Genomic DNA, 72,089 nt, shown 5'->3' with positions numbered 1-72,089 from the left:
ACCCAGAACTCATGCAGGCCATGGCAGATGCAAGGGGACAACGATGAAAGACTTGTTTCTTTTTGTAGAGGAGGAGTTGAGGAAGGATGTGCAATCATCTTAGAGTAGGTAGTATTTATAACCGAGTACTAATACGCTCCTAAGTGGGAAACCGTTCAGGTTTTGATCGGTGTGAATAGGTTTGCAATTAAATATAGTGTGGTAGTAATTTGGAATGTGACGGGACGCAATCTCAAAATTTATTGACGGTTCTAGTTTCGAAGTGCGGTACTATTCCCAGATGGCGTAGCATGGGCACGCATTCTCGGCCACGTACATAGCGTTTGCACCATGTGTGCACCGGAATAGGCGATGTCAGCACACGTCTTGTTCCATCAACCGTGCGCGCTTGTTATTATCATCGTGCATGCTTCTTTTAATTAGAATGTGTGCCAGTCTAGCGCACACACCTTGATCTGTCTAACTATTTCTGTTTGTTGTGGCTAATCGCAAATTCTTCATCCGTGTGAAGTGTATGCCATCAATCGCACACACCTAGATTCGACTGACCGTTTCTGTTATGTTGCCTAATCGCATACAGTTCATCCGAGTGAAGTGTATGCCATCAATCGCACACACCTTGATCCGACTGACCTTTTCTGTTATGTTGCCTAATCACATACAGTTCATCCGAGTGAACTGTATGCCATCAATTGCACAAACACACCTTGATCTACCCATCCGTTTCTGTTGTGTTGCCTAATCACAAATAGTTCATCCGGGTGAACGGTATGCTGTATATCGCACACACACCTTCACCTGGCCACCCATTTCTGTTGTTAATCTCATCACAAACAGTTCATTCGAGTGAACTGTATGCCCCGCATTGCACACACAACTAAAATCTGAACCATGTTTGATGTATCCGCCATTGCAAATGTTTTGCATCTTTTTTGGCGGGTTTTTACATCACCATTTGTGATTAATGCATCGCACACAGTTTCGTCGAAGGGTCTCTGATTGTAGTGTCGCATTAGCAGCATCCTGAAGTAGTGGTGGAACAAGTTCTCAAAGCTTCCGGTTGAGGTACTTTGGGAATATCCCCCAATGTAGGCTTGGCCAGACGGTGGTCCTCAACTCTGACGCACCCATGCCGCCTGTCTCCTTGCATGGTGCACAAACCAGTTGCCTAAACCAAAGCTCGGGCAGTAAGTGCACGATGCTATATCGAATTGCAAAGACTACTATTGGTAAACATTACCCGTCTGAGGGAGGAACAACACGCTCCACCTCTACAGCAGCTACTTGTGGAACGACACCTCGGATGCCCGCTGGCAGGTAGAAGATCTCTTTCATGGAGAGGCTGGAGGAGACCTTACCATGGTAGATGCCAGGGCCCCTGGCACATCAGGAACGATGGCCACTTTAGAGCCATCAAGGCTCTCTTGATAGAAGATCCCCACCGCAAAAATAATAGACAACTCCTCGTCCTCATGGAAGTTGGGTTTGTCATCATGAGAATATACCCACGGCTCAGGCACTGGGTAGCTTAGTGTCTCAACCCAGCGTTTCCACCGCAATTCAAATATATTGAACATCTGGTCAAAAGTATAAAGGCACTGCTCGGATGGACGAGGTAGTTTGAAGAAGACTTACTTCTTCAACGGGTCTGTAATAGGATAAGTTGTCCACAAACTTCTGCTTGGCAAAATCCGCTAGCTCCCCCTTATATACACCGGCTAGAGCGGCGCCAAAGGCCGCCTGGTCCTTGAAACCTTCCCAAATAGATCGGGTGGCATCGATGGTTCTATTGTACATCCATAGTGGGTGCATGTGTTGCCAAAGAGGTTGGACTTGTCGGTCGATTGTTGTTGCAATCACATCAGTGATGGTAAGACCATTGTGTGTTAAGCACCTCACTTCAGTGGCTAGGCCAGCTACGTTGGAGGCATCCTTTTGTAAGGAACTCCTCGGCCTCCAATTGAAATGCTTCTTTGAGGGATCGAGAGAGAAGATCGGGAGCTCGAGACAGGCTGGATCATGCAGCGGGACGTCGGCCATGTAGAACCACTCGGTGGCCCATGTATCGGTATCCTCTCTAGCGGTACCCATTGGGTAGCCGGTCCCAACAATCTAGCACACCTCGGCCTCACCCACTTCGTGAAGTTTTCCACCTCGAGAACAAGCATCAGGCATAAGTACTTCCCCCATAGCCCGAAGTGTGCCTCGCATCTAAGGTACATCTCGCAGAGGGCGACGAATCCCGTGATGTGTAATATGGAGTTGGGTGTGAGGTGGTGGAGTTGGATCCTGAAGAACTCAAGCAAACCCCGGAGGAAGGGGTGGATGGGAAATTCAAGACCCTGTAGCAAGAAGGGGACAAAACTAACTCTCTCCTCCCCATGCGGGACAGGATGGCTATCCGCATGCGCTTGGACATTTACACATATTAAGCCATGGTGGGTGTAGGTTAGATCTAAGTCCGACAAGTAACCTTGAGTGGCGAGCCAGTCTAGTTGGAGACGGGTGACGGAGCAGCTCCCCTAGTCTCCTTTGAGGGTGTCGTGGGGACGCATCGACGAACCCGCGTCGTTCGCCATGGCTGAAGCCCTCAGAGCTAAAGCTTTCAAGGGAACGTTTTGTGCATGGGGAGAACTAGGATGCGTGTTTTTGCCACGGCCTTGGGTAATATACCTGCTAAATAAAGAAAAGTAGACCCTTCGACGCCTGGCCTTAGAGCGGCCAGTTTCCCAGGTGGCTCCAAGATTGCTAAAGGATTATTTTAATTGAAGGGGAACACACATGGTGGAACCTGCTACTTCTTGAGCTTGCGTTGGTTTCTCCCTTGAAGAGGAAAGGGTGTTGCAGCAAAGTAGAGATAAGTATTTCCGTCAGTTAGAGAACCAAGGTATCAATCCAGTAGGAGACACAAGCAAGTCTCCAATCTATGCACCTACACAAACAATCAAGCACTTGCTCCCAACGCGATAAAGGGATTATCAATCCCTTCATAGTCAATTGCAATGGTGAGATCTGATAGAGATAGATATAAAAGATAACTAAAACATAAAAGGAAATAAAAGTAAATAAATTATAGCAAGATATTTTTGGGTTTTTTGGTTTATAGATCTGAAAATATAAAGGGAAAATAGACCCAAGGGCCATAGGTTTCACTAGGCTTATCTCTTGAAGGCAAATAATTCGGTGGGTGAACAAATTACTGTCAAGCAATTGATAGAAAAGCGCAAAATTATGAGGATATACAAGGCAATGATTATGCATATAGGCATCACGTCCGTGTCAAGTAGACGGAAACGATTCTGCATCTACTACTATTACTCCATAGATCGACCGACTCCTGTCTGCATCTAGAGTATTAAGTTCAAGAGAACAGAGTAACACATTAGGTAAGATGACATGATGTAGAGGGATAAACTCAAGCAATATGATGGAAACTCCATCTTTTTATCCTTAATGACAACAATACAAATACGTGCCTCACTACCCCTACTTTATCACTGGGTGAGGACACCACAAGATTGAACCCAAAACTAAGCACCTATCATATTGCAAGAAATACCAATCTAGTGGGCCAAACCAAACCGATAATTTGAAGAGAAATACAAAGATATCAAATCATGCATATAAGAATTTAGAGAAGATTCAAATAATATTCATAGATAATTAATCTGATCATAAATCCACAATTTGTTGGATCTCGACAAACACACTGCAAAAGAATATTACATCGAATAGAACTCCAAGAACATCGAGGAGAACATGGTATTGAAGATCAAAGAGAGAGAAGAAGTCATCTAGCTACTAGCTATGGACCCGTAGGTCTGAGGTAAACTACTCAAGCTTCATCGGAAGGGCAATAGGGTTGATGTAGATACCCTCCGTGATCGAATTCCCCTCCGGCAGATCGCTGGAAAAGGCCCCAAGATGGGGTCCCATGGGAATAGAGGCTTGCGGCAGCGGAAAAGTATTTCTATGGACGCTTCTGGTGGTTTGGGAATATTTGGGAATTTATAGGCCGAAGAATAGGGTTAGAGGAGCTCTGAGGGACCCACAAGGCAGGGGGACACGCCCCCCTAGGGTGCGCCTGCACCCTTGCCGTTGTTTCGGGACTCATTTTCCTTAGTCTCCAAGTCCTACGTGTGTCTTTTGGTCCAAGAAAAATCATCGTAAAGTTTTATTCCGTTTGGACTCCGTTTGATATTCCTTTTCTGTGAAACTCAGAAACAAGGAAAAAACAAAAACTGGCACTGGGCTCTGGGTTAATAGGTTAGTCCCAAAAATAATATAAAATAGCACATTAATGCATATAAAACATACAAAACAGATAATATACTAGCATGGAACAATAAAAAATTATAGATACGTTGGTGATGTATCAAGCATCCCCAAGCTTAATTCCTGCTCGTCCTCGAGTAGGTAAATGATAAAAACACAACTTTTGATGTGGAATGCTACCTAACATATGTATCCATGTAATTTTCTTTATTGTGGCATGGATGTTCTGATCCATAAGATTCAAAACAAAAGTTTAATATTGACATAAAGACAATAATACTTCAAGCATACTAATGAAGCAATCATGTCTTCTCAAAATAACATGGCCAAAGAAAGTTATCCCTACAAAATCATATAGTCTGGCTATGCTCCATCTTCATCACACAAAGTATTAAATCATGCACAACCCCGATGACAAGCCAATCAATTGTTTCATACTTTTGATGTTCTCAAACTTTTACAACTTTCACGCAATACATGATGTGAGCCATGTATATAGCACTATAGGTGAATAGAATGTGGTGGTTGCAGAGAAGACAAAAAGGAAGGAGATAGTCTCACATCAACTAGGCGTATCAATGGGCTATGGAGATGCTCATCAATAGATATTAATGTGAGTGAGTAGGGATTGCCATGCAACGGATGCACTAGAGCTATAAGTGTATGAAACAAAGTACTACATGCATGCTCCTAGGGGGATAGATTGGTAGGAAAATACCATCGCTCGTCCCCGACCGCCACTCATAAGGAAGACAGTACATAGATAAATCATGCTCCGACTTCATCACATAACGGTTCACCATACGTGCATGCTACGGGAATCACAAACTTTAACACAAGTATTTCTACCAATCCATAATTACTTACTAGCATGACTCTAATATCACCATCTTTATATCTCAAAACAATCATAAGGAATCAAACTTCTCATAGTATTCAATGCACTTAATATAAATTTTTTTATTATCTCCCTCTTGAATGCCCATCATATTAGGACTAAATTTATAACCTAAGCAAATTACCATGTTGTTTAGAGACTCTAAAAATAATATAAGTGAAGCAAGAGAGTTCAACAATTTCTATAAAATAAAACCACCACCGTGCTCTGAAAAGATATAAGTGAAGTACTAGATCATATTGCCTAGCTCAAAAGATATAAGTGAATCACATTGAGTATTCTAATAAATTCATGATTTAAGTGTGTCCCTCTCAAAAGGTGTGTACAGCAAGGATGATTGTGGCAAACTAAAAATCAAAGACTCATATCATACAAGACGCTCCAAGCAAAACACATATCATGTGGTGAATAAAAATATAGCCTCAAGTAAACTTACCGATGGATTGAAGACAAAAGAGGGGATGCCTTCTGGGGCATCCCAAAGCTTAGGCTCTTGGTTTTCCTTGAATATCACATTGGGGTGCATTTGGCATCCCCAAGCTTAGGCTCTTGCCACTCCTTATTCCATAGTCCATCAAATCTTTACCCAAAACTTGAAAACTTCACAACAAAAAACTTATGAGATCCATTAGTATAAGAAAATAAATCACAACTTTTGGTACTGTTGTGGACTCATCTATTTTTATATTGGTGTAATATCTATTGTATTCCAACTTCTCCATGGTTCATACCCCTCGATAATACACATAGATTCATCAAAACTAGATGATACCCCGCGCGTTGCTGCGGGTCCAAGTAGTTGTATCTTTATAGAATTGCAGAAATAATAGTAAGAGTAGACGTTGAGTGATGGAGAATAAGAGTTAAAAAAAATCTTGCTAAGTTTGTCATGATTTGACCCAATGAATCTATATATTTATTTGAGGAGGGTTTCAATATCAAATGCAACAATATCTTACCAAATACAATGGGTACATTAGAGATTATAGCAACATTGGACTAAATGTTACAAATAGAGAAATTTTCAGTAAATTGCAGACATTATTTTCTGTTTACGCAGGATATCTATATAGAATAAGTTGCTAAACACACTCCTGGAAACGGTATGTATACATCAATGTGGATATGTTTGTTATCTATAAGAGAACAGACGGCCTGTTCAAATCATCCAATGATTAAACTGGAATGGCACTAACAAAAATGTAACAATTTCTCAAAAGGAGCGGTAAATTTAATCTGCATGGAATAAAAAGGTGGGATCTTATTCTTTCCTTTGGTTCTTTGGGAAAGGGTCACCATCTACTTCTTGTTAGGAACAATGGATCTACGTCTCAAAAAAATCTTGAAACACCCCAAATAAAAGATAAATATTTAATGAAAAAATACATATTTGAAAGATAAACTGGTTTATTATAAATTAGGAAAGAGGAGAAATTTCTTCCAATTTAGCAAGCAAGTAGTGGAATAAAATAGGAGAGGAGAAAAATACAACAGGGTCACAAATTTATGCCTCGAATGTTGAGCTTCATTCTTGCCGACTGGAATCTCGTGTCCATAAACTGCAACCCATATTGATGCAAAACCAAAGACGATGAAAAACAAGATGCGTTAGATGGCAAATGGCTAAATGGACCAAGATTATAATGTGAATCCTGGAATTCAAGTAAGATGTAAAAATATGTAGGACTGAGATGAAAGATAAATCCTATGGTCGATACCTCAGTGGTCACAAATGATGCAATGTATAGCCAACGTTCCTGCTGGTGCTAGCCGATGCCGGTAGCATGGTGGTGGACCTCACCCTATGTCTCGCGTCCGTCACCGTTGTGGCCTCCGATGGATGCTATTTTCCAAGACAATGGTGATTGCGTCTTCCAAGAAGGGTGACATGGAGGTATTGTTGCGCAAGGTGAACCACATGATCGCCTCGATGGTGATAACATACCCTCTGAGCAGATCTCACGAGCAGCCATGAGAGAAGTCGGATGGTCGTCCAAGACACAGAGTCATGACATAGGAGAATAAATAGGTAGCCAGTCATTTACCTCGGCAGCCCGATGGTCGCATGCCTCGGCTTTTCGTTGTCCGCATGCAACTAGTGCCGAGAGGAGAGGAAGGATCAAACCTGCATGCTGCAGCGTGGCTCACTGCCTGCTAGAGTACCTCGCCTGCCTCGCGTACATGCACTTAGAGTTGTGAGAGAGGAAAGGTCAAATTTGCATGCAAGTGTGGGTTGTTGGATAGTAGTACGAAGCTACATCAACAGTTATTGCAGCGCTGGTGGGGCATACTCCAATACAAATCATATGGCGCTCTATAGAAAACAACAACGAATGACGTGGCTTCACCATATGCTAGAAAAATTTCAGTGGTGGGAGGTACATTGATGATGTGGCAAGGATGATGATGTGGATAGCTTGCATGTTAAGAGAAAAAGGTTAGTGGGGATGAACTATTTAGGTATTATAGATAAGCAAACAACACATAGAAAATAGAATCTGTCAAAAATAGAACAGTCTGTAGTAATATGTAAAATTCGAATATTTCTTTAACTCCAAAATTGTGAAAAATTATGACAACCTGGGCAATTTGCATATCAACCTTGTTTAAAAAATTCAGATCAAAAGCACACTTCTGTGATTTTTCAAAATTGTTTTACTTAGCACAAAAGTTTCCGTTTTTCAGCAAGATCAAATCAAATATCACCTTAAGCCATCCCAAAGGTCTTACTTGGCTCAAACACTAATTAAAACACCAAAACAAATTTACTACAGAGGTAATAATGTGTATACTCATAAAAACAGAAAGGAAAAATATTGGGTTGTCTCCCAACAAGTGCTTTTCTTTAAAGCCTTTTAGCTAGGCATTGAGATTTCAATGATGCTCACATGAAAAATAATAATTGAAACACAAAGAGAGCATCATAAAACATGTGACAAACATATTTAAGTCTAACATGCTTCCTATGCATAAGCATTTTATAAGAAATCAAATTATCAAGACAAGCAAAAACTAGCATATGCAAGGAAGAAGAAAGAAACAATAGCAATCTCAACATAATGAGAGGTAATTTAGTGACATGAAGATTTCTACATCCATATTTTCCTCTCTCATAATAATTACATGTAGGATCATAATCAAATTCAACAATATAGTTATCAAATAATATATGATCCACATGCATGCAAAGTTGGCACTCTTCCAAAATAGTGGGATTACCATCAAATAAAGTCATGACCTTTCCAAGCCCACTTTTATCCAAAATTTCATAAGATTGATCATACTCCAAAGTAGTGGGACTATTACCTAGATTTGACACTCTTCCAAGCCCACTTTCAATATTATTGCAAACACTACTATTCATATCATATTCATCATGAGGCTTAACTAAATTTTCAAGATCATAAGAAACATCATCACCAATCATGATCATTGCAATAAATAGTGGACATAGCAAAACTAGCATCCCCAAGCTTGGGGTTTTGCATATTATTAGCACAATTGACATTAATAGAATTTATAATAACACCATTGCAATCGTGCTTTTCATTCAAGGAGCTATCGTGAATCACTTCATAAATTTCTTCTTTTAACACTTCACCACAATTTTTAGATTCACGAATTTCAAGCAAAACTTCATAAAGATAATCTAGTGCACTCAACTCACTAACAATAGGTTCATCATAATTGGATCTCTTAAAAAGATTGGCAAGTGCATGAGGATCCATAAACTCTTTGCTTACTGATTTTCAATAAATAAACAATTATGCCAAGCAAACAAACCAAGTAAGACATAAGGGCAAACGGAAAGAAGAGCAAATAAAAAGGCAAATATTTTTGTATTTTTCTGAAATCGTATTAGAAGTGGGGGAGAGGAAAATGAGAGGAAAATGGCAAATAATGTAATGCAAGAGATGAGAGTTTATGATGGGTACTTGGTAGGCTTGATGTAGAACCTCCCCGGCAACGGTGCCAGAAATTCTTCATGCTACTTCTTGAGCTTGCGTTGGTTTTTCCCTTGAAGAGGAAAGGGTGATGTAGCAAAGTAGAGATAAGTATTTCCATCAGTTAGAGAACCAAGGTATCAATCCAGTAGGAGGCACAAGCAAATCTCCAATCTATGCACCTACACAAACAATCAAACACTTGCACCCAACACGATAAAGGGGTTGTCAATCCCTTCATGGTCAATTGCAATGGTTAGATCTGATAGAGATAGATATAAAACATAACTAAAACATAAAACAAAATAAAAGTAAATAAATCATAGCAAGATATTTTTGGGTTTTTTGGTTTATAGATCTGAAAATATATAAGGGAAAATAGACCAGGGGGCCATAGGTTTCACTAGAGGCTTCTCTCTTGAAGGCAAATGATATATGGTGGGTGAACAAATTATTGCCGAGCAATTGATAGAAAAGCACAAATTTATGAGGATATCCAAGGCAATGATTATGCATATAGGCATCACGTCTGTGTCAAGTAGACCAAAACGAATCTGCATCTACTACTATTACTCCACACATCGACCGACTCTTGCATGTATCTAGAGTATTAAGTTTAAGAGAACAGAGTAACGCATTAAGTAAGATGACATGATGTAGAGGGATAAACTCCAGCAATATGATGAAAACCCCATCTTTTTATCCTTGATGGCAACAATACAAATACGTGCCTCTCTACCCCTACTTTGTCACTGGGTGAGGACACCGCAAGATTGAACCCAAAACTAAGCACCTCTCCCATTGCAAGAAATACCAATCTAGTGGGCCAAACCAAACCGATAATTTGAAGAGAAATACAAAGATATCAAATCATGCATATAAGAATTTAGAGAACATTCCAATAATATTCATAGATAATTAATCTGATCATAAATCCACAATTCATCGGATCTCGACAAACACACCGCATAAGAATATTACATCAGATAGAACTCCAAGAACATCGAGGAGAACATGGTATTGAAGATCATAGAGAGAGAAGAAGCCATCTAGCTACTAGCTATGGACCCATAGGTCTGAGGTAAACTACTCACGCTTCATCGGAAGGGCAATAGGGTTGATGTAGATGCCCTCCGTGATCGAATCCCCCTCCGGCAGATCGCCGGAAAAGGCCCCAAGGTGGGATCTCACGGGAACAAAGGCTTGCGGCAGTGGAAAAGTATTTTTGTGGATGCTTCTGGTGGTTTGGGAATATTTAGGAATTTATAGGCAAAAGAATAGGATTAGAGGAGCTTCGAGGGACCCAAAAGGCAGGGGGCGCCCCCCTGGGGGCGCCCTGCACCCTTGTCGTTGCTTCGAGACTCCTTTTCCTTGGTCTCCAAGTCCTACGTGTGTCTTCTGGTCCAAGAAAAATCACCATAAAGTTTTATTCCATTTGGACTTTGTTTGATATTCCTTTTCTATGAAACTCAAAAACAAGGAAAAATAGAAACTGGCAATGGGCTCTAGGTTAATAGGTTAGTCCCAAAAATAATATAAAATAGCATATTAATGCATATAAAACATCCAAAACGGATAATATAATAGCATGGAACAATCAAAAATTATATATACGTTGGACATATCAGAACCCATGAACTAGGTTGCCTGTAAAGTGTTTGGGTTGCAAAGACCTCGACCTCCCGATGAATAAGGACCGTTGCAAGCCAGGAGACTGGGGGAACTCACTTGTCAAAGCTGAAGACTCTAAGCCAAAGATATTAGCCCGATGAAGATTACTGTCCCCGGCTCCGAAGGGAAGTTCAGGGGATACTAACGGTGTCCTAGACTAGGGGGTACCAACCTAGTTGACCCATAGTCCATGGGCCGAGCTTATGGCCCATCGATCTTACTAGGCAGGACTCCAGAAGCCTCGAACCTCGGCGTGATCGAAAAGAACTCTACCATAGACTTAGCATATACTTCAAGAACTACTCCAGCTGTCGGCATGCATACTCTTAGATGGCAACCGACCATATGTAACCCTAGACCCCTAAGGTACCTATATAAACCGTGGGGTTAGTCCATAGAGAGACAAGTACGATCACCTCCATTAGGGTTTAGTACACAACATACGATGTCAAGGTAGATCAACATGTATTTGATACTTCATCATCAATATAATCAAGCATGACGTAGGGTTTTACCTCTTTGAGAGGGCCCAAACCTGAGTAAAACACCATGCCCTTTATCTCATGTTCACCATCGATCCCATATCCACAGGTTGAGGCCCCCTACCCGAGATTCGCCGGTTTTAGTACCGACAACCGCCAAAGCCTTCTGCATGGCTACGAGCTCCACATTAGCCTCCCGACACCTCTAGAAATACAGAAAGAGTTATCTAGAGCTCATGGAAGCCGGCCCAAGGGCTCCACCCGCCGCTTCGGGAGAGCCGACCGCGGTCACGTGCTTGTTGCGAGCGCCATGGGTCAACAGCGGGCTGGTTGGAGCTGTTGGCCAACACGTCATGTCATGGGAGCTTGCGTGGAGGCGACCCATCATCCTGGCACACCGCCAGCACCACCAGCCATCGAGGAGAAGAAAAAATGAAGGAGATGCGCCAAAGATTTGTCATTGGAGTTGGGGAGGGCTAGCGGCATGGGCGGATTGCGACAGCGGGGATAGGGTTTGCTAACCCTAAAATCCGGCTGACTCCGTACATATAGCGCATATGCAGGCCGCCTATAAGAAAATTACAAGTCACTCTTTGTTTACACGATCTGTTTGGGTAAAAAGAAGTAGATCCTGCAAAACAACCAAAATTTTAAGGGTCAGCGAGCTTTTGCGGGATCTGCTAGAGATGCTCTTAGAACATATACCTCGGTCCCTCAGTTCCTCCTCAGACGTCTATGGACACGTATCGGACATGAAAGAGAAGAAAAAAAGTGACCCAGCCAAACCCCTCATATCATCCTTATACGTCATAGCTTTGCGCGAATCCTTATATTTGTTGGAAATATGCTCTAGATGCTATAATAAAGTTGTTATTATAATATTTCCTTATTCATGATAAAGGTTTATTATTCATTCTAGAATTGTATTGACCGGAAACTTAAATACATGTGTGGATACATAAACAAATATCGTGTCCCTAGTGAGCCTCTACTAGACTAGCTCGTTGATCAGAGATGGTTAAGGTTTCCTAACCATAGACATGAGTTGTAATTTGATAACAGGATCACATCATTAGGAGAATGATGTGATGGACAAGACCCAACCGTTAGCATAACATATGATCGTTCAGTTTATAGCTACTATTTTCTTAATGTCAAATACATGTTTCTTCGACCATGAGATCATGCAACTCCCGGACTTTGGAGGAATGCCTTGTGTGCCATCAAACATAACAACATAACTGGGTGATCATAAAGGTGCTCTAAATGTATCTCCGGAGGTGTCCGTTGAGTTGGCATGGATCAAGACTGGAATTTGTCACTTCGTATGATGGAGAGGTATCTCTGGGCCCTCACATAATACAACATCACAAGAAGCTTGCAAGCAAAGTGACTAAGGAGTTAGCTGCGGGACGATGTATTACGAACGAGTAGAGAGACTTGTCGGTAACGAGATTGAAATAGGTATGGAGATACCAACGACCGAATCTCGGGCAAGTAACATAGCGACGGACAAAAGGAACTATGTATGTTGTCATAAAGGTTCGACCGATAAAGATCTTCGTAGAATATGTAGGAATAATATTGGCATCCAGGTCCCGCTATTGGTTATTGACCGGAGAAGCATCTCGATCATGTCTACATCATTCTCGAACTCGTAGGGTCCACACGCTTAACATTCGTTGATGATGTAGTATTATATGAGTTATGTATGTTGGTGACCAAATGTTGTTGGAGTCCCGGATGAGATCACGGACATGACGAGGAGCTCCGGAATAGTTCGGAGGTGGAAGTTGATATATGGGATAATAGTGTTTAGTTTTCGGAAGGGTTCTGGAATCCACCGGAAGGGGTTTCGGATGTTTCTCAAAATGTTCGGGTACGAGAACACTATATTTGGGCCAAGGGGTAAAGCCCACGACGCTTAAGGAAGGTGCAAAAAGGAGTTTTGTGGAGGCCAGTAGGCCAGACGCCAGGGACCCTGGTGTCTGGGGCCAGACGCCAAGGACCCAGGCGTCTGGTCCTGGAGTCCGAGAAGGACTCTTGCCTTGCGGGCAAAACCAACTTTGAGGAGGCTCTTTCTCCAACAAATGATCCTAGGGCTCAACATATAAATAGAGGGGCAGGGCTAGCACCTGGGACACATCAAGATTCACCAAGACGTGTGCCGTCATGAAGGAAATATGCCCTAGAGGCAATAATAAAGTTATTATTTTATATTTCCTTATTCATGATAAAGGTTTATTATTCATGCTAGAATTGTATTGATCGGAAAGTTAAATGAATGTGTGAATGCATAAACAAATACCGTGTCCCTAGTGAGCCTCTACTAAACAAGATCGTTGATAAAAGATGGTTAAGGTTTCCTAACCATGGACATGTGTTGTCATTTGATAACAGGATCACATCATTAGGAGAATGATGTGATGGACTAGACGCATCTGTTAGCTTAGCATAATGATCGTTTAGTTTATTGCTACTGCTTCTTCATGTCAAATACATATTCCTTCTACTATGAGATTATGCAACTCCCGAATACCGAAGGAATACCTTGTGTGCTATCAAATGTCACAACATAACTAGGTGATCATAAAGATGCTCTATAGGTATCTCCGAAGGTGTTTGTTGAGTTGGCATAGATTAAGATTAGGATTTGTCACTCCGAGTATCGGAGAGGTACTCTGGGCCCTCTCGGTAATACACATCATAAGAAGCCTTGAAAGCAAATGACTAACGAATTAGTTATGAGAAGATGTATTACGAAACGAGTAAAGAGACTTGCCGGTAACGAGATTGAACTAGGTATGAAGATACCGACGATCGAATCTTGGGCAGGTAACATATCGATGGACAAAGGGAATTACGTATGTTGTCATAACGGTTCAACCGATAAAGATCTTTGTAGAATATGTAGGAGCCAATAAGGGCATCCAGGTTCCGCTATTAGTTATCGACCAGAGAGGTGTCTCGGTCATGTCTACAAGTTCTCAAACCCGTAGGGTCCACACGCTTAACGTTCGTTGACGATATAGTGTTATATGAGTTATATGATTTGGTGACTGAATGTTGTTTGGATTCTCGGATGAGATCACAGACATGACGAGGAGTCTCGAAATGGTCGAGGTAAAGATTGATATATAGAATGATAGTATTCAGACACTGGAAGTGTTTTAGGATGCACCATAGCCATCGGGTCACCGGAGGGGTTCCGGACACCCCCCCGGTAGGTATATGGGCTTAATGGGCTAAGGGAGGGACAGACCAGCCCACAGGGGGCTGGTGCGCCCCTCTCCCTGGCCGGCCAGACCTAGGGAAGGAAGGGGGAGGGCTAGCCCCTCCTGCCTTCCGCTTCTCAAGGGAGAAAGGAAAAGGGTGGGCTCCCTCCCCTGCCTTTCCCCCGCACCTATACATGGCAGGGGGGCCCACTTGGGAGGAGACCCCAAGTAGGATTCGGCCTACTTGGGGTGATGATGCGGAGCATCCTTCCATCATCCCCATAGACTCTACACCAACGCATCAACCATCACGTGGACCTATGACAAGAGCTAGAACATGCGCAATGGAAACCAAGGTGAACTCATTCCTACTGGACATGCATATGGACACGAATGGAACTTGGATGCTACCTCACCAAAATGCTCTATGTATTATTAGGTACGAAGAAGGACACTTCCAAGCAGCTGAGGGGCACCACCAAGTACAAGGAGAAGCCCCCCCCCAGTCACCAAGGAAGAAGGAGGAACCACCAAGGAGCGGGACAGGAGGTCCCAGGCGACCCAGTGCGCACGGGCCACCGAGACCCTATGCCCACAGGCTACACAGGGAGCTACGGATGTAGCACCCCATGCGCACGGGACCTCCAGGATGCACAATTGAGATCTGTCTTGGAGCACCCACTTCATGTCCAACCTCCCCAAGCCTATATATTCCGTACCTAGGGTCATGTTTAGGGTTAGCAAAGTATTATATGAGATATTTGTGAGCTTTGCTCCTTCTACCACTCCATTGGATATCAAGGCCTCTTAGGAGAGGACCCACTTGTGGATATCAAGACCTCCATCTATGAGAAGACTATCATCATCAAGACCTCATCTCTTAGGAGTGGGAAGAACCTTTATCTAGTTCTTGTTTCCTTGGATTGTTCATGTATTCTTGTGGATCTCATCTTTTCTATTCTGGTGGATGTGTGGTTTGGGTCTTGTTTGAGTGATTTTTCCCCTTGTGTTCTTGAGTGTTTATCTCTTTCCCCACCTCCAAGTGTGAAAAGATCCCCTCTAGGGTTTCACCCTACAACTTCTTACTATCATGAGCAAGGTTGATTCACATCTTGAAGTCCCTACCCCCCACTTTCTAGCTTGATTTTGTTGTTTTTTGTCCTAATCTGAAAATCCCCACCAAAAATAGCCGCAATTTTTTTTCTTACAATTTGTTGGTTCTTGTGAGATTTGGTTGATTTGATCCACGAATTTGGTGTTTGACAAGTGGATCTACCCCCTACCACCTTCCACCACCTTCCCATCCATCATTTATGGCTGGATTTTGCAGAATTTCCACGGATCCAGAGGTGTTCTTCCGCTCCCGGAACACCCCGTGCACATGGGCCACCAGGACCCCGTGCACACGGGCTACTCAGAGTAGTTCGACCATTCCCATTTTCCTTCTTTTTGACATTCCACCACCACTTTCATTCTTCTGCACTACTTCTCGTGGTTGTTTGAGTTTTGGGTTGCGGTTTCTCTTGTGTCCTAAGGTGTTTCGGCTACTTAGGCGTGACTTGAGGTCATCATCACCACCACTCGACATTCGACTCGGACTCCACATCGACATCGTCAACTCCATCTTCATACCAACCGTAAGCAAGGGTGGTAACCATGACGACACCATAGCATTACCCTTACATTACCTTGATAGCTTCGAGCCTCTTTTGCGTAGCTTACCCATCGAGACTAGCGAGTTGAGAATTGTCGGGCCACGCCTTAGTGCACCTTTTAGTGTTACATCTATCCCATGCATATCCTACTTGTTCGTTCGCATCGTGGCTCGCATATTACGCATTGTGGCATAGTAAAAAAACCTTTTAAGCAAGAGAAGAGAAGAAAAGAGCTTGTAAGCAATAACATCGAGCCTCATAGCATAGCTACATCATCTTGGTCACTACATACTTAAGCATACTTGGGATAGTAGACGACCTGTTTCTCTCTTAGGTTGGTGCACTAGCGTATCTAGCCCATTAGAGCAATCGAGCTACGTCTTTCTAGTATACGTGCAACACGAGCTTTATCTGTGGTTTCACATCTTGTGCTCACTCCTTGGTTGCACAAATCCCATTTTTCTTTTGTGTGTGTGTGTGTGTGTTCTTCGTGATATCCTTGGGTTTGATCTATTTATCTTACTTGTGATTCGTGCATCTCTTCAACTTTTTCGACATATTGACTAACATTTGCTTGAATTATTTGTGCCACTTACTAACCGAGATCCATCATAAGCCTTTTACTTGTAGGTGTGAGAAACAAAACCCGGTACCAATTCTACTATTATAACATCATGTGGGATCATACTTGATACATCCACAATCTTCGGAAAGGGTATCTTTGGTATTGTTCTCCCATTTCCTACTCACCACCACTCCTACAAGATGGATAGGCCTTCTTCTTCGGTGAACCCTCTCTTCGAGGAACAAGATGACGAACGCGACTATGTCACCAAGAATCACTTCTTCATCACGCAACGAGCTCTACATCAAGAGAGTGAAGCTTTGGGTGATCTTATCGAGCAACTCGCCATCGACCTACGAAAATCGGAAGCACGACAACGGGACTATTTGGACGCCAAGCTCTCCAAACAAATGGATGAATTCTGCAACATGATCATGAGTCGTGCATCGTCCTCAACCTCTTCACCAAGACGGTGCCACTCAAGTCGACACTCATCGTCTTACTCTTATTTTGATGCGAGTCCTTTTCGACGCAACGACACTCAAGATCGCCAAGCTCAAGAAAATCCTTTCCATGGCAATGGCCTACAAGACCGAGTTCACGCACGTGAACAAGTGAGACGCCAACAACAAGAAGCTATGGAGCACGATCTAGCTCCACAACGTCCTCATCAAGCATCTCAAGACGGCGATGCAATTTGGCAAGAGCAACAAAGTCGTGAAGCTCAAGCTCAAGCGGCTCAAGATGTGCTCCAAGAGTCTAGTAGAGCCGTTGCACAACGAAGCTGTCAAGTACGTGAGCAAGAGGAAGCACTTTGTCAAGAGCGGCAAGAAGAATCCGCACGACGTGAAGAACTTCAAGAAAGGCAAAACCGGGAGCATATGCCTCGCCACCCCACACGACAAGAGCGACACCAAGCGGATCAAGTGCTTGAAGACTCTCTCCCACGACAAGAGCGACATCACAACTGTCACTATGATGAAGAACTCCACTACGGCAAGCTCAAGTTTACCATGCCCAAGTTCTTCGGAAGCAATGATCCTGAGGAGTATCTCTCATGGGCCTTGAAAGTGGACAAGATATTCTGTCTCCACAACTACGACGAGGAGAAGAAGATCACCATGGCATCCCTCAAGTTTCAAGACTACGTCCTCATTTGGTGGGGAGCAAGTGATCGAGCGACGCCGCGAAAAGGACGAGCACCCATCATGACTTGGACACAAATGAAGGACGTCATGCGAGCCCGCTTCATGCCTACATACTACACACGAGATCTCTTCAAGAAGTTACAACTCCTCAAGCAAGGCATGAAGACGGTGGAAGAATACTATCAAGAAATGGAGATTGCCATGATACGAGCCAATGTCAAAGAAGATGACGAGCAAACAATGGCACGCTTCTTGAACAGCCTCAACCACCCAATAAGTAAGATCGCAGATTTCTAACCCTACTCCAACCTTCTCGAGCTAGTTCATCAATCAACCAAGGCGGAATGACAAGTACAAGAAGACTTCAAGTACGCCAAGTACTCATCCAAGACCTACGGCTCATACACTCAAGCTACCTCTACTACGACTTCGTCACGTCCTACCTTGACTAGAGCATCACCAAATGCTGGCGACAAGTCAAGTTCCATCAAGCAAGCGTCGCCTTCCTCAACATGACTTCTGGCAAGCAACTACAAGAACAAGACTTCTTCTTCATCGGCACCACCGGACGATATCGTCAAGACAAGTTCTATCAATTGCTTCACATGTGGTGGCCGTGGGCACAAGTCTTTCCAATGCATCAACAAGCGAACCATGATCGCCAATGATGTTGGCACGTATGACTCCATGAGTGAAGATGAGATGGAAGATCTCGAGCATGTCGCCATGCACCGTCAAGTGAACGAAGAAGAAGATGCTCAAGTCTATTGTGATAATGATTCAAGTCTCACTCTTGTGGTCTCCCAGGTCTTGACGCTTCAACACCAACAAGACGAAGACCAACAGTGCCACATCTTCCACACCAAGGCTGGCATCAACTGGCGCTCCGTGAAAGTCATCATTGACGGAGGAAGTTTCCCCAACTTGGCAATGAAGAGCTATGTTCCAAGCTACAATTGGTCAAGAAGAAGCATCCTCGCCCCTACAAGGTTCAATGGCTAAATGACTTCGGCACCATTCAAGTGGAGTACACGGTGCTAGTTTGTCAACATAGGCACTTATGAGGACACCTTAGAGTGTGGCGTGGTTCCTATGTCCGTGTGCTATCTTCTCTTGGGAAGACCCTGGCAATTCGACCGCGGTGTCATCCACAACGGAAGAACAAACCACTATAGCTTCAAGATGAAGGGACAGAGTACGTGCTACGACCTATGTCACCAAGCCAAGTGATCGCTGACAAGCAAGCATCCACCCATCATGGGGAGACTAGTGAGAGAGTGAACCACCACTAAGTGAGTGAGTGCCACAAGCCACAATTGAGTGATTGTTCGCCAAGAGAGAAAAACTTGGTCCTCCTAGCTACAAAAAGAGAGATGAGAGAAGTGTGTGAGAACCCATCGAGTGTGATGCACTACGTACTATTGTGCAAAGACGAGGTAGCAAAGACTAACACTCCTAATCCTCTTCCTCTAGTGTTTGTCTGATTTGTTGCATGAATTCGTGGATGTCTTTCCTGATGAGCTACCACCCTGTCTTCCTCCTCTACGTGGAATCGAACATCGGATCGACCTCATCCCCGATGCACCTCTTCCTAACAAGGCTCCATACCGCGTCAACCCCGAAGAAACCAAAGAAATACAAAGGCAAGTCCAACATCTCATAGACCATGGACATGTGCGTGAAAGTTTGAGTCCTTGTGCCATACCGGTCATTCTTGTGCCAAAAAGAGACGGTAGCTTTCGCATGTATTCCGACTCTAGACCTATCTATGCTATCACCGTTCGATATAGGCATCCCATTACACGCCTTGATGATATGCTAGATGAGCTTAGCGGTGCCTCCATTTTCTCTAAAATTGATCTTAGAGTGGCTATTATCAAATCTGCATACAAGAAGGTGATGAATAGAAAACCGCTTTCAAAAAAAATTGGCTTGTACGAGTGGTTAGTTATGCCTATGGGTTTATCCTAAGCACCCATTACTTTCATGTGTGTTATTCATTATGTGCTTCGCCCTTACATTGGCGTGTTTGTTGTGGTCTACTTTGACGACATTCTCGTGTTTAACAAATCCCTCAAGGAACATGTATATCATCTTAGGGCCGTTTTGCAAATACTTAGAAAAGAGCGACTTTATGCCAATACAGAAAAATGCACTTTTGGTGTTGACAAGGTTGTTTTCTTGGGTTGCATTGTGTCCTCAAAGGGTGTTCATGTTGATGATTCTAAAATTGAAGCAATTAAAACTTGGCCACAACCCGCTAATTTGCAACAAGTGCATAGTTTTCTTGGTCTAGCGGGTTTTTATCGTTGCTTTGTGAAAGACTTTCACACTATTGCCGCACCGTTGCATGCTTTGAGTAAGAAAAGTGCACCCTTTGTTTGGGGACCTTCGCAATCTACTGTATTTGATGAGCTAAAATCTTTGCTTACACATGCCCCAATTCTTGCATTGCCTAACTTCAACAAAACTTTTGAGATTCATTGTGATGCTAGTGGTAACAGAATTGGTGGAGTTTTGATGTAAGAAAAGTGACCCATAGCTTACTTTAGTGAAAAACTCTCTGGTTCTCAACTTAACTATCCCATGTATGACAAAGAATTGTATGCTTTAGTGCGAGAATTGCATATTTGGGAGCATTATCTACGTCCACATGAATTTTTCATACATACTGATCATGAGACACTTAAGTACCTAAAAGTTCAAACAAAGTTGAATAAATGGCATGCTAAATGGAGTGAATTTATTGAATCTTTTCCTTATGTGATCAAGTACATTAAGGGCAAATAAAATGTTGTGGCGGACGCTCTTTCCCGCAATGCATGTTAGTTACTCAACATGAATTGAATGTGATAGGCTTTGAGCATGTTAAAGATCTTTATGCAAACGATCCTTCTTTTGCGATTCCTTATGCCAAATGTATTGTTGACACTTGTTGGGAGAAATATTATCTCAAGAGTGGCTACCTTATGCACGCTAACAAACTTTGTATACCCGAGTCTTCTCTTTGTTTGTTACTTCTGCAAGAGGCTCACGGAGGTGGACTTTGGTACATTTTGGATGCGACAAGACATTTGCCACACTTTCCAACAAGTACTTTTGGCCAAAGATGTTCCGCGATGTTACGCACTTCACCAACCGATGCTCTACATGCTGCAAAGCTAAGTCAAAAGCTCAATCTCATGGTTTACATATGCCACTTCCAATTCCGTATCAACCATGGGAAGATATTAGTATGGATTTTGTGCTTGGTTTGCCTAGGACTCAAAATGGAAAGGATTCCATATTTGTTGTTATGGACCAATTCTCAAAAATGGCACATTTCATCCATTTCATCCCACACAATAATATAGATGATGCTTCACATGTTGCAAATCTCTTTTGTAGGGAAATCTTGAGGTTACACGGAGTGCCTAGGACAATTGTGTCAGACCGCAACATCAAGTTCCTAAGCTACTTTTGGAAGACTCTATGCACCAAGCTCAGAATCAAGCTCCTATTCTCCTCGACCTATCATCCACAAACCGATGGCCAAACCGAAGTCACCAACAGGATGTTATCCATTCTCCTAGGCGTGTTGATCAAGAAGAACATCAAGGAATGGGAGGAGTGCTTACCCATCGCCGAGTACGCCCACAATCGAGCTCGACACTCTACTACCGGCAAGCCCCCCTTCAAGGTTGTCTACAGCTTCAATCCATTATCCCCATTGGACATTCTACCTCTACCACTACAAGAACGCACAAGCATGGATGTGAGTGCAAGGGCAAGCTTTCTCAAGAAGTTGCATGAAGATACAAGGGCAATGATCGAGCGCCAAGTACATCGCATCACCAACAAACTCAACATCAAGAAGACACCAATGGTGTTCCAACCGAGAGATCTCGTATGGCTTCATCTTCTCAAGGACCGCTTCCCCAACGAACGCAAGTCCAAGCTACTACCACGAGCCGATGGACCCTTCAAGGTGCAAGCACGCTACAATGACAACGCTTACAAGATTGACATCCCACGCGACAAGTACAATGTAAGCGACATCTTTAACGTCAAAGACTTTACCAAGTACCATGGTGATGAAGATCATGATCCATGGATGGATCTCTCCCAAGGGGGCGGGGAGATGATGCGGAGCATCCTTCCATCATCCCCATGGACTCTATACCAACGCATCAACCACCACGTGGAGCTATGACAAGAGCTAGAACATGTGCAATGGAAACTGCGGTGAACTCCCTCCTACTCGACATGCATATGGACACGAACGGAACTTGGATGCTACCTCACTAAAATGCTCTACGTATTATTAGGTATGAAGCAGGACACTTCCAAGTAGCCGAGGAGTACCACCAAGTACAAGGAGAAGCCCCCCAAGTCACCAAGGAAGAAGGAGGAACCACCAAGGAGCAGGACAGGAGGTCCCAAGCGACCCCGTGTGCACGGGCCCCTAAGAACACGTGCCCACGGGCTACACAGGGAGCTATAGCTGTAGCACCCCGTGCACACGGGCCGAACTTACCCCGTGCGCACGGGCCCTCCAGGATGCACGGCTGAGATCTGTCTTGGAGCACCCACTTTGTCTCCAACCTCCCCAAGCCTATATATTCTGTACCTAGGGTCATGTTTAGGGTTAGCAAAGTATTATATGAGATATTTGTGAGCTTTGCTCCTTCTACCACTCCATTGGAGATCAAGGCCTCTTAGGAGAGGACCCACTTGCGGATATCAAGACCTCCATCTTGGAGAAGACTACCATCATCAAGACCTCATCTCTTAGGAGAGGGAAGAACCTTTATCTAGTGCTTGTTTCCTTGGATTGTTCATGTATTCTTGTGGATCTCATGTATGCTATTCTAGTGGATGTGTGATTTGGGTTTTTTTTGAGTGATTTTTCCCCTTGTGTTCTTGAGTGTTCATGTCTTTCCCCACCTCAAAGTGTGAAAAGATCCCCTCTAGGGTTTCACCCTACATCAGGCGCCCTCCCGGCTGCTCCCTCCTCCCCCCAACTATATATATGTGGGAGGAGGGTGCCTAGCACACCAGAACATTATCTTAGCCGTGCGCGGCGCCCCCTTCCCCAGTTTAGACCCCTGGTCATTTTTTCGTAGTGCTTAGGCGAAGCCCTGCGGAGATAACTTCACCATCACCATCACTGCGCTATTGTGCTGCCGGAACTCATCCACTACTTCACCGTCTTGCTGATCAAGAAGGCGCAGACGTCATCGAGTTGAACATGTGTTGAACGCGGAGGTGCCGTACGTTCGGTACTCGACCGGTTGGATCGTGAAGAAAGTTCGACTACATCAACAGCATTGTCAAACACTCCCGCTTACGATCTATGAGGGTACGTAGACACACTCTCCCCTCTTGTTGCTTTGCATCTCCATGGATGGATCTTGCGTGTGCATAGATTTTTTTTTGTTTTCCATGCAACGTTTCCCAACAGTTGCACCTGAGCCAGGTCTATGCGTAGATGATATGCACGAGTAGAACACAAAGAATTGTGGGCGGTGATGGTCATACTGCTTACAACCAACGTCTTATTTTGATTCGGTGGTATTGGGGATGAAGCGGCCCGAACCAGCCTTACATTTCCATGTACATGAGACCGGTTCCACCGACAGACATGCAACTTGTTTTGCATAAAGGTGGCTGGTAGGTGTCATTTCTCCTACTTTAGTTGAATCGAATTTGACTACGGCTGATCCTTGAAGAAGGTTAGAACAGCAAACTTGATAAATCACCATTGTGGTTTTTGCAGGTAAGAACGGTTCTTGCTAGAAGCCCGTAGCAGCCACATAAAACCTGCAAAAACAAAGTAGAGTATGTCTAACTTGTTTTTGCATGGCATGTTGTGATGCGATATGGTCAAGACATGATGTGATATACGTTGTTGTATGAGATGATCATATTTTGTAAGTTTATCGGCAACTGGCAGGAGCCTTATGGTTGTCTATTTATTGTATGAAATGCAAACGTCATGTAATTGCTTTACTTTATCACTATGCATTAGCGATAGTTGTAGAAGAAATAGTTGGCGAGACGACCACGACGCAACGATGGAGATCAAGGTGTCGAGCAGGTGACGATGGAGATCATGATGATGCTTTGGAGATGGAGATCAAAAGCACAAGATGATGATGGCCAATCATGTCACATATTTTGATTGCATGTGATGTTTATCTTTTATGCATATTATTTTGCTTAGAACGACGATAGTATTATAAGATGAACCCTTCACTAAATTTCAAGATAAAATTGGTCTCCCTCAGTATGCACCGTTGCCAAAGTTCGTCGTTTCGAAGCACCTCATGATGATCGGGTGTGATAGACTCTACGTTAACATACAATGGGTGTAAGACAGTTTTGCACATGCAGAATACTTGGGTTAAACTTGACGGGCCTAGCATGTACAGAGATGGTCTCGGAGCACTAGAGACCAAAAGGTCGAATGTGAGTCATATAGTAGATATGATCAACATAGAGATGTTTACCATTGATGACTACCCCATCTCACGTGATGATCGGACAAGGGTTAGTTGATTTGGATCATGTATCACTTAGATAACTTGAGGGATATTTATTTAAGTGGGAGTTCATTAGTACTTTGATTAATTGAACTTAATTTATCATGAACTCAGTCTTATAGTTTTGCATATCTATGTTGCAGATCAATGGCCCGAGCTACCGTTCCCCTGAATTTTAATGTGTTCCTAGAGAAAGCTAAGTTGAAAGATGATGGTAGCAACTACATGGACTGGGTCCGTAACTTGAGGATTATCCTCATTGCTGCACATAAGAATTATGTCCTTGATGCACTGCTAGGTGACATGCCTGCTACAGGAGCTGATGCAGATGTTATGAACATCTGGCAAGCTCGATCTGATGACTACTCAATAGTTTAGTGTGCCATGCTTTATGGCTTAGAACCAGGACTTCAAAGACGTTTTGAACGGCATGGAGCATAGAGATGTTCCAAGAGTTGAAGCTAATATTTCAAGCAAATGCCCGGGTTGAGAGATATGAAGTCTCCAACAAGTTCTATAGCTGCAAGGATGGAGGAGAACAGTTCTGTCAGTGAACACATACTCAAAATGTCTGGGTATTATAATCACTTGACTCGGCTGGGAGTTGATCTTCCAGTTGATTGTGCTATTGGCGGAGTTCTTCAATCATTGCCACCAAGCTATAAAGGCTTCGTGATGAACTATAATATGCAAGGGATGAACAAAACAATTTCCGAGCTCTTCACAATGCTTAAGGCCGCGGAGGTAGAAATCAAGAGGGAGCATCAAGTATTGATGGTTAACAAGACCACTAGTTTCAAGAAAAAAGGCAAGCAAGTTGCCACTCCCGGGAAGAAGCCCAAAGCTAGACCCAAGCCCGAAACTGAGTGCTTCTACTACAAAGGGAGTGGTCACTGGAAGTGGAACTTCCCCAAGTATTTGGCGGAGAAGAAGGATGGCAAAGTGAACAAAGGTATATTTGATATACATGTAAATTAATGCGTTCCTTACTAATGCTCGTAGTAGCGCCTGCGTATTTGATACTGGTTCGGTTGCTCATATTTGTAACTCGAAACAGGAGTTGCATAATAAACGAAGATAGGCTAAGGATGAGGTGACGATGCGCGTCGGGAATGGTTCCAAGGTCGATGTGATTGTCGTCGGCACACTACCTCTACATCTACCTTCGGGTTAGTTTTAGACCTCAATAATTGTTATTTGGTGCCCACGTTGAGCATGAACGTTATATCTGGATCTTGTTTATTGCGAGACGGTTATTCATTTAAGTCAGAGAATAATGGTTGTTCTATTTATATGAATAATATCTTTTATGGTCATGCACCCTTGAAGAGTGGTCTATTCTTGTTGAATCTCAAATGTAGTGATACACATATTCATAATATTGATGTCAAAAGATGCAAAGTTGATAATGATAGTGCAACATATGTGTGGCAGTGACGTTTAGGTCATATTGGTGTAAAGCGCATGAAGAAACTCCATGCGGATGGGCTTTTGGAATCACTTGATACTTGCGAACCATGCCTCATGGGCAAGATGACTAAAACTCGGTTCTTCGGAACAATGGAGCAAGCTAATGACTTATTGGAAATAATACATACCAATGTATGCGGTCTAATGAGTGTTGAGACACGTGGTGGGTATCGTTATTTTCTGACCTTCACAGATGATTTGAGTAGGTATGGGTATATCTACTTAATGAACACAAGTCTGAAACATTTGAAAAGTTCAAAGAATTTCAGAGTGAAGTGGAGAATCATCATAACAAGAAAATAAAGTTTCTACGATCTGATTGTGGAGGCAATTATTTGAGTTACGAGTTTGGCCTTCATTTAAAACAATGTGGAATTGTTTCACAACTCACGTCACCTGGAACACCATAGCGTAATGGTGTGTCTGAACATCGTAACCGTACTTTACTAGATATGGTGCGATCTATGAGTCTCTTACGGATTTACCACTATCGTTTTGGGGTTATGCATTAGAGACAGATGCATTCACATTAAATAGGGCACCGAATAAATCCGTTGAGATGACACTGTATGAACTGTGGTTTGGCAAGAAACGTAAGCTGTTTGTTTCTTAAAGTTTGGGGTTGCGACACTTATGTCAAAAGGCTTCATCCTGATAAGCTCGAACCCAAATCGGAGAAGTGCGTCTTCATAGGATACCCTATGGAAACAATTGGGTACACCTTCTATCACAGATCCGAAGGCAAGATCTTTGTTGCTAAGAATGGATACTTTCTAGAGAAGGAGTTTCTCTCGAAAGAAGTGAGTGGGAGGAAAGTAGAACTTGATGGGGTAATTCTACCTTCTCTCGAATTGGAAAGCAACAAATCATAGAAACCATTCCGTGATGCCTGCACCAACTAGAGAGGAAGCTAATGATGATGATCATGAAACTTCAGATCAAGTTACTACTGAACCTCATAGGTTGACCTGAGCACGATCTGCACCAGAGTGGTACGGTAATCCTGTCCTGGAAGTCATGTTACTAGACCAAGGCGAACCTACGAACTATGAAGAAGCTATGATGAGCCCAGATTCCGACAGATGGCTTGAGGCCATGAATCTGAGATAGGGTCCATCTATGAGAACAAAGTATGGACTTTGGTGGACTTGCCCGATGATCAGCAAGCCATAGAAAATAAATGGATCTTCAAGAAGAAGACTAACGCTGATGGTAATGTTACTGTCTGCAAAGCTCGACTTGTCGCAAAAGGTTTTCGACAAGTTCAAGGGGTTGATTACGATGAGACTTTCTCACCCGTAGTGATGCTTAAGTATGTCCGAATCATGTTAGCAATTGCTGCATTTTATGATTATGAAATATGGCAAATGGACGTCAAAACTGCATTCCTTAATGGATTTCTTAAAGAAGAGTTATCTATGATGCAACCAGAAGGTTTTGTCGATCCTAAAGGTGCTAACAAAGTGTGCAAGCTCCAGCGATCCATCTATGGACTGGTGCAAGCATCTGGGAGTTGGAATATACGCTTTGATGAGGTGATCAAAGCATATGGTTTTATACAGACTTACAGTGAAGCATGTATTTACAAGAAAGTGAGTGAGAGCTCTGTAGAATTTCTGATATTATATGTGGATGACATATTATTGATTGGAAATGACATCGAATTTCTGGATAGCATAAAAGGATACTTGAATATGAATTTTTCAATGAAGGCCTCGGTGAAGCTACATATATATTGGGCATCAAGATCTATAGAGATAGATCAAGACGCTTAATAGTACTTTCACAAAGCACATATGTTGATAAAGTTTTGAAGAAGTTCAAAATGGATCAGTCAAAAAAGGGTTCTTGCCTGTATTACAAGGTGTGAACTTGAGTCAGACTAAAAGCCCAACCACTACAGAAGATAGAGAGAAAATGAAAGTCATTACTATGCCTCAGCCATAGGTTCTATCATGTATGCTATGTTGTGTACCAAACCTGATGTGTGCCTTGCCATAAGTTTGGCAGGGAGGTACCAAAGTAATCCAGGAGTGGATCACTGGACATCGGCCAAGAACATCCTAAAGTACCTGAAAAGGACCAAGTATATGTTTCTCATTTATGGAGGTGACAAAGAGGTCATCGTAAATGGTTACGTCGATGCTAGCTTTTACACTGATTTGGATGACTCTAAGTCACAAACTAGATACATATTTATATTGAATGGTGGAGCTGTCAGTTGGTGTAGTTCCAAGCAAAGCGTCGTGGCGGGATCTACGTGTGAAGCGGAGTACATAGCTGCTTCAGAAGCGGCAAACGAAGGAGTCTGGATGAAGGAGTTCATATCCGATCTGAGTGTAATACCTAGTGCATCGGGTCCAATGAAAATCTTTTGTGACAACACTGGAGCAATTGCCTTGGCGAAGGAATCCAGGTTTCACAAGAGAACCAAACACATCAAGAGACGCCTCAACTCTATTTGTGAATATGTCAAGGATGGAGACATAGAAGTTTGCAAAATATATACAGATATGAATGTGGTACACCCGTTGACTAAGCCTCTTCTGTGAGCAAAACATGATCAACACCAAGACTCCATGGGTGTTAGATTCATTACGATGTAATCTAGATTATTGACTGTAGTGCGAGTGGGAGACTGAAGAAAATATGCCCTAGAGGCAATAATAAAGTTATTATTTTATATTTCCTTATTCATGATAAAGGTTTATTATTCATGCTAGAATTGTATTGATCGGAAAATTAAATGCATGTGTGAATACATAAACAAATACCGTGTCCCCAGTGAGCCTCTACTAGACTAGCTCGTTAATCAAAGATGGTTAAGGTTTCCTAAACATGGACATGTGTTGTCATTTGATAACAGATCACATCATTAGGAGAATGATGTGATGGACAAGACCCATCCGTTAGCTTAGCATAATGATCGTTTAGTTTATTACTATTGCTTTCTTCATGTCAAATACATATTCCTTCGACTATGAGATTATGCAACTCCCGGATACCGGAGGAATACCTTGTGTGCTATCAAACTTCACAACGTAACTGGGTGATCATAAAGATGCTCTACAGGTATCTCCGAAGGTGTTTGTTGAGTTGGCATAGATCAAGATTAGGATTTGTCACTCTAAGTACTGGAGAGGTATCTGTGGGCCCTCTCGGTAATGCACATCATAAGAAGTCTTGCAAGCAAATGACTAATGAGTTAGTTACGAGATGATGTATTACGGAACGAGTAAAGAGACTTGCCGATAACGAGATTGAACTAGGTATGAAGATACCGACGATCGAATTTGGGGCAAGTAACATACCGATGGACAAAGGGAATTACGTATGTTGTCATAACGGTTCAACCGATAAAGATCTTTGTAGAATATGTAGGAGCTACTATGGGCATACAGGTTTCGCTATTGGTTACTGACCGGAGAGGTTTCTCGGTCATGTCTACATAGTTCACGAACCCATAGGGTCCGCACGCTTAACGTTCGTTGATGACATAGTGTTATATGAGTTATATGATTTGGTGGCCGAATATTATTCGGAGTCCCGGATGAGATCATAGACATGATGAGGAGTCTTGACATGGTCGAGAGGTAAAGATTGATATATAGGACAATAGTATTCGGACACCGGAAGTGTTTCGGGATGCACTGGGTGGCCATCGGGTCACCGGAAGGGGTTCCGGACATCCCCCAGTAGGTATATGGGCTTAATAGGCCAAGGGAGGGACAGACCAGCCCACAGGGGGCTGGTGCGCCCATCTCCCTGGCTGGCCAGCCCTAGGGAAGGAAAGGAGGGGAGGGCTAGCCCCTCTTGCCTTCCCCTTCTCATGGGAGAAAGGAAAGGGGGGGGAGCCTCTATCCCCTGCCTTTCCCCCACACCTATACATGACAGGGGGCGCCACTTGGGAGGAGATCCCAAGTAGGATTCGGCCTACTTGGGGCGCCCTCCTGGCCGCTCCCTCCTCCCCCACCTATATATATGTGGGAGGGGGCGCCTAGCACACCAGAACATTATCTTAGCCGTGTGCGGTGCCCCCCTCCATAGTTTACACCCCCGGTCATATTTTCATAGTGCTTAGGCGAAGCCCTACGGAGATAACTTCACCGTCACCGTCATCACGTCGTCGTGCTGCCGGAACTCATCCACTACTTCGTTGTCTTCCTGGATCAATAAGGCGCGGACATCACCGAGTTGAACGTATGCTGAACGCGGAGGTGCCGTACGTTCGGTACTCGATCGGTTGGATCGCGAAGAAAGTTCGACTATATCAACCGCATTGTCAAATGCTTCTGCTTACGGTCTATGAGGATACGTAGACACACTCTCCCCTCTCGTTGCTATGCATCTCCATGGATAGATCTTGCGTGTGCGTAGATTTTTTTTGTTTTTCATGCAACGTTTCCTAACACGGCAACCCCGCCCCCTCTAATTTATCCTCCGGCATAGTTTCCGTTGTGCTTGGCGAAGCCCTGCGAAGATTGTTCTTCACCACCACCGTCACCATGTCGTCGTGCTGCCGGAACTCATCTACCACTTCGCCCCTCTTGATCAAGAAGGCGAGGACGTCATCGAGCTGAACGTGTGCTGAACGCGGAGGTGTCGTACGTTCGGTACTTGATCGGGATGAATCGTGAAGGTGTACGACTACATCAACCGCGTTGATAAACGTTTCTGCTTAGCAATCTTCAAGAGTATGAAGATGCTCTCCCCTCTCATAGCTATGCATCTCCATGCATAGTTCTTGCGTGTGCGTAGTTTTTTTTGTTTCCATGCAATGTTCCCCAACAATATTGACACCAAATATGAGAGGATACGAGGGCTTGTCAGTCCGCCACGTAGGACGCGGCCCACCCGGACCACCTTTTCTCTTTTCTTTTTTCTTTCTCTCTCTTTACCTACACCAACCACATACAAATGGCCACCCATATAAGGGAGAAAATGAGGAGCAAGAATGGAAAAACGTCCCATATTTGAATGGATGTCCCGTATTCTTTCACACTAAAACCTGACAAAAATGGTTTTATCAACTTAAAAGGTTTTCTGAATGAGGTGGAACTTACATGTAAGCCATATATATTATCGTCATTTTACATTTTTCTGGAAGCATGTTCTTCCATTTTTTTTAAGAAAATGGCGAATCCAAAATTATTGTTAATTTTTTTAGAAGGTATACTATTTTGAACCACTTTCCTAATAATTTAATAATATTTCTATTTTTTCAGGGTTTAATAATATTTCTATTGACCTTTCAATAATTTATGATCTTGCGAACCAATCTATGATTGAATGGTTATGAGGACAGTGGTATTCCCAGCCCACCAGAGTTTAAGTGCTGGTGCTCGCAGTTATTTTAGATTTATTTTACGATTTTTGGCGATGCACTTTCAGTGGAAGGAGACATTCCCATCGACTACGAGTCGTCTGTGGTGACTTCGTAAAATCTTAAGGTGATATGTCAGCTCAGTCACTCGATGGTGTTCATAGGGGTAGGGTGTGCGTGTGTGCGATCATATAGGTGAGTGTATTGACATATATAAGCGCTTGTGATTGTACTGTGTGAAAAATATATTATTTGTGATCTCTATTTGATTTTAAATACTCCCTATGTTCACTTTTATAAGACGCTATAGACATTTCAGACAGGTTGCCAAACAACTCAATTTCAGTTTTTCCAAACGACTTATAAAAATGAACGGAGGGAGTAGGTTTTTTAAATCACATAAATCCAAAGTCCATATGTATTTTGATTTTGATTAGCATATGTATTTTAAAATCAATTTTCTGAAGCGAGAGACTAGGAGCAGGCTCTATAGGTCCATCCAAAGTCCAAGTCTTTGTTCTCCCCCACAATAATTTTGTCACTTTATGAGTGGTGCTGCGCTGTGCGTGCTCGCCGGCCAGCCACGACCTTATCCACAAGCACAGAGAGCGACAAAGGCCGATGCTGATGCGAACGGATAGCGTCGGCACAATGGACTGGACGGGGACGGGCCGGCGTGTCCAGGTCACACGCGCACCAACCACGTCCCGCACCTTGGACACGTGTCGACCGTCCGGGTCGTGACCCAGGTGCTGCCGCTGGCCGCTGGGGAAGGGGAAGCCCACCGCACCGTTGCCGTGCGCAGGGCACGCCTGCCGACCGTCCCTCCTGACGATTGTACCCCTGCCCGACCAGCGCGCATCAAGGTAGCAGACGGGGGTAGGCACGAGAACTCCTCTGGAGCGCCACGGTGGCCTCTGATCCGGATCCAGTTGGCGGTGGCTGGCACGTGCTCCGAGCAAAAACAAACAGAGGAGATCTAATCCTGCTTCCTCCTCCTCCACGCTCCCGCCGAGATATTTATTTCCCTCCTCCACCTCCCATCCGTCCTCGCTTGCTTGTTCAAACAGCTCTCCTCCTCCGTACAACAACCACCTCAACGATACTCTCTCTCCCTCCTCTCCGATTCGAAGCGCAGAGGATGGTTCACTTGCCGCACATGGGGAAGCTGCGGAGGGGGGTGAAGGAGGAGGCGGTGGACGACGACGGCGGCGCCGCGGGGGCGGCCGGGGCTGAGGCGTCGCCGTTCCATAAGAGGTCCCGCCTCGCGCAGCAGCAGCCGCAGGTGGCTTTTCCGTCCTCATCCCGCTTCGTTCCCGGCAAAATACGACGCGAACGCTCCGATATGATTTTGCTTGCTTGTTTGTAGTAGTATGTTTTTGCATCGTAATATCCGGACTGATCGTTTCATGTGGCGGGCCCGAAGCAGCCGAGCGAAGCGTCCTGAAGTGATCTAGAAAGTGTTGCTACCGATCAAATTTCGTTCGTCTGCCACCTTTTTATTCGGTTCGAATTTATCAAAAAAAGTTCATTCTATTTACTCGATACATAACGTTTTGGGGCAATTGGAGAGATTCTCGTTGCTTGTAGTGCGTTTCTCATTGCCCGTGTTAATATGATCATAATATTCGTAAATTACTACACCAGCATGAAAGTGTTTCTGTGCAAAAGGCGTGCAAGTTGTCGAGGATAGATATGGCATCGGCACGTATAAATGTAAAAGAAAATAGATCTTGTGCAGTCAAGTCACTGGAATCTTTTCTACCCCTAAGATATCCGTTCCACTCATTGGTTTTAGAAATGGACAATATAGACTTCTGGAATTGTACTCTCAAGTACTGATTCGCCAACAATCCGAGCTGTCCGCACTTATATGTTAATCCCCTCTGGTGTTAATTCTTAATTAATCCTGCAAGATTCTACTTCATCATTGCACAAAAGCAAATGGGCGTGCTCTCTGCGCACTCACTGTTTTCCAATTTACATCACAGATTTGGAATGCAAATATTATCCTGATTGATAGTACTCCCTCCGTCCCAAAATAAGTGTCTCAACTTTGTACTAACTTTAGTATAAAATTGTACTAGAGTTGAGACACTTATTTTGGGACGGAGGAAGTAATATTTATAGAATCTTGTTTCACAGTGCTTTATTTAATCCTATGTTTGTTCTTTGTTGTGTTTTGGGGTTGTGTCATGCAGCAATGGAGCACAGATGGTGCTAGTGTGTCAAATCAGCAGTCGACGCAACATGATTTCCTTGAGGAGCCTAGTCCACTTGGCTTGCGGCTTAAGAAGAGCCCCTCTCTGGTGGATTTGATCCAAATGAAGCTTGTGCAGGCTGGCAAGGCCAAAGACGCCCGGCACGGTGGCACTGCTAGTGCCTCGGAGAAACTAAAAGCCTCCAACTTCCCTGGTTCTATTCTCAGAATCGGATCTTGGGAGGTTAGTGGCTTTTTCATGTGCTCATTCATGCTGCCACATTGCCCTGTTATGTCATTCACGGTCCCTGGATGATACTTGTTTTTAGTAGAAATTGACATAATTGACTGAGTGTAACTTACATCCTCTGGTCATGACAACAATCCCATGTTGAGTACCGTCCTTCAGTATTAACTGAATATAAATGCATACACGTCTCTTTGGTAATAATCTCTTGTTGCTTGTATTGTTGACATTCAAGTTGATCCATTCTATTGTCTCTAACTCTGTTTAGTATTAATAGTACTATTATTGTTAGCCCGTGTTACTTCTGAAGATCAGACAATCTGTTCTATATGAATGCCACGTCTAATCCTTTTTAGCTCGTAATCATAGTGATCTCATGATGAGAGCATGGTACCTTTGGTTTCTGGCCTGCCGTGGTGGCAATGGCAGCGAATTTCGGGCTTGAAGCCTAATCTCCGTGACACGGGGGGATTTATAGATTGATACCCCATAGCACGAGATGTTATGAAATGAGCTTGCTATATTGCAAAGCACACGAGGGGAAATGTGTAGTACTACAGACCTATGCACATTGAATATATCTATTTAGTTAGTGTCGTTTGTTCATTTGTTTGTTTTCTTATCTGTGTTTCAACTGATTCACTTATGTTAAGCTTTATACTTCGTATATAAACAGTGGGTATCAAGGTACGAAGGTGATCTGGTTGTGAAATGCTATTTTGCAAAACACAAACTCGTGTGGGAAGTACTGGATGGTGGTCTCAAGAGTAAAATTGAGATACAGTGGTCTGATATCTGTGCACTTAAGGTGGTTTGTCCAGAAACGGAACCTGGCACCCTGGAAATTGCGGTAAGCACTTGCATACACATGGAGTCAGTAATGCAAATTACTGCAAAGTTAATTACTCCCTCCGTCCCATAATATAAGAGCGTTTTTGACACTACACTAGTATAAAAAACGCTCTTATATTATGGGACGGAGGGAGTATTTCTTATGGACCACATCATATTATATTAATAGGATGGTAAAGATCTAGTTCAGTAATATTCCTGTCTATTTTCGCCTTTTTGGGGCCGTTGTTACATATTCTTTCTGTTGCTAATTTTCTTCTTCTTGTTTTATCCAGTTGTCCAGGCAACCACTTTTCTTCAGAGAAACGAATCCGCAGCCAAGGAAGCACACTTTGTGGCAGGCAACTTCTGATTTTACTGCTGGACAGGCAAGCATGCACAGGTACATGTTCATGTATGGTGGCAGATGTTTATTAAATCTTACTCCCTCCGTTCCAAAATAGATGACCCAATTTTATACTAACTTTAGTACAAAATTGGGTCATCTATTTTAAAACGGAGGGAGTAGAATATATGCAGTGAACTTCTATTGTTGTGTTTGCTTCCTCTGTTCTATTAGATGGGCTAACTAGGCTTTGCTAGTTTCTTCCTAGCTTTTGTAGTCTGGTTTCTTGGTTCTTCTGTGGTTTTCTTCATTTTCCTGGTTGTACTTTGCGTCATTTCGGCCCCTTCTTCTAATACAAATGAGACATATTTTCATGTGGAGAGAAAAAAGCATATGCTGTGAACTTCACATTCAAATATGCCGCTCTATGGGACCTTCCATGACATGGCATGGTGGATTTTAGTGCCGTTTCTCGAGAAACCATTGTGAAAGGCAGATTCAGGCCTACATCACAATCAAGTAGGTTCTCATAATACACAAAGTTACACTGGTGCCTGAACTTCCAAAAATCCTTTATTTTCAGGAGGCACTTTCTTCAGTGTGCGCCCGGAATGATGAATAAGCATGTGGAGAAGCTTGTTCACTGTGACCCACGTCTATGCTCGCTAAGCCAGCAAATTGACATCAAGTTGGAGAATCCGTACTTTGAATCAAGAACTTCCATATTTGAAGACCCAGATGATGTGAAGTGCCAAAATTTTGTGCATAATAAAGATGATGACGATCAGTTAGACCCCCAAAGATTTAGGGAACTATTACGGCATCATTCTACATCCGGTAGGATAGATGCTGAAGAGAGACAGGAAGCTGGAACATCAGATGGCTTGCCTCGAGATTTCTCTAATTCAGGTGAATATAATTATTAAATAACATTTTTCATTGACAATGTCTTGGAATCATGGTCACTGTTCAGAATAATTATTTGAATTTGTTTTCTGTTTTTTCTTTTCACAAATTACAACTAGGATCTTTGCAACTTGTAACTGTGAATTTGCTCATCATTTTTTTTCCATTCCAGTTACTGACGGTCAAGTGATTAAACAAGGCGGTGGTTCCAGTGTGTGTGAACCACATACAAGCATCCTTAGTTGGAACGGTTTTAAGTTGCCGGGGATCCGGCGCTCTATGTCCAAGAGTGAGATAGCAAACCACATTGGGCACCACATCTACAGACATATGTATTCAGGGAACCTACCCGCAGCTGATGGTGGTGCTGGCACATCAGGTAAACTGGCCATAGATGACATCACCCGGTACCTACTGAACGACTCTCAGATCCTCGACGGTGGCAATGACTCAACGGGTAAACTAGCATTTGATGAGCTGACCCGGCAACTTCTGAACGACTCCCAAATCACTATTGCTGCTGATGAGAGGATGCTCATGTCAAGGGTCAATTCTCTGTGCTCATTGATCCACAGAGATTCAGGCACAGGCCAGGTAAACCCTGGTGTTCACAGTGATAATAATGAGATTTATGAGAGGAAGCCCCAAGCTTATGCGCCTCCTGTTGAAGGAGACAGTGGCAATGGCTCATTGCCTCCAAGGCAAGAACCATTTGGGGACCTGCTTACTCATCTGCCATGCATCTCATCATTTCCTCATTTCTTGTGAGTTTGGTTCCTAGGGAGTGAAAATGTGCAGTGGGGCCTGTAGGTTGATGAACTGTTGTGTGCAGAAATTTTTGCCGGGAATCAACATGACTCCTTTATTTCTTCTTTCTTGTATGTACAGTATCAGGTAGGATAGTCTAGGCAAGCCCTTTTGGCTCCATAACACGACTGGCCTATGTTCTATGCTGTGGTTTTGGTTGTTTGAACTGTCTATATGATCCAAGTTTGTATAAAACATCCTGATATTCTTACTCGTATACTACAAATTAGTGTTCCAAAACCTTTTAGGGCAAGTGGAATAAGTACCATATAAAAGAGTGCAGAGGTATATCTTTCTCCTTAATTCATCCTACTAGCCCCATTCATTGGGGCGAACTCTCGAGAATGTGGGACGCTTTCTACAATATGGTTGTGTTTGGTTTGGGGGATATGTTTGAGTGGTTGTGGGTATCTCTGTTTGGCGGGAGGGATATCAAGTGGTTGAAGATAGCCAAATTGGTGTTTGGTTTGAAGGATAAGGGATGGGTATATTGTTGAGATGACCTATTTCCCATGAGATGGTGTGATTGTGGAAACGTCGTACCCGGTTCAGGGCGACGGCTGGGTGTTATAAAGGCAGGGGCGCGACTCCCTGATAGCGTACAAGTTTGTTGGGATTGAAACTTGAGATACAAGGGATAAGCTACTTAGAGTACAAGGGATAAACTAGAGAGAATATTGTTACAGAGAATATCTATCTAGCCTATGCGGTTGAACCTGAATACATATCTGCACCGGTTGCACCGAACCACCTTGACATATAACAACGTTGTTTAACACCCTCCCTTAATCACAACTTGGTCAAGTTGAGATTACGCTTGAACTCTTCAAAACTTTTTGTAGGCAACGCTTTTGTGAAGCCGTCTGCAACCTGATCTCGTGAATGCACAAAGCGAATATCCAATTGTCTCTTTGCAACCCTTTCTCTGACAAAATGAAAATCTATCTCGATGTGTTTTGTCCTGGCATGAAAGACTGGGTTAGCAGACAGATAAGTAGCACCCAGATTGTCACACCATAAACATGGAGTTTTGGTGCGCTTCACACCCAGCTCTCTCAACATGGATTGAACCCAGATAATTTCAGCAGTAGCATTTGCTAAAGCCTTATACTCAGCTTCAGTGCTAGATCGTGATACAGTGGCCTGTTTCTTTGCACACCATGATATGAGATTTGGCCCAAAGAAAACTGCAAATCCACCAGTGGAGCGTCTGTCATCTATGCATCCTGCCCAATCAGAGTCAGAAAAAGCACTGACAAGAGTTGATGAAGATTTGGTGAATGTAAGACCAAGACTCATAGTATTTTTCACATATCTCACTATGCGCTTGGCAGCAGTCCAATGAACAGTAGTGGGTGCATGAAGAAATTGGCACACTTTGTTGACTGCAAAGGATATATCTGGCCTTGTTAAGGTGAGGTACTGAAGTGCTCCTACTAGACTTCTATATCTAGTGTTGTCTTCTTGACCCAAGGGATCTCCCTCTTCAAGTGACAATTTTTCTGTGCTAGACAAAGGAGTTGGGGAGGCTTTACATCCTTGCAAGCCAACTCTCCTTACCAGATCAGTAGCATACTTTTCTTGAGAGAGATGAAGGCCATCCTCAGTTTTCTTTACTTCAATCCCTAGGAAAAAGTGTAAGTCTCCCAGATCTTTAAGAGCAAACTCAGCACTTAGATCCTTCAATAATCCTGTCACAGCTTCATTAGATGAACTTGTGACAATAATATCATCAACATAGATAAGAACAAAAATAGATGTTTTGCACTTATTGTAGATGAATAGAGACGTATCAGATTTTGAAGGAACAAAACCAAGTGCTTGTAGTTTCTGACTGAGACGAGAATACCATGCCCTGGGAGCTTGCTTCAGTCCATGTAGAGCTTTGTCAAGCTTGCACACATGAAAGGGTTTATCCTTGTCCTCAAAACCAGGAGGTTGTTTCATATATACTTCCTCTTCCAGAACACCATGAAGAAACACGTTCTGCACATCTAGTTGTCTGAGACTCCATCCCCTGGAAACAGCAATAGACAGTACAAGGCGAATAGTAGCAGCTTTGACCACTGGACTAAAAGTGTCCTCATAGTCTATGCCATACCGCTGTTTGAAGCCTTTTGCAACAAGTCTGGCTTTGTAGCGGTCTATGGTTTCATCGGACTTTCTTTTGATCCTATAAACCCATTTACAATCAATCAAATTTTTACCTCATCGTGGAGACACAAGATGCCACGTCTTATTCTTCTGAAGTGCCATGTACTCCTCTTCCATGGCCTTTTTCCAGCGTGTATCCCTGAGGGCTTCATCAAGCGTACCAGGTTCACCTGTAGTACACGCTAAACCGAACTTAGTTATTTGTTTATAATTGACGGGTTGAATAACTCCCTTCTGTAGTCTTGTACGAGGTTGAGCAGAAGAGGTGGCAGCATCAGCGGGCGGAGAGGATCCAGCCTCTGGACCAGACAATCCCGATGCAGATCCCCCTGGGGCTCCCAACGCACCAGCCGCGCCAGCAGTTGTAGCAGCGGGATCTTCTGTGGCGACGGGCGATCCTGGAGCCGTGACGGGAGGCGCAGAAGATCCAGGCCGCGTGGAGGACACGGGCCTGACCGGATCCGCCTCGGATCACACGCCTGTCGTCGGCTGGGGCGAATCCACGCCGGATCGCGCGCCCAGCTGGCGGCGCATGTAGTGGCGGGGTCCGCCCGCGGGCCAGCGGGCCGGAGGCTCCTGCCGCGTGGGCTCCAGAGATTGGTGCAGGTCGGACGCCGCTTCTGGCCCAGTCAAGGCGAGCCGTGTGGCCGCCGCTGGGTCGCTGTCGCCACGCCTGGCGGGCGACGCAGAATCTGGTGCGCTGGCGCCCTGCTGCGACACGGATCCCGAGGCAGATTTGCTGCCATGCTGCTGGAGCTCCAATCCCAAAGAGGATCTGTTCCCCGCTGTGTGACACATAAAATGTGGACTGTTTGGGGTAATTTCTTCACCATTCTCTGTGATTCCTTCACCATTTTCTGCACCATTGCCATCTGCATCATCACAAAGCTCAAGTGCACGGTTATGAGGATTAGTCATCATATGATCATTGCAGTTATTTACCCCTTGACCGGTGAGACTAGGTGGTAAGAGAAGAATTTCTTGACGAAGTAGGGCACCGGCATTGGGATGAAGGGTGGCAAAGGGAAACTTTGTTTCATCAAAAACGACATCTCGTGAAATATAGACGCGTCCGGTTGAAACATCAAGGCACTTGACGCCTTTGTGTTGTGCACTGTAGCCAATGAACACACATTGTTTTGACCTAAAGCTGAGTTTTCGATTGTTGTAAGGGCAAAGATTGGGCCAACAGGCGCATCCAAACACATGGAGAGAAGTGTAATCTGGTTTGGTGTGGAGAAGCCTTTCAATGGGAGTTTCATTGTTGATAACACGACTAGGTAGCATATTAATGATATGGACAGCTGTGAGAAAGGCCTCATACCAAAATTTTAAGGGCATAGAGGCGCCAGCAAGAAGGGCAAAGCCAACTTCGACAATGTGTCTGTGTTTGCGTTCAGCAGACCCATTCTGTTGATGGGCATGTGGACACGACACATGGTGAGAAATGCCAAGTTTTTGGAAAAAGGAGTTGAGCTTCTCGTATTCGCCACCCCAATCAGATTGGATGGCGATGATTTTGGTGTCAAATTTTCTTTCAACTAAAGCTTGGAAATTAAGAAAAACTTAGCATACATCGAATCTTTTCTTGAGAAGATAGATCCAGGTAAATTTACTATAGTCGTCAATGAAACTCACATAATACGTATGTCTACCAACAGAGGAGGGAGCTAGTCCCCACACATCAGAAAAGATAAGCTGCAAAGGTTTGGTAGAAATACTTGTGGAAATAGGATAAGGCAACTGATGACTTTTAGCTCTTTGACAGGAATCACAAATTGTTTCAACATTACGCTCTCCAACATATGGGAGCTTATTTTTCCTAAGCAAACGTTCAACTAAAGAAAAAGATGCATGTCCTAATCGATCATGCCACCGTCTGGATGAGATTTTGGTGGCACTAAATGTTGGGGAACGTAGTAATTTCAAAAAAAATTCCTACGCACACGCAAGATCATGGTGATGATATAGCAACGAGAGGGGAGAGTGTTGTCTACGTACCCTCGTAGACCGAAGCGGAAGCATTGACACAACGTAGAGGAAGTAGTCGTACGTCTTCCCGGTCCAACCGATCCAAGCACCGTTACTCCGGCACCTCCGAGTTCTTGACACACGTACAGCTCGATGACGCACCCCGGGCTTCGATCCAGCAAAGCCTTGTGGAGGAGTTCTGTCAGCACGACGGCGTGGTGACGATCTTGATGTTCAACTGTCGCAAGGCTTCGCCTAAGCACCGCTACAATATGACCGAGGTGTAATATCGTGGAGGGGGCACCACACACGGCTAAGGAACGATCACGAAGATCAATTTATGTGTCTATGGGGTGCCCCCCCCTCCGTATATAAAGGGGGAGAGGAGGAGGGGGCCGGCCAAGAGGGGAGGCGCGCCCTAGGGGGGGCAAACCTACTCCAAGTAGGTTTGGCCCCCCTTTTCCTATTAGGAGTACGAGAGGGAAGGAAGAGAGGGGAGGGAAGAAGGAAAGGGGGGGGGCGCCCCCTCCTTTGCTCCTTCTCCCTCCTTTCCACTAAGGCCCAATAAGGCCCATATACCTACCGAGGGGTTCTGGTAACCTCCCGGAACTCCGGTATAGTCCCAATCTCATCCGGAACCTTTCCGGTGTCCAAATATATCCGTCCAATATATCAATCTTTATGTCTCGGCCATTTCGAGACTTCTCGTCATGTCCGTGATCACATCCGGGGCTCCGAACAACCTTCGGTACATCAAAATACATAAACTCATAATATAACTGTCATCGAAACCTTAAGCGTGCGGACCCTACGGTTCGAGAACAATGTAGACATGACCGAGACACGTCTCCGGTCAATAACCAATAGCGGGACCTGGATGCCCATATTGGTTCCTACATATTCTACGAAGATCTTTATCGGTCAGACCGCATAACAACATACGTTGTTCCCTTTGTCATCGGTATGTTACTTGCCCGAGATTCGATCGTTGGTATCCAATACCTAGTTCAATCTCGTTACCGGCAAGTCTCTTTACTCGTTCCGTAATACATCATCTCGCAACTAACTCATTAGTTGCAATGCTTGCAAGGCTTAAGTGATGTGCATTACCGAGAGGGCCCAGAGATACCTCTCCGACATTCGGAGTGACAAATCCTAATCTCGAAATACGCCAACCCAACAAGTACCTTCGGTGACACCTGTAGAGCACCTTTATAATCACCCAGTTACGTTGTGACGTTTGGTAGCACACAAAGTGTTCCTCCGGTAAACGGGAGTTGCATAATCTCATAGTCATAGGAACATGTATAAGTCATGAAGAAAGCAATAGTAACATACTAAACGATCGGGTGCTAAGCTAACGGAATGGGTCATGTCAATCAGATCATTCAACTAATGATGTGACCTCGTTAATCAAATAACAACTCCTTGTTCATGGTTAGGAAACATAACCATCTTTGATTAACAAGCTAGTCAAGTAGAGGCATACTAGTGATACTCTGTTTGTCTATATATTCACACATGTATTATGTTTCCGGTTAATACAATTCTAGCATGAATAATAAACATTTATCATGATATAAGGAAATAAATAATAACTTTATTATTGCCTCTAGGGCATATTTCCTTCACTAAAAACTTGTTTATTGAGTCTTCTTATCTCTGGAATCAATGGGTAAAGCCCTCGAACACATCTACCTCGATATAGCACCCTCCTCGTGGCCTGATCCTTGATCAAAAAGAACAAGGGGTGAAATTCAAGAAAGACATGATTATCAATGGCAATGCGATGAACAGAAAGAAGACTTTTGGAAGCACTAGGAACATGCAAAAAATTTCTGAGATGAATTTTTCTATGAGGGGTTTTAATAACAGAATGACCAATATGACCAATCTTCATACCTTCTCCACTAGCAGTGTGGATGTGATCTTGGCCGCGGTATTTCTCACGCATGGTCACTTTTTCCAGCTCACCGGTGATGTGGTTCGTGGCTCCACTGTCGACATACCGATTCGTGTCAACACCATATGAGGCTTCAGCTGCCCCGGCCACCTTTTCATCTTGAGATGATGCATCATCATCATCTTCAAACCGGTACCAGCAATCTTTGGCTGAGTGTCCCAGCTTGCCACAGATTTGGCACCGAACAGCGTCCGGGCATGATCTATTGCCGTTGGAGGAACTGGTGCGCCGGTCCCTATTGTTGGTGGAGAAGGGCCGGCTACCGCCGCGAGCGTTGTTGCTGTTCTGGCCGCTGCTGTTGCCCCCTCCGGAGCTCTTGCCCTTGTTGCGAGGAGGCCCGTGGTAGAGGGAGCCGCCGACGCGGCCGCGTGTGGCGATGTTCGCCGAAGACTTGAAGCCGTCGCCGGTCCCAGCCCCTTGGTGCAAAGCCACCCTTTGATCAAAGTTACTCATCTGAGCAAACAATTCATCAAGGGTGACCGGGATGGTGCGGGCGTCAAGGGCAAAGACCAATGGCTGGTAGTCCATGTCGAGGCCGTTGAGGATGCAAGAGATCAGCTCGTCATCCTGAAGTGGCCGCCCCGCCGCTGCAAGCTCGTCGGCGAGGGTGCGCATGTTGGCGAAGTACGTGGCCACCGATTGCGTCCCCTTCTGTGCGTTCGTGAGGGCGGCGCGGATGTTGTTGACGCGGGACATAGAGGTTGACGAGAACATCTTCGCCAACGCCGCCCACAGCTCTTGTGCGTGGGTGATCGCGATCACCTGTACGAGCACTTCTTTGGACAGATTATTCAGAAGATAACCCAGTACCTGCTGGTCTTCCCTGATCCAAAGTTGATGTAGAGGATTCGGGATGGTCTCCTCCTTGCCATCCTTGTCCTTGGAGACGACGGCCTTGGCTGGCTCTGGCATGCTCCCGTCCACGTACCCGAAGAAACCAGCACCGCGAAGTTGTGGCGTGATCTGGGTGCGCCATAGGATGTAGTTGGTGCAGGTGAGGCGCTCGGTGACTTGGCCAGAGAGGGTAGGGTTGGAGGCGCTGGAGGAAGCCATGGCAGGGGGTTCGGCGGAGGAGAAGAAACCTAGATGTGATGGAAGAGTTAGGCTCTGATTACCATGTGGAAACGTCGTACCCGGTTCAGGGCGACGGCTGCATGTTATAAAGGCAGGGGCGCGACTCCCTGATAGCGTACAAGTTTGTTGGGATTGAAACTTGAGATACAAGGGATAAGCTACTTGGAGTACAAGGGATAAACTAGAGAGAATATTGTTACACAGAATATCTATCTAGCCTATGCGGTTGAACCTGAATACATATCTGCACCGGCTGCACCGAACCACCTTGACATATAGCAACGTTGTTTAACAGTGATAACCCGAATAGATGCACTAATTTCTGTTTTTTCTAATTCAACTCTTACACACGAAAATATAAAAACATGCAGTAGTTCAACAAAAAAGAACACACTTTTCTAAAACGAACTATTAAGCCAAACTGCACAAGAAAATATGAAAATTTGCAGTAGTTCATAGGAAAAGAACACAATTGTCTAAAACGTACTATAAACTAAACCGCCCCAAGATCGTGCTCGCCGCTCCTCCCCCGCTAACCCTAACCGCGCCGCCAGCCGTCCCTTCCCGCTCCTCCCCCGCTTCATCGCCGCCGGAGGGGACACTGGCGAAGCCCGCGTGGTCCCCAGGGAAGGTGGCGGCGGGGCGTACTCGCCGTTCTCGCACAGATCTCGCGGCGGCCAGTTGCGCGCGACGGTGTTCCGCCGGGGGCTGGCGCCTGCTGCCCGTGAGGCGGCGTCCCTCACGGCGGCGAGGCTGCCCCTGAACGGCGTGTGGTGGTGGCCACGTGGCGGCGCGCGGGTGGGTCGAATCTGGGCTTCCGGTCTGCGTCCTCGTCGTGGCAGCGCTTGCCGTTGCCCTCGGCCATGAGGCGTGGTCCGGGACGGGCCTAGCGCCGGTGGTGCTGGCCAGGACGCACGCTGGCAGCGCCCTACTTCATCTCGCATCGTCTCGTTGGCCAATGGTGGTGGTCATCTTCGTCGTCAAAGATGGCCGGCCAGAGGCTTGGTGATCGGATCTCGCGATCCACCATCTAGTCCCGGCTACGAGTTGGGGAGACATGGTTGCCGGTGAAAACTGAGCCGTTGGCAGGCGATGGCGGCGTTCTACGCCGTTACCTTGATGAAGGCATTGTCGAGTAACTACTGTCGACCCACTCGTGCTGCTCTGGGGGAAACCCTAGGATCTGGTGTTCCAGATCGGACGATGGCGGCACTGCGGTGTTGTTTCTCTCTTGGGAGCATCGTTTGTGGAGCAGCGCTGGAAGTCAGAGGCAAGAAGTGGAGCGGCTTTGTCTTGCACGGAGCTTCGGTGGAGATGTCAAGTCATGCCTGACTGACAGGTGCTACACTTTGTCATGCCTGGTCGGCAGGTGCTACGCACGACAGATCTTTCAAAGACTTTAAGTTGTGTCGGCTGGTGGTACTTGGTAGCATGGCGCTGTGTATCAGTGGCGATCGCGACGTGCACAACTGTTTGCGCGCAGGGAGGAGGTGTCGTTGGACGCCGTGGTGGCGTCGATGATAGCTAGACCGACCAAGGTTGATGCATCAGTACAATTCTGAAGATGGAGCGGTGGCAGTTGGCGGCAGCGGCCTCTGAGAGCACGCCGGACCGGCGAGATCCATACCCGGCAGGCGTCCTGGATGGGTTCTTAGGTCTTAGATGTTAGGTTTGGCTGCGATGTCTGTTTGGTATTAGGCCCAGGCTATCTGCGCCCCTTCATCAACTGGATAGGTGTAGCGACAGTTTGTTGCTTAGATGGTGGCTTTAGTCTTACTGTGGTATTACTTTGTAAGGTCTTCTGAGAATAATTAATAAAGTGGCCGCATGCATCGCCCAGATGCAGAGACCGGGGATTATCCTCCTTTTCTAAAAAGACCAAATACTTGGGATTCTTCTATTCAGATTCATAAAATGAACTATAAAATCTAGTTTTCCGGTCAGGCTGTCTTTGTTTTTTTTCCTTATGTGTTTTTGTTGGTCTCAATTGATTTTATTCAGATTCATTTTTATGTTTTCATTTAAAAAGAATAATCATGAATATTTTCCCCAACCAATAGATTAAGCTATCCAACGAGTTAGGAACCTTTTCTCTTGCCACAACCCTGCTATGTTTTTCTCTGTTACTTCTTTTGTATATGATTGGTCATCACTCTTAGGCTTTTTATTGTCTGCTTATTTGTGGGGGGTCTCCAATCTTAATCCGGTGCCGACTTAATAGGGAAATGCATCCAGAAATTTTCCCCTTCTATACACCTACCGGTTCCTTTTTTTAGAACATTCTCCAGACCCGTGAACTTTTCTAAAAATGCACAAAATATTTACATTCACATTTTATTAAATTTTATTAAATTAGTAAGCACTATTCAATTTCATGGATAGTTTTCAAATTCTAGAACATTTTTAAAATTTATTTTTGTAAATCTGTTAAAAACTGGTGGTGGCCTTGTGGAAGTTAACACGCTGACAGGTTTTTTGAAGAGAACGAGCAACATTTTTCACTGCATGTATCAGCGGTTTTTGGGAAACGAATGAGCTAAGAGGGGCTAAAATGGGCCGGCCCAGTTGTGCGTTTTAACATTGAATGGGAGGGATCAGCTCGCAAATACTTGATCGAAATCACTAGTTAGAGGGTAGTACATCTTATAGAGGTCACTCCCACTTTTCGTTGTGACAAACGGCGCATTTCTTTTGCGGCACTTGGTCACAAGCTGGGAGCTCTGTGCCTTTTTTTTTCCTGTTTATTCATTTTTTTTGAAACTTTTTATCTCTATGAATCGTATGTCCAAATCATGGACGATTTTCATCTTTGCCTTACTCATGTAGAGATCTTCAAAATTACATCTCATATTAATAGGTTTGGACAAAACCCCCCAGAAAAATACCAAAAATACAGAAAATAGGATAATCGAAGAAACACGGACTCCACAAAAAATGGAAGCACAATGATGTTTTTTAATCTTCTTAAAGCACACCACAACTATGGCTTTCACTTTTTAAAAAGCACAACTGTATGTGCTTTTTCCGTTGAAGCACATAGTTATGCTTTTCACAACTGTGCTTCACGGAGAAGCATATTTGTGCTTTTCACATGGTGAGCCTCACGCGAGAAAAAAACACACTCTTTTTCTTTCAAAAACCTAGAAAACTCAAGCAAAATCAGAAAAACAGAAAAAACCCAAAACGCGTTGAAAAAGACCATGCGGATGTGTCCAACACGTGACACGTGACGGCTGAAGATGCTCTCCACACGTTTGCAGTTGTCTGCTAGAAAGCCTACGACTGCGACTACGAAGGGCGACCCATTAATTAGTCCATCCCATAGTTAACATCTTCTCTTCAGTTCAACAAAGGCTGAAGACCTGTCTGTTAATTTTCCTCTTTCGTCCACTACCTCGTTCATATTTTTTTCTGTTTTTTTCCTTTTCCCTTTTTATGTTTTTGTTTTATTCATATTTCATAAATATTTAAATACATATATTTCCAAACATAAAAACAAACAAAAATTCGAAAAAATGCCAACACAATGTAAAATAATTGTTATCTTAATTCAAAAAATGTTGATGGCATATTAAAAATATATATTGTTTATATTTTGAAAATGATCACTTGTTTCAAAAAAAAATTGTGTGACATTATAAAAAAGCTTAACATATATTTGAAAAGAAATTAAAAACATATAAAATAAATGTTACAAATGTATATGAAGAGCGTTGATATCATACAACCAAAAATGTTCATGCCTTTCATAAAAATGCATGTGGCATTATTAAAAAATGTTAATCATGTATTAGAAAATATTAAATGTATATCAAATAAATGTTTTAGATGTATACGGAAAAGGTAGACATCAAACATGCCTATAATGTTTAAAACTGAAGAAAGAAACAAAAGAAACCGAAAAATAAAAGAAAATATTAATCATGTATTTAAAAATGTTACAAATTATATAATTTGTTCATGTATATGGAAAATATATGGTGTATATGAAAAAATAGACATCAAATCGTATAACTAATAGAAAATTTTAACCGCGTATTTAAAAAGTGTACGACATGCATATTTTTTTTCATGTGTACAGTAAAAAGGTACATGTGTACTAAAAAGACATGTGTTAAAAAACAAAACCAAAGAAAACCGATAAAAAAACCAAAGAAAAAGAAAACACCAAAAAACCAACGCATAAGATTGAAACACAGTGGAAACAATTCCTGAAGGAACCCGCTGAAAACCAAGGAAAAAAAGGAAAAGCGAATAAAATAAAAATAAAAAGTAAAAAACAAAAAACCCAAAGAAGATATATAAAATAAAAAGAAATACAAATAACCCCAAAATATCGACAAAAACCCACACATAAAACGTACTCCTACATCTATATCTATATCTATATCTATACCTCTATATCTATACCTCTATATATACCTACTAATAAAGAGGCTATTGCTTCTTACCACCGTAAATTTCGTCCGTCCTTGGTTTCGTCCGTAGTCGTCCCTCGCTAGATTATGCGAGGCATCGTAGGTTCACCGTATGGGCCGGCCCTAACTTTTGTTTAAAAAAAGATGGTGCTAGAGCGATTTCAGGTTCCAACTCACGACTAGTCTTTTTTTCACGGGCCAGCAGCTACCCAAGTCCTTTGGTCAAAAACAAGGTTGACTTACTCATTGAATAGTCCCACTTCGGTCCCCGACATGAAATCATCCCAATTTATATATACTTTTAAGTTCCTGTGTTCGGTCTATGAGATATGCAGTGAAGCTAAATGGAGAAATCTTGGATTTCTTCGAACCTTCGAGGGGTCTCAGTCAAGGTGACCCTTTAAGTCCGTATTTGTTCTTGTTTTTGGCTGAAGGTCTATCACGTGCCCTTGAGGCTGAATGTGCTGCTGGTAAGATCACCCCTTTGAAAGTGACGAGAGGGAGCCTAGGTATCTCCCATCTTCTATTCGCAGATGATAGCCTTCTCTTCTTTAAAGCTGATAGTGATGAAGCAAGGAGTATCAAGAATGCCCTCAACAAATTTCAGCACGGGACGGGCCAACTGTTAAGCCCAAGTAAATGTCCCATGTTGTTTAGCAGAGCTTGCCCTTCGCAGGTCCAGAATGAGATTAAGCATATTCTGGATATTAGCTCCGTCACTTTTGAGGAGAGGTATTTGGGTTTGCCCACACCCGAGGGGCGCATGAAGAGGTCCCAGTTTCAACCTATCTTTGAGCACTTCACTAAAAGACTCACTAATTTGGTTGAAAGATTTATGTCCCATGGTTCTAAAGATATTTTGATCAAATCGGTGATTCAAGCATTAACGACTTATACCATGAGTATGTTCAAGATGAGTGTGGATTTTTGTGAGCAATACGAGAAAATGGTGCGTGATTTTTGGTGGGGTGACGAGCAAAATCAAAGAAGAGTTCACTGGATGTCATGGGAGAAAATGACACAACCAAAATGTCATGGAGGCCTGGGATTTCGAGACATGCAGGTTTTCAACCAGGCCCTGCTGGCTAAGCAAGCCTGGCGCTTAATTCAGAGACCAAAGAGTTTGTGTGCTCGGATTCTGAAGTCAAAATATTATCCGAATGGCAATTTGCTGGACACGGTCTCCGCGTACGATGCGTCTCCTGTGTGGAGAGGGATTGAATTTGGCCTAGAACTCCTGAAGAAAGGTGTTGTTTGGAGAGTTGGAAATGGGAATAGTATCCAAATCCTTAGGGATAATTGGATCCCAAGGCAATCATGACTCAAGGTTCTATCTCTTAAGACCTGGAGCCGAATCAGATGGGTTAATCAACTCATGTTGCCGCAAGCAAGGGAATGGAATGTCCCCCTTATCGAGAAGCTATTCCATAATTTTGACGCCGAGGAAATATGCAAAATAAAGATTCCTGTCAATGAGACTGAAGACCATCTAGCTTGGAACTATGAGAAAAATGGCATCTTCACGATAAGAAGTGCTTATAGATTGGGTATGAACTTGAAGCAACAGGAAGAAATAGTTGGTTCGTCTCGTAGCATCAGCACTGGAAGGGAAAATCTATGGAATTTGGTATGGAAAGCACAGGTCCCTGGAAATTGATGGAATATGTAATATATGTGGTATAGAGAAAGAGGATGCTCACCATGTTGTTGTGAACTGCACCAAGGCTAGAGCTCTTAGAGAAAAGATAAGAGAACATTGGGCATTACCAAAAGAACCAGTACTTGCCGAACCTAACCCGGATTGGCTGTTAAATGCTTTAAGCCAATGCTCTGGACACATGCTTGAAAAACTGCTACTGGTTCTCTGGTGGTCATGGCATCTCAGGGAGGATATTGTACATAATAAAGGGGAAGCAAAGATCTCAGACTCGGTCCTTTTCCTAAAGAATTATTGGGAAACATTGAACTCTGAAGCCACCGCTGAAAGTGATATCAAAGGGAAAAAACCATTGCATGTTACCGAGATGCAGTCGTCACCAGAAAGAATTATACAGCCAAAATGCCAATGGTCTAGGCCCCAAGGAGCTTGTATTAAACTGAACATCGATGCTTCTTTTGTTTCAGTTTTGGGCTCGGCTTGGGCTGGGGCGGTCGCTCGTGATAGCACGGGATCAGTTGTATTTTCTGTAGGCTGTCATGTTCAGGCATGCGACGATGCAGAGGAAGCAGAGGCAAGCGCCTTTGTGATTGGACTCAAGTGTTTGAGAAATGTTCACAGGGGACAGGTATACGTTGAGTCTGACTGTGCTGCTGTTGTGAATGCTATGAACACTGAAGGAAGGAGCAAGGCCAAGTGGTGGGCTAAGTACGTAAGAGGCTAAAAGCCTGATGCGTGACTTCAGTATATCTGAGGTGAGGAAAATCAAAAGAGAGTGCAATGTGGCTGCACATGAGCTGGCTGCTCATGCTAGAATTCATGGGGATTTTTTTCTGCCAAAGAATGTGCCACCAGATATACTTCATGTAATTGAGAATGATTGTACCCGTATTATGAATGAATGAGCTCTCTTTTTGCCCTCAAAAAAAAAAGGTGGCACCAAGGGGAGAATCAATCTTAAAGAAGGAGAGAGAGACGAGATCCGTGGACAGAAATCAATCTTAAAGGAGAGAGAGATGAGGCAAATATTTAGAAAAAATTGCTACAGCCAGCCATGGGTGTGCCCAGCCTAATAGAAAGGTTGCAGCAAGAGTTTGAGCTAATAAATCTTCAAGAAGGAAGAGAGAGCCAGTGAAGCTCACCCACATCAGAGAAAATTCAAAAAAATAGTGCAGGCAGGCGCCACTACTGATTTCGCGGATGAGAAAACTTGGGGCTCACCAAGCAAACCCACCGGGGAACACCGATCCAGCCCGGCGGCGAGGTGGCCTCGTACTTGTGTTTACGCAAAGTCTAAATAGTGCAAAAGAAAAGGAATATAATATAGTTTTGCAAATGAAACAAACAACCAACATTTTCTAGAAAAACATACTAAAAACCTGTTTGCTTTTGAATATTAACAAATAAATTTTGTATAAACAATCCCACTTCAATGAATCACAACTCTTGCATTCGCTGATAGTGTGATGTTGAAGGAGGTGTCTTCAAGACATGGGTGTGGCTTCATAAAAAAAATTAACTGCAGACACTAAAACTCCTACCATCGTCGACGGTGGCGTCGAACATGAAAAGTGGCAACATGAATGAAGCGCTAAAAGTGCATACACTTACACCTAGAGAGGCTGAGCTGACGGGTCTTCCGATTGATGAACTCACCACAAACATTTCGCTATCGACGCAAATGTCACCTCCCACTCAAACAAGAATCCGTCTCTTTACGAGACATTAAAGTGTCCAACCTGATTTTTAGTTCCTGGTGGTATTGGGGTACCACCGTCCTACTAACCCTCCAAGCAAAAGTTGGTTATAAGGGTTAAAGATAAATTGGTCAGACCTTATATGGCCATGCATGCGCTGTAGTAATGGACATTAAAGTAGGATATGCATTTCTTCTATACCTCGGCATGCGCCTTCGTGCTCCCGCCGTGCTGCGCTGATGGATGTTTTGGTAAACACATCAATTTTCTTTCTTGTTGTTATAAAATACTCTTCCAAACCAAACAACTAATCATCTCTAAAAGCAACATAATAAAAATCGTGTTTGCATTCCAAACTTTTGAAAATTCTTATAAAACTTTGGACTACTTATTAAACCCTTGAATAGTATATACAGCAGTTCCGCCCTCTCTATATCCCACTAAAAATGTGTTAAAAAATGTTCATCTTCAAAACAATTTCAGTTCTATTTTTTTTCAAGATTGTTCAAAAAAATTCAAATAAAGAAATATTCATGTTTTTCAAAAAGAAAAAATAAAATCGATTGACAAATTATTTCATAAGCCACTACCGATGTTTATCAAAACTACATGTATGAACGGTTCAAGAAAACTACATGTATGAAATTGTGCATAATGACACACAGAGTAGATTTTACAAGTTTTTTCGTCCGTTGCAACGCACGGGCATTTGTATTAGTGAGATATAACGGGACTAAAAAAACCTACAGTAATCTCGATATGGATAGCTATCCGTAGACCCTTCAGACGAGGGTAGCTTCTGTAAGCGCGATATAGGTCTCGCGGGCCAGCAGAGACTCAGACCACCGCCGAACTTAAAATTAAACTGAAAAGGCAATCTCTATTGAAAATGAAAAGGATTTAAAATGCAAGCAGACGGGTGTCACAGTTTTGTTTTACTTTACTGTTTGATTGGGAATACGCTCCATTCAGGCGTTCCGACGCCGCTAGGTTGCCCATGCGCTGTACTTCCGGTCACAGCTTCAATAACTCGCCACCGAATGGAGCGCTCACATGTGCACCTCTCAGTAGCGCACGCGGCAGCAGCTGGCACCGCCTCGTCGAGCTTGCAACACCTGCCCCTTGTACGTGTTGCATTCTTTTACACCACCTCATATGAGTCATGACACACTTCACGAAGCTCTCGCTTACATACAGCAGCCGTCGCACGAGCCTCCGCCACAGACAGAACCACCCACGCAGAAGACGGATTCACGCAGCACACCACACGCACGTACTGTACTACGCCGGTGACAAGCGAAAGGAGGACGCAGGCATGGCCAAGAGCGGCACGGAGGAGTGGCGTCGCAACGCCGACACGCACAAGATGAGCCCGGAGGAGGTCCGGGCCGCGGGGGTGGAGGCGTCCATGCGCCCGCCGGGCCGTGGCGGCGCCGGGGAGGTCCTGCACCAGCGAGGCGGCCGCCTGCCGTACGGGCCCGGGACGATGGCGCTGATGGGGTTCGGCATCGTCGGCGCCATCGGCTACCTGGTGCTGTACCAGAAGGCCAGGCCCGGCACGCCGGCCACGGAGGTCGCCAAGGTGGCCGTCGGACACGGCGACCCTGCCGTCGGCCGCGAGGTCCAGAAGCGCCAAGACGAAACGCAGCCACCGCCACCGCCACGCGAAGGCAAGTAGACTAGTTAGTGGCAGAAGAGCTAGAGGATTTTCGGCGTTTGTGCTTCGAGCTCGACTCGATTTGATCTGCTAGCCGCGCTTCTCAGCTTGGGTACCTTTTGTCGTGGACCATGCACGCGTGTGACTTTCTATCAGAAATGACACAGCAGAAATAAATAATCGTACTGATGTACTCCCTCCGTCCGGAAATACTTGTCATACATCCTCTTTTATCCATTTTGATGACAAGTATTTTCGAACGGAGGGAATAGTAGTACTGTATTAGTTGCTTTTAATTTTTGAGAAACTGGCAGTGACGAGTAAAGTTGTGAAATCAGTATGTAGGGCAGAGTTCACCATCTTCCATCTTTCGGGTGCCGAAAGTAAGGCCAACTCCAACGTGCTGATTTTGTCCGCTTTTTGATCGTTTGATTTGTCAGTTGGTCGTGTTCGCCTCATGTTTGTGTCAATCACTGTTTGGTTTGTCAGTTGGTCGTGTTCGCCTCACGTCTGTGCCAATCTGGGCAGTGTGAACAACCGGTCTTGCCTTTTATTTGCCAAAAGAATTAAGAATTAAATGTTTTCTGTACGTATAAATTAAATAAACAAATAAAAAGAAAACAAGGCACATAATTAAATAAATAAGTCACAATTTTTACAACACAATAAATAAAAATCACACGAAATGAATTTGAAATTATAGCAAAGACACTAAAGAAAAAGGGCAGATATAATTATAGCAACTACATCGAAAGAAAAAAATGTATCAATTGATTTTCTATGTAAGTAACATATGCCTAAACTGTTGGACATATCAACACCTTTTCAATTATATACTAATTCATAAGTAATTAGTAAGCACGACAAAACAACTATTTTTTTTTGAACACAAGAAAAGCACCATCAAGCGCCAAAATTTTATTCAACTCATATGCGGAGTATAGAATGAATTACAAAGCCCTCAATTTGAAAATTCTGAATCTGGAGCATAGTATGACAAGGGCTATTGCTACGAGCTGGATGAGTACAACCAATGACAGGTTCTAGCCTAGAGTTGAGAACCTGATGAGCTGCGTTGTGAGCAATATCATTGATATTCCTAGCATGATGTTGTGGATGAGTGTCATGATGAGCTGGTGTCATGATGAGCTGCGTTGTGAGCAATACCATTGATATTCCTAGCATTATGTTGTGGATGAGTGTCATGAAGAAAGCTACTAATCGGTGTTCGACATCTTCATGGAGTGTTGTTGCTGCTTAAGTTCCTGGAAGCAGCCATCTTTGCAAGAGAAAGATTATCCATGAGAAAAGAGACTCGCTGAAGTTGGAGAACTCGAGCAACCTTGGCTGCTAGTTACAAAGCTAAAGCTTCTGCCACAAGTGGAGAATGAGTATCATCAGCCGAAGCCTGAATCATGATATTCCTATGATGTTGGTCCCCTGGTGGGCAATGTAGATTCCTATCCCTATAGGTGGAGAATAATCTCTTCCAGAACTGTTTTTCTTTTGCCAAGAGGCATCGGAGTAAACTTTGGTACCTGTAATGAGCAAATCAGATCTTATAGTTGAGCCTTGCACAATTTGATTCTGTTGGCCATGAGAGGAAGGCTTTGAATTCTACTCCCCTTCCATGGTTGAGTCCTGCAAAATCTGTAAAGAGGAAATGGCAAGAGAAGCATATTGAATTTGGTGAGGAAAAGAGTATTTCTTGCAAAATAGAGCATCATTTCTTGCCTTCCAGAGACACCACAGGAAGGTGAAAATGTTTTCTACAGTTGCATGTGGGTGATTCATAATTAAATGAGCGTGAATGATATCATGAATGGAACAATTGTGCTACACCAGAGAATCAGTCCTAATAAATCAGGGGGATGCAAATCAAGCAGCTCTAGCAAATGGGCATAGAAAGAAGAAATGAAGATCATCTTCATCAAGGCTGCACCTAGAGCAATGGGAACTAATATGAACAGAAAACTTACCTGCCCTGATGCCAGTGGGAAGAGCTCGCCTAAGAAGTCACCAAGCAAAAGTTTGGATCCTAGGGGCCATGTGCTTTTGCTTCCAAACCTGCTGTAGAATATCCTTGATGATTGGGGCTACCTGTCTTGGGGCGTTGGCTTGGTGAGAGTGAATCTATTGGAGACATAGTTTGTATGTGATTTTGGAAGTACATTTTCCTGATGGAGTCAAGTCCCAACAAAGAAAATCCCTGCAGTCATCATAGACAATATGTGTAGCAAGAATAGTTGAAGCAGTTGGTTGCTCAAAGAGATCGTTAAGTAGCCGCACATTCCAGGTTTTTTGTCCAGGAAGCCAAAGATCAGAGATCTTAGCAGGATAAATGTAATTGCTATGCTGGATTATGAGATGATCATACATAAGCACACCAAGGAGTACTCCAAATAAAACTATTCCCCTGTGAAATCTGAATAAAAGCATGAGATTTAAGCAGAGGCATCACTTTAAGAATGGAGGACCAGAAAACAGATTTTGAGATGTTAGTAGAAGCTTTCCAAATGAAAGAATCGGGAAAATATTTAGACTTAAGAATTTTATAGAGATGCCCTTCAGGGTTTTCAGCAATCCTCCAAGTTGAGGCAAGAGTAGGCCTTGATTCATAGCAAGCATGTTCTTAATACCAAGGCCACCCTCCTTCTTAGGAGTACAAAGATCCTTCCAGGCCCTAAGACACATAGCTCTAGCACCTGGCTCCTCTCTAATTCCAACCCACCAGAAGTTTCTGATGATGGAAGTGAGCTTTGCTAGTAATTTTTTAGTGAAAAGGATATTGGACATGTAATAGACAGGGATGGAGGCAAACACAAAATTAATAAGCTTGAGCCTCGCTGCATGGGACAACTTGTTCGCTTTGTAGGTGGGAAGCTTGTTCTTAAATTTATCATAGACGAAGTTGTAAGCAGAAGCACGGTCTTTAGCTGGGAGGATTAATGGGTGCCCAAGATGTGTAGATCTACTATCAATGATAAGAATAGGGAAAATATGCCTGATTTGTTGAGCTAAAGCCTGGGACACATTAGCACTAAACAGAATAGAAGATTTGCCCCAATTCGGAGTCTGACCAGAATTCGAGCAGAAATGGTTGATGAGATTGTCCAGTTGATTAGCTTCCTGTACCGTAGCATTGCCACAAACTAATAAATCGTCAGCAAAAAGTATGGAGTGAATAGGCGGACGGTAAGGACCAAGAGAGATACCAGACAAGCGATTTTCGACCATAGCATCGTGGAGGCTCAAAGAAAGTTCATTAATAGCAAGAACAAAAAGATAAGGCGATAAAGGGCATCCTTGTCTTATTCCTCTACTACTATGAAAGTTGGCGAAAGGCTGGCCATTAATAAACGAATAAACGAGAGATGAATAGATCATACCTTATGGTTGGTCAGGCCAACGCGATGGCGACAACAACAACCTCGGTGTAATCTGCAATCGCCTTCTTGACGGCGGCGTCTTCGACCATGGTGTCGATATAGGGGGACCATGGTGTCGATACATGGGAAGTAGTGGAAGCAGAGTAGGACGAAGATGGAGACAGATCGGGAGCAGTCGCTTATTATCGTTCTCCTAGGCGAAAACCTTATTATCCTAGGAAGAAATAGACGACGACTAGGATTGTGCCGGAGTGACTAAGTTAGGTTTCACTCCACATGCCAGTGCCTTTTTATATAGACCGCCGGGTTACTTAATCCATAATTAAGTAACCATTTTTGACCGAAAAAACAAGATTTGGCTCGGTTCGTTTCCGCGACCCGCAGCGCACACACTTCGTGACGAGACGACGCATGGCGAGGCGAGCGAAGGAGGAGGAGCGCGCGTGTACAGTTCCTCTTCTCAAGCTTCCAATGGTATATGCATTACAGAAATCAGCTTCTTTGCCGTCTGCCATGACAGATGGCAAAGGCACCAAAAGCGGACAACAAACCTCTTTGCCGTCTGCCATCGACGGCAAAGCTGCCCAGCAAAGAACCTGATGGTAAACATGTTCTTTGCCGTCTGCTTCCTCAAAGCTGCCCGGCAAAGAACCTAATGGTAAAGAGGTTCTTTGTCGTCTGCTTCCTCAAAGCGGACGACAAAGAACCTTTGCCGTCGGTGGCAGATGACAAAGAATATGGACGGGCAAATAGCAGGCGTTAGCCACATTAGGTGGCTAACGGCAGCCTTTGCCGTCTGCCAGCGGACGGTAAACATGCCCTCCTATTTGTCGTCTGCTATATGACGCCAGCTACGCGTCATGCCCCCAAGTCCATCAATACAAATGAAAACAATAACTATACACTATCAGTCCACGGATGCTGCTTCCATGAAGCTAGTCAAACCTGTAAAAATGGGAGTAAGAAAGTTAGAAGAAGAAGAAGAAGAAGACTAGAAGAAGAAGAAGAAGAAGAAGAAGAAGAAGAAGAGGAAGAAGAAGAAGAAGGAGAAGAAGAAGAGAAGACTAGAAAAAGAAGAAGAAGAAGAGAAGACTAGAATAATAATAGGAAGAAGATATTTTCTTCATCTTCTTCATTTCTCATCTTTCTTCTTCTCTTCTATCTTTTTATCCTTTTCCTCCTCATTCTCATTCTTCTTATTTTATTCTCTCTTTTTCTTCTCTTTCTTCTTCTATTCTTTCTTTTTCTCCTCTTCCTTGTTTTTCTTCTTCTTATTCCTTATTTGTGTCATTTTTAGAGCTAACTTAGGTAATTATGCCATTTTTAGCTAACTAAACTTATTATGTCAATTTGGAGGAAAATCAGATTGAATAGTTTTATGGATTTGAAAACACTTGATATATGTTTGCTATGAATACCCGTGGTGAAAATGGGGTATCATATTGATTCACTTGATATGTATTTTGGCACTCAACTGGTGGATTCCCAAGGTGACATTGGGGTAATCTATGCATAAGGGTTGATGCACGCTCTCGTCTTTATTTCTCCGGTAGAAATCTTGGGGCACTCTTCGAGGTTCCTTGTGTGGATTGAGTATTATGAATTTGAAATTGTTTGATGCATATCGTATAATCAACTCACGGATACTCGCGGTGACATTGGAGTATCTAGGTGACATTAGAGTTGGTTGATGTGTATCATCTGGTGTTATTTTAGTACGAAGTCTTGGATAGATCGATTGGAAAGAATAGCTTGGTGTTATTTTAGTATGTACATTCGCTAGTGCAAACTCTCAATAATGCTAATATAATTGGATCATATAACCATCCCTCAATGTGCGATGAAGAATCACTCCAAAGTTCTTATGTAGCGGAGAACATAAGAAGAAATTGTTTGTAGGGTACGCAACCACCTCAAAGCTATTCTTTCCAATCAATCTATCCTAGAGTTCATACTAAAATAACACCAAGTTATTCTTTCCGATCGATCTAACCAAGAGTTCGTACTAAAATAACACCATATGATACACATCAACCAACTCTAATGTCACCTAGATACTCTAATGTCACCACGAGTATCCGTGACTTGATTATAAGATATGCATCAAACAATTTCAGATTCATAATACTCGATCCAACACAAAGAACCTCAAATAGTGCCCCATGATTTCTACCAGAGAAACAAGGACGAAACGTGCATCAATCCATATGCATAGATTACCCCAATGTCACCTGGGGAATCCGTGAGTTGAGTGCCAAAACATATATCAAGTGAATCAATATGATACTCCATTGTCACCACGGGTACTCATATGCAACACATATATCAAGTGCTCTCAAATCCATAAAAATATTCAATTCGATAAAACGAAATCTCAAAGGGAAAACTCAATTCATCACAACAAGATAGAGAGGGGAAAACACCATATGATCCAACTATATTAACAAAGCCCATAATACATCAAAATTGTGACATCTCAAGAACACGAGAGACTACTCCCTCCTCATCATGGTGGCCATAGTAATGATGAAGATGGCCACCGATGATGGTTTCCCCCTCCGGCGGAGTCCCGGAACAGGGTCTAGATTGGTTTTTCGTGCTACAGAGGCTTGCGGCTGCAGAACTTCGGATCTATCGACTCCCCTAGGGTTTTTGGAATATTTGGGAATTTATAGAGCGAAGAGGCGGCGCAGGAGGCCACCGAGGTGGGCACAACCCACCATGGCGCGCCAGGGCCCCCAGACGCGCCAAGGTGGGTTGTGCCCCCCTCGGGGTACGCTCTGGTACTGCTTTGGCCCAAGTTGTGTCTTCTGGTCCATAAAAATTCTCCAAAAAGTTTCACTTCATTTGGACTCCGTTTGGTATTGATTTTTTGCGATGTAGAAAACAAGCAATAAACAACAACTGGCACTGGGCACTATGTTAATAGGTTAGTCCCAAAAATGATATAAAGTTGCTATAAAATGATTGTAAAACATCCAAGAATGATAATATAACAGCATGAATACTTCATAAATTATAGATACGTTGGAGACGTATCAGCTGCCACGCCCCTACGCCGGTTCGAGGACTTCCCCATCCTCCCTCGGGCCCGGCGGCCGATGAGATCCTACCTCGGGGTCCGGCATCGGGGATGGGGGATGTGGGTCATTAAGATTATAGATGAGGATACTCACACCCACCAGTTGCTCGGTAGCTTCCACGCAGCCGAGCTCGCGGCCATGGAGTACGACCGCTGGCAGGTCTGCTACCATGGCGCAGCGGCTAGGCTCAATTTCCCCTTCGGCACACGTCTGGTCGACCTCATCCCGTCCGATCCAGGGGTGTGAGCTCGGCTATGGCGGGGGAGGACCGCGAGGCGAGGGAGCGCCTGAGGCCGAGGCTGCCGATGAGGCATACATACAAGAGCTCTACCGGCAGCACCTAGAGCTCGTGGAGGCAAAGCGGATGATCTTTGCCGGCGCGGAGGGCGGCGAGGTTATCATGCTCTCCTCCGATGACGAGGTCGAAGGCATCAAGGACGGTGGCATGGAGGGCGTCGAGGTAGGCGGCAAGGACGAGGAGATCGATGTCGACGAGTGGAGGAGTGTATTCCCCAACGACCCCGACGACAACACCGGCCCAGATCCGGCTCGCGGCACACCGTACCTGACGAGGAAGGATTGGCTTGGCCGAACGTAGTTTACTCTAGTTTAAATTTATGTTTTATGTTTGGTTATGCAAAACTATCTATGTTTATATTTGAATGCATGCTACTTTCGATTTAACCTGCTCTGAACTTGATCAAATTGAAGTTTACAACATTAAGTTTAGGGGATCGACTAAAAACGGCCAAAAATTGTTGGAGTATATATATACTCACGAAGGGTTTTACTCTATTAACTTTTAGGGGATCGGCTAGAGATGGCCTTATGCCTTGTTTGTTTCAGTTATTCACAATGTGATGCTCTATATGTGCAACTATTTGTCATGCAGTTCAATTTCACCAATAACAGTTTCAACAATACCACTATGAATTACGATATTTGGTTGCTGTTAAGGATGTTGCAGTTAACATGCCTTTCCCATTTTAACAATAAGTAGTGTACTTTAGACCTGCACAATACGAGTTTGAATGACTATATTTGCTTGTTTTTAAATGTTATGCCTGTTGCAGTTAACACACCTTTCCGCTTCTTGTTTTGCTTAACTAGCATGCTTAAACTTGCACACTGAAGCTATCATTTGGATATTATGTTGTCCCATGGATATATTTGGTTGATGTTTAGCCTGTTGTGCTTAACATGCCTTTAGATGTACTCACACATGACAATATTGGGAACCGCTGCTGTTTTCCATCGAGGTTAGTTTCATCGCATTGGTTATATATACTCATTGTTCAGGATATCATAGCTGGTACCATATAGCCAGGGGGGTGACAAGGGATTAATCATCGAATCGTACATTTCACTGAATATATATGTAACCCATTTATCGGTAGGTTAACCCATATTTAATATATCTGAGGCTACATAGCAACATGCATATTGTACTAAATGACTAAATATGCAATCCCAGGCTACATAGCAACAAGAAAGAGTGTTACCTTAATATTCTGATGATATCTAGATATACATGTAATAAGATATTATATAATGGGACGGAGGGAGTGTTGTACTCACGTGTACAAAGAGGTGCTATCAAACGGTTTTTAACCCCTTTCTGCGACGGTGTTCGGAACCGTCGCCAAGTGAGTGACTGCGATAGGGGGTCCTTCCCACACGACCCAGAAACCGTCAGAGATATGCCCTCCTAGCACACACGCTCAGCAATATGAGGTCGTGTGTGACCGGCGAGCGCTCAAATACGGTTATACGTACAATAGTGCTAAAAAATACAATTATACATGCGAAATCGTTTTCGGTCGTAAGTACATCCCACACAATCAGTCCCTGCTAAACGCTTCTGTTCGTATGTACATTCCACACAGTCAATCTAACAAATACGTTTCCATTAGTATGTACATCTCACACGTTCTTCTATGACCAAACGTTTGTGATACGCACAACATCACAAATAGTCCATAATTTCGAAGCGTGTGTGATATGGTGACTATCGCAAACAATTAATAAGAAAGAACTGTGTGCAATGTGTTGTTAGTCGCACATGTTTTTTCTTGGCTGATTGTGTGTGAAGTGGAGATTGATCACACACGTAATGAATCCTAGAAGCGTGTCTGATCTCCACATCTATCACAGACGTTTTGCTTTCGCAAACCGTGTGCAGTGTAATCCCTAATTAATCCCTAATGTAAAAATCACATGTTTTGAATTCAAAAGTAGGCAATCACTTATTTCATATCCAACCATGTTTATTACAAATATAGGTTCAACCACGAATGCATAACTCGATGCACATGTACATATACTGAAGAACTACAGAAGCACCAAGTAAAGAATGATGAACCACAGTTGTACTAAAGACTGTAAAGAGAGAGGCGAAAGAAATTCTGGTTGCTGGAGAAGGTGAAGCGGAATGCCCACATTGTGCCGTCCTCCATGCGTAATGCGAGCACGACTCTAGGCCAACCCCTTGTGATGGCTGCCCGTCCATCCTTCATTGTCTTCATTACGAGTTGTCGATGCTCATTGTAGTGTGGATGAAATACTTTAACCTTCATTGCGTGTCCACCAACCATGTACTTTGCGAGGTAATCTTGAGTAAACTGCTTTGGGAACCACTGCGGACGAAAAAGATTCAGACATTGTTGTCTAACAACTCATTATGGGCAGTAAAAAGAGAAGGTTGCAGAGTTTGTAGTTACCATCCTACATCTCACTGTTGTGTTGGATAGAGCATAAACAAATAATTTGCTTGCCACCACTCGTATCATTTTGCCAATAATCCTTTTTAGTTTCCTCACTTGATGCTTGTTCATGAATATCTCATTGCCCCATACACAAAAAGGATGGATGCGTGGATCCTTGCCAAGGGCATATGTACCTACATGCAACAAGTTAATATTAGAAGCTAACAAGTGTCTAGGCCTGGATCTATATGCACTACATTATAGAACGACGGGGGGAGTACAAGCCGAGGGATGAAGCTAACCTCGGCGGAAAATGGTGGCCGCTCCTGTTGTTGTCCTGCATAAGTAGTGGAAAGGCATGATAAGTACAACAACCTTAACATCAAACAAATGCAGGAAAGGTAAACAACACCATCTCCAAATGATAGCTTGAATGTGTTGGTTTCAACATGCTGTTAAATCAAATATAAAATGGAAGGCAATGTTACCGACAGCAAGCTTAACAACCATCAAATATTGCAACTCAAACTGGTATTGTTGAAAATGAATAGAACATAGGTAATGCTTAAACATCACACTGGATAAATGTGTAAAACTAAAGTAAAGGGCATGTGTTAACTACACCAGGCATAACTGGACCAAATATAACCGTTCAAACTGGTATTGATGCAGTCGAGAGGCACAGTTCTGACTTGCACATAATGAACAACACATTGTGAATTACTGAAATAAACAAGGCATAAATGATCAGTATAACAACCAAATATAGCCATTGAAAACTGGACAGAGTCTCACTGCAACCAACCTAAGCAAATACAGATAAACAGGGCATATGCTTGAAAACTGGACAAATGCTCACTGCAACCAACCATACAAGCAAATACAGATAAACAAGGCATCTGCTTGAAAACTGGACAAATGCTGAAAAAGCAACCTAAGAACCAAATACAGATAAACAAGGCTCTGCTTGATAACTGAAAAAATGCTCACTGCAACCAACCTAACAACAAAATATAGATAAACAAGGCATCTACTCAATATAAACAACCTAATATAGCCATTCGTCAAACTGAAGTGGACAATTCATACTTAAACAACACATAGCCCTATTGAACAATACATTTTTGCATAACAGAAATAATTAAACACGTCACCGTTAAAGCACCGCATGACAAATGCTACTACAAAAAAGGGTACGGGTTGGCAAGCTAGAAAAGGTAAGATTTGCTAATAGGATGTTGCCTCACATTTCATGGACGAGATCCTTCCAGTTGGAAGAGCACAAACCCATGGTGCGCTCTCTGATGTCACAGGTGGGCTGTTTCACCTTAGAAGAACCTCTGTGGGTGCCCTCCTCATGGTCGTGGTTGTGGTCGATGAGATCTGACTTGGCAGTTGAGGATCCGAAGCCGCCGCCATAGAACGTGACCTTTAGAAATGACAAAATGGGCTCGATGGCGTATAAGGATCACAAATCCTTGACCGCTTGGTGGAGGAGATCAGCGGCAGGGCCGTCGAACATATCGATGTCGGTTGAACTAGAGGGGTTGGGTATGGACCACTTAACCTGTGACATGGCCCGCGTGAAGCCATCGCTGTCGACGAGCTTGATGTTGTAGCCAACTTTCCCGAGATACAGTATACGCTAGCCCGCTGACATGAAGCCTTTGGCATGGCAACATAGTCAACATGTCAGTCGGCTTCCACGGTGATGTGTTGCTATGGGATTGATAGGTCGGAGCGAATGGCGGCCACCTCATCAACGTTCGCCGGAGAGGCCATGAGAAACCTCTTCTTGGCCGAACGCTCGTCGGGCTCCCCGGGATACGTGGTCAAGCTTAGGCTGCGACATTCTGGAGCAGGGGATGTGGATCTGGTGGGGAGGGACACTGCAGGCCTCATCTAAAAACTCAGGGGAGTGGGGCGACGGTATGGGAATCGTTGGGTAACCTGAACTTTATTATCTAAGCTAGGAGGAACGGGCAGACTGGCAGGGGTTGGCAGCGGCACCGGTGGCGGCCGCGAGCTAGGGTTCGAGGAGGGTGGGGGGACTGTGGAGGGGGGTGGTGTTTTAGGATACACCATGACTATTGAAAATTTTAGTAATGGTGGGTGGAGATGGTGGTGGACGAGGGAGGGAGACGGTTCAAATGCCTCAGCTACTGCAATTTTACTATAGGGTTGGTGCTGGAGGAGTGTGGCCGATGGTTGAAGTATGGCGGCTACTAAAATTTGGGTAAAGGAATTGATGCGGGGCGAGAGTGCCCAAGATCGCGCACGGTCCAATAAGAATATGCGTGTATGGTAAGAAGGAAAAGTGGCAGAACTGCCGATTTTTGCAACGCTCAAGGCGGGTAGTTTGTTTTTATATTTCTAGCTAGCTGGTCTATCACACACGGTCCGTCCTAATTTCGAAATAAACTTACCCGCCTTTAGCTTGCGCAGGTGGTGATTTTGCAGCGCACTTGCATCGCACACGGTTAAGCCAGTACCTCCACCCTTTGCTCGCGCTTGTGCAGTCGTGGTGATTTTATAGCGCACTTGCATCACACACGATTGAGCCAGTTGTCGGTGTCAAAACCGGCAGATCTCGGGTAGGGGGCCCCAAGCTGTGCATCTGAGGATCAATAGTAACAATGGAGAAGGGACACATGATTTACCCAGGTTCGGGCCCTCTTAATGGAGGTAAAACCCTACTCCTGCTTGATTATATTCAAGGTTATAGGGGTTACAAGAGTTGATCTACTGCGAGATCGATTTGGCTAACCCTATATTGCTAGCCTAGGAATGTTGTGATCTTGCCTCCGATCAACCCTCCAGTTTATATGGACACCGGAGGGGCTTAGGGTTGTACAAAGTCGGTTTTACAGAAAGGAATAATATATCCGGACACATGTACTTGCCATCCACGCATTTGAGAGTCCCCACCGGACATGAGGGATAATCTTCGATCTTGTATGTTGACGGCCCATCAGTCCGGCCCACATGAATAGTCCGGACGCCCGAGGACCCCCTAATCCAGGACTCCCATAGTAGCCCCTGAACCAGTCTTCAATGATGATATATTTGTCGCTCAGATTGTCTTCGGCATTGCAAGGCGGGTTCCTTAGAAAATACACATCGGCTTTCTTTTGCAAAAAGAATTGTATCCGGCTTTTCGCAGTAAACACAACCCTTAGCCGCGAAGGCAGGATATATTAAAAATGAGAACATCGTCTTTTACGAAGAAGTCTTTCCACGAAGCATCAGACTCGACCCTTCGTCATTTTGAACCGTTTTCACGCCCTCACATTCCGCGCTCCGAGGTCACGCCTCATTGGCACGTCCTGTCGAAACAAAGATAGTGTCCACTTTACACGGGATTGCATATCAATGATATTTTGGTAATCTAATCGTTTGCGGCGCACGCATCCATCGGGAACAGGCAAGATTCGAGGCACGAGTGGGGTTGGTTGGTATTTTTACTGCCTATAAGAGGGCAAGGGACCCCCACTTTCCTCCCCATGCCTTCACATCTCCTCAGCCTTCCAATCTCCCCAGCTCTCTGCGCTCGCAAAGTCTTCGTCTTTCTCACAACCACCACCTCGTACTCCGACCATGGCCAGAGCTGGGTCCAAAGGCAAGTGGGAGGCCTCCTTCGTGACGGAGGAGAACATAGCAGACCTCCGGAGTGCGGGGTACCTCATCGCCGAAATCAAGCACCGGCTTCCCTCTGAAGGTCAAGTCCTTCCCACTCCGGAGCCCGACGAACGGGTTTTCTTCCTTCCCCATTTCCTTAGAGGGTTAGGTTTCCCACTCCACCCTTTGTCCATAGGCTTATGTACTACTATGGGCTAGATTTCCATGGTCTAACCCCAAACTCCTTTCTCCACATATCAGCATTCACAATCGTGTGTGAGGCCCTCCTCCACGTACGGCCAAACTTCGGCTTATGGCTCAAGGTCTTCAATGTGAAGTCGAAGGTTGTCGACGGGCAGCACACGGACTATAGCGGGTCTATGATTAGCAAGCTGCCGAACACCACTTGGCCCAAGGGGGCCTTTGTGGAGACCGTGAAGATCTGGCGATAGGTGTGGTTTTACATCACCGAACCATGCGACCCCAACTGGGCGGCCATCCCGGAGTTCAGATCCGGACCCCCCATGAGGCTCACTTCCTGGAACGAGAAGGGCGTTGACTGGGGGTCCCAGACGGAGGTGCTGGCGCTACAAACGCGCATCACCAACATGCTGGGAAAGAACATTGGTTTAACCAACGTGATAGAAATCATGCTTTTCCGCCGTATTCTCCCCTGCCAGCGCCGAGCTTCCCCCATGTGGGAATTCAAGCCGGAGGATCCGAGGACGCTGGAGCACTTCTTTGGCGCTACACACGGAGGGATGTGGAAGATGCTTTTTAAGGCGCAAAAGAGCAGCTGACCCATGGAGACCAAAGACATGGGTATCAGCGTCGCGTATCCGGCCTCTCCAGTAAGTGTTCGGTTCCCCCGAAGACATATCTAGTCATATGTTTACACACATATTCGGTCTATGCCGAACTCATCAACCTGTCTCTTGTTGCAGGGTTGGACCAAGAAGTCGTTGCGGATCAAGTGTTTAGCTCCATTGCTTGAAAACCCAATTACTCCTCAGCTAGAGAAGATGCTGGTTCCGATGCCTTATCAGCCACCAGAGAAAAAAGCCAAGAAGAAGAGCAAGGGGCCCAAGAACGGGCCCCGCTGCAAGGGCCCTCCGGCTACAGTGTCCGGAGAGGTCGAGCCCGTCTCCTCTCACGAGGAAGACGAGGATGAAGAAGAGGATGATGATGATGATGAGGAAGTGGAGAGCGACTCCCCCCTCAGGACAAGGAGGGGAAAAGGACGGCCCCTGAGGACTTAGAGGGGACGACGGCGAAGAAAGGGTGAGTGGTCCTCTCAGACAGTTCGGACATAGAGTCTGAACACAGTCTAGGGCGGGCCCGAAGGGCGAAGCCCCTTGCCGAGACGTAGGTTTGAGAAATTCCCTCGTTCAATTATTTTAATATGACTTCGTCATGCTCATCCTCCTTTGTATTTTTCAGCCCTTCGCGCGAGATCCCGACCCCCTCTTCTTCAACGGGGAACTCTTTAGCCACCAGGGAGGCAAAGAGTGACGGCCCATCTCGCGCCCTCTTCCCCTCGCCATGGAGAACACCGAGGTGTCGTCGCAAAGGCCATCACCTGGCTGGGGAGGGGTGGACGAGATAGTCCAGATGTCGCCCGAGGATAACACCTCGGGTGTTGCAGAGTGGGACGCGGCGATCCCCACAACCATCGAAGGTGAAGGACTTCAACAGTCCAGATGCTCGCCGAACACTATTGATGACCCACAAGTATAGGGGATCTATTATAGTTGTTTTGATAAGTAAGAGTGTCTAACCCAACGAGGAGCAGAAGGAAATGACAAGTGGTTTTCAGTAAGGTTTTCTCTGCAAGCACTGAAATTGTAGGTGACAGATAGTTTTGTGATAAGATAAATTGTAACGAGTAACAAGCAATGAAAGTAAATAAAGTGCAGCAAGGTGGCCCAATCCTTTTTGTAGCAAAGGACAAGCCTGGACAATTTCTTATAATGAGAAAAGAGTTGCCGAGGACACATGGGAATTATCATCAAGCTAGTTTTCATCATGCTCATATGATTCGCGTTCGGTACTTTGATAATTTGATATGTGGGTGGACTGGTGCTTGGTTACTGCCCGTACTTGGACAAGCATCCAACTTATGATTAACCCCTATTACAAGAATCCACAACTACAAAAGAAGTATTAAGGTAAACCTAACCACAACATTAAACATATGGATCCAAATCAGTCCCTTACGAAGCAACGCATAAACTAGGGTCTATGCTTCTGTCACTCTAGCAACCCATCATCTACTTATTACTTCCCAATGCCTTCCTCTAGGCCCAAATAATGGTGAAGTGTCATGTAGTCGACGTTCACATAACACCACTAGAGGAAAGACAACATACATCTCATCAAAATATCGAACGAATACCAAATTCACATGACTACTAATAGCAAGACTTCAACCATGTCCTCAGGAACAAACGTAACTACTCACAAAGCATATTCATGTTCATAATCAGAGGAGTAATAATATGCATTAAGGATCTGAACATATGATCTTCCACCAAGCAAACCAATTAGCATCAACTACAAGGAGTAATCAACACTACTAGCAACCCACATGTACCAATTTGTGGTTTTGATACAAGATTGGATACAAGAGATGAACTAGGGTTTTGAGAGGAGATGGTGCTGGTGAAGATGTTGATGGAGATTGACCCCCTCCCGATGAGAGGATCGTTGGTGATGACGATGGTGGTGATTTCCCCCTCCCGGAGGGAAGTTTCCCCGTCAGAACAGCTCTGTTGGAGCTCTAGATTGGCTCCGCCAAGGTTCTGCCTCGTGGCGGCGGAGTTTCGTCCCGTAAGCTTGCCTATGATTTTTTCTAGGGTAAAAGCCTTCATATAGCAGAAGATGGGCACCGGAGGGCCACCAGGAGGCCTAGGAGACAGGGGGCGCGCCTAGTAGGGGTGGGCGCGCCCCCCACCCTCCTGGCCAAGGTGTGGGCCCCCTCTGGTGTTTTCTTCGCTCAATAATTCTTATTAATTCCAAAACTGACTTCCGTGGAGTTTCAGGATTTTTGGAGCTGTGCAGAATAGGTTTCCAATATTTGCTCCTTTTCCAGCCAGAATTCCAGCTGCCGGCATTCCCCCTCTTCATGGTAAACCTTGTAAAATAAGAGAGAATAGCCATAAGTGTTGAGATATAATGTGTAATAACAGCCCATAATGCAATAAATATTGATATAAAAGCATGATGCAAAATGGACGTATCAACTCCCCCAAGCTTAGACCTCGCTTGTCCTCAAGCGGAAGCCAAAATCGAAAATATGTGCACATGTTTAGAGATAGAGGTGTCGATAAAAATAAAATACGGACATGAGGGCATCATGATCATTCTTATAACAACAACATATATAGATTTTGTCATATGATTTCTTATGCTCAAGTAACAATCAATTCACAATGTCAAGTATGGTTCAGAAACTTCATTGGGAACTAACAAACTATAATCTCAGTCATTGAAGCAATTGCAATTTATCATAACATCAGAAAGAGTCAAGAATAGAGCTTTTCAGCAAGTCCACATACTCAACTATCATATAGTCTTCTACAATTGCTAACACTCACGCAATACTTTTGGTTATGGAGTTTCAACCGGACAGTGAGAAAGATAGGGGCTTATTGTGTTGCCTCCCAACGTATTCACCTTTAGGAGATGCCAACAATAATAATTCATGCTAACTTACATCCAATTGGATATATATATCAAGATCTTTCAAACACGAGGAGCTTGCCAAAGGATAAAATGAAAAAGGGAAAGGTGAAGATCACCTTGACTCGAGCATAAAGTAAAAACATAAAGTAAAAGATAGGTTCTTCGTAGAGGGAAGCAGAGGTTGTCATGTGCTTTTAGGGTTGGATGCATAAAATCTTAATGCAAAAGAACGTCACTTTATATTGCCACCTGTATATGGACCTTTATTATGCAGTCCGTCTCTTTTATTGCTTCCATAACAAGATTGTATAAAGCTTATTTTCTCTACACTAATAAGTCATACATATTTAGAGAGCATTTTTTATTGCCTGCAACATGACAACTTACTTGAAGGATCTTACTCAATCCATAGGTAGGTATGGTGGACTCTCATGGCAAAAACTGGGTTTAAGGATATTTGGAAGCACAAGTACTATCTCTACTTGGTGCAAGGAATTTGGCTAGCATGAGGGGGAAAGGCAAGCTCAACATGTTGGGAAGATCAATGACAATATACTTTAACTGAGATGTGAGAAAACATAAACCATTACACTGTCTTCCTTGTCCAACATCAACTCTTTTAGCATGTCATACTTAATGAGTGCTCACAATCATAAAAGATGTCCAAGATAGTATATTTGTATGTGAAAACCCCTCTTTCCTTATTACTTCCTATTAATTGCAACGATGATCAAAACTATGTTTGTCAACTCTCAACAACTTTTATGACTCATACTTTCTATGTGTGAAGTCATTACTATCCATAAGATCAATATGAATTCTTTGATTCTTTTTATTCTTTCTACTTTATCAAGATCATGGAAAGATAGCAAAGCCCTTGAATCAACACTAATCTTTATTATAGATAGCTCACGGACTCGATTATATAAAGAGATCACAAAGCAAAACTCAAGACTACTTGATACTAAAACTTCAATCTACTAGATCAAGATGCTACTAAAAGGATTGAACTAAATAAAACAGTAAAGATAGGAGTGTGATGGTGATACGATACCGGGGCACCTCCCCCAAGCTTGGAAGTTGCCAAGTGGAGTGCCCATACCCATGTGATTATGTCCTCGGAGGTGGTGAAGTAGGAGTTGTTGATGATGTAGGCTTGTCGTCCATCTTCCAAGGCATAGGCTCACCATCATAGAAGGATGATCGAGTCTCCGGGATCCTTAAATCTGCAGCCAAACTCATCCTCTTGAATCTATATTCATACTCACAGTTCTGGTTTTGCAGGTCATAGATCTGGGCTTGGAGGTGCTCGATTTTCTCTTGAAGCTTGAAGATGGTCTCCCCAATGACCTTGGCATCCAGCTTGTGGTTGTTGGTGAACTCCGTGATCATCATCTGGTTGGCGTTGAGTCCACGCTCCACCATCCCTTGGCACTTGAAAACTTGCTTCTCCACAGCTTCGAGCTTTGTCTCCACGCTTTCGGTACGCCTTGGTCCCTCCACATCGCGGATGTGCAGCACCCCTCACGCATCTCAATGGTTTGAGGGTGTTTCAGGACCTCTGCAAGATAGGGTTGATAACCCTCTCGAAAAACTTGTCCTTGGGAGCGCTTGGAGACGTCATGATGCTCTAGATCTGTAACGGAAATAGCTTGAAACGAAAACAGAGGATATTTGCTTGATACAGTGGTCAAAGCCTTCGGGAGATTATATAATGAATTTTTACCTACAAAAATACGTAACGTGCAAGAAAACGGAGTCTGGGAGGCACACGAGGTGGCCACGAGACAGGGGGGTGCGGCCAGGAAGGGTGGGCGCGCCCTCCACCCTCATGGAGGCCTCGTGTCCTTCCCGGATTACTTCTTTCTTCCTAAAATCCTTAAATATTCCAAAACGGATAAAAATTGCCATTAGAATTGTTTTGGAGTCGGTTTACTTACCGTACCACATACCTATTCCTTTTCGGAGTCTGGAACGTTCTGGAAAGTGTCCCTTATGTATTCCTCCGGGGTTACGGTCTCAATAATATTAGTTTCAACATTGATAGGATTACCTGAGATATAATGTTTAATTCTTTGACCGTTCACCATCCTCGGACTTGTGCCTTCGAAGTTGTTGATTTTTATGGCACCGGAACGATAGACCTCCTCGATAACGTAAGGACTTTCCCATTTAGAAAGAAGTTTTCCTGCAAAAAATCTTAAGCGAGAGTTGAATAATAACACATAATCACCTACGTTAAACTCACACTTTTGTATCCTTTTGTCATGCCAGCGTTTGACTTTTTATTTGAACAGCTTGGCATTCTCATAGTCTTGGGTTCTCCATTCATCAAGTGAGCTAATATCAAATAACCTCTTCTCACCGGCAAGTTTGAAGTTATAGTTGAGCTCTTTAATAGCCCAATATGCTTTATGTTCAAGTTCAAGGGGTAAGTGACAAGCTTTTCCATAAACTATCTTATATGGAGACATAACCATAGGATTTTTGTATGCAGTTCTATAGGCCCATA

At 44.0% G+C, this 72,089-nt stretch overlaps 2 protein-coding genes and 1 pseudogene across 2 annotated transcripts; 2 read left to right on the top strand and 1 right to left on the bottom strand.

Moving 5' to 3' along the window:
• The first annotated feature begins 32,155 nt into the window (after positions 1-32,155).
• Positions 32,156-36,747, top strand: LOC123111507 (uncharacterized). The gene is made up of 6 exons (XM_044532314.1): positions 32,156-32,455; positions 33,372-33,614; positions 34,294-34,467; positions 34,745-34,851; positions 35,378-35,703; positions 35,873-36,747. The coding sequence occupies exons 1-6, from the start codon at positions 32,312-32,314 to the stop codon at positions 36,466-36,468; spliced, it is 1,590 nt and encodes a 529-aa protein (XP_044388249.1). The 5' UTR covers positions 32,156-32,311; the 3' UTR covers positions 36,469-36,747.
• A 6,285-nt stretch (positions 36,748-43,032) lies between these two features.
• On the bottom strand, positions 43,033-43,171 carry LOC123118188 (uncharacterized; annotated as a pseudogene).
• Positions 43,172-52,628: 9,457 nt separating this feature from the next.
• Positions 52,629-53,554, top strand: LOC123111506 (uncharacterized). Its single transcript, XM_044532313.1, has one exon. The coding sequence runs from the start codon at positions 52,757-52,759 to the stop codon at positions 53,117-53,119; it is 363 nt and encodes a 120-aa protein (XP_044388248.1). The 5' UTR covers positions 52,629-52,756; the 3' UTR covers positions 53,120-53,554.
• Positions 53,555-72,089: the final 18,535 nt, after the last annotated feature.

The sequence above is a fragment of the Triticum aestivum genome, chromosome 5B (genome assembly GCF_018294505.1).
Source record: "Triticum aestivum cultivar Chinese Spring chromosome 5B, IWGSC CS RefSeq v2.1, whole genome shotgun sequence".
NCBI classification, from domain to species: domain Eukaryota; kingdom Viridiplantae; phylum Streptophyta; class Magnoliopsida; order Poales; family Poaceae; genus Triticum; species Triticum aestivum.
This window is presented reverse-complemented; position numbering and strand designations above follow the sequence as displayed.

Coding starts and splice junctions, on each gene's coding strand:
- LOC123111507 (XM_044532314.1), top strand. CDS start 32,312: ATGGTTCACTTGCCGCACATGGGGAAGCTGCGGAGGGGGGTGAAGGAG. Junction 33,615..34,293: donor TCAGAATCGGATCTTGGGAG/GTTAGTGGCTTT, acceptor GTATATAAACAG/TGGGTATCAAGGTACGAAGG. Junction 35,704..35,872: donor TCGAGATTTCTCTAATTCAG/GTGAATATAATT, acceptor TTTCCATTCCAG/TTACTGACGGTCAAGTGATT.
- LOC123111506 (XM_044532313.1), top strand. CDS start 52,757: ATGGCCAAGAGCGGCACGGAGGAGTGGCGTCGCAACGCCGACACGCAC.